This window comes from Indicator indicator, chromosome 16 (genome assembly GCF_027791375.1).
Source record: "Indicator indicator isolate 239-I01 chromosome 16, UM_Iind_1.1, whole genome shotgun sequence".
Classification (NCBI taxonomy): domain Eukaryota; kingdom Metazoa; phylum Chordata; class Aves; order Piciformes; family Indicatoridae; genus Indicator; species Indicator indicator.
The window spans coordinates 20,624,986-20,696,284 of NC_072025.1; the positions used below are offsets into that span (position 1 = coordinate 20,624,986).

Consider the following 71,299-nt stretch of genomic DNA (forward strand, 5'->3'; position numbering starts at 1 on the left):
GCACAAGTGAATAAACAAATAAGCTTAATTTTGGATCTTTTCAAATCCTTTCAAACCAATGTTTTGGGTGCTTGAGATCTTGAGGAGGGGCAGGAGCAGCACTAGAGCAGAACATGGCCTGGAGGCAATAGGTGGAAGGGAAACTTGCAGCTGTGATTCAGAGAGGGGAGCAAGACTCATGGTTTAATGCTCCTTAGAGAGAGATCCTGGTTCACTTCTTTGCTCTGCTAAAAAATGGCCTGCCTGCCCCAGGGCAAGCCATTTGCCTTTTTTCATAGTAGTGAGCCTTGATTATCTGTTGCTGAAGGGAGGAGAGGTACATCTCCCGCTGGCACCCAAGGCAGCCTTGACTCCTCATCCAACAGCCACTCACAGGTGCTCACAGCACATCATTGGCTTCCAAACTGGATTTCCAAACCAATCTGGTGCAGTTCAGTTTTCCCACAACAGGGAATCACTCATCTTATTCTGGACCTTCAAGGCTGGTTTCCCTCATGGTAAGGACAGCAGCAGGACAGTCACAAGGCTCAGTGACTCTTGGTTTCAAACCTAGGAAATACAGGTTGCTGATCTTCAGCATGACCTACCTTCACAGCTCCAAACGAGCTCCTTTTGCCAGTGTTGATGCTTTCCAGCTTTGAATTGAATGGAGAATACACATATGAGTGCCCTGCTTTGCCTGGAAGTCCAAGAAGGGAAGTTAGGAGCATGCCAAAGCAGATGCTGCCCAGAGCAGCCATGTCCTGCACACATGGCTACAGTGATGCTGTGCTCAAACCAAAAGCAAACCCAGGTCTCTGTGTAAAGGTACCTACCAGCACAGGACCACATATTTTTGATTTACAGGAGGAAGATGGGTAAGAAAAGGAATTTTATCACTCCTGTTGTCTTTCTAGTACATTGAGTGAGGCTGGCAGGAGCAAAGGGAGCTGCACCCACTGCATGGCAGCCCCTGGCAGAAGCGTGGGCGGATGGCAGCTCCAGCAGTGATGTCCTGCTCTCAGTGGCACTCCTGCCACAGGCTTTACTGGAGGCACATTTTCCTCTCCAAGTTACTCCTTCCTTCATGTGGGGAGGAAAAAAAACCCTGGCAGGTGCTCTCTTTTCTTGTGAATAAGGGAATCCTTCTTCATCCATCTTCTCCGAAAGCACCAATTTCACCCCTCCTTTCAGACCTTGTCTTCGCTCCATCCATCATGTCACCTCAACCCCTACAATACCTTCAGTCTTGAGAGAATATGAGTAATGCTGACTGGATTTTGTGCACAGGGGAAAAACAAAAAGCCCTCACATGCCTGTTACCTTCCCCAGCTCTGGGAGGACATTTAAAACGATGCTGGACTATTCTTAGTAACTCCAACAAGCTAATCATGAAAGAAAAGACAAAATCATCTGAGGGAAGAGGAAGGGAGTGAGAGAAGGAGGCAAAAAAGGAGCACCCTTTGCACTTTGGGGGCAAGGCATGGGAGAAAATGTCATTCCTCCTGCTCACATACCCTGGGGAAGGCATGTAATAGCTGACAGCACCCATGATGGTCACCCAGCTGTGCTTTTTGGCCTTTGACTGAGAGAGTAGCATCTGAAAGGACAACAATGCTCACCCAGGGCATATCTCCAAACCCAGGATAGCCTGACATGAGGGACATGGCATGGTTTGAACGGCTAGGGGAACAGGAATAGCCCCAAGTCTTTCCTAAACCATTTCAAGACTCAGGTGCCTTGGACAGATCATCACTGATGCTCTTCTTCACCCCATCCACGGCTTTCTGAGGCTGCCCAGGTCAAGCTGCATTTGCCACTGATTTCATCTTGTATCAGCTGATGGGAAACCAGTCAGGTGCCTCAGTTTGATTTTGGACCAGCACACTTGGTACAGCAGTGAGGGTCTGGCTCAGACCAGTGCAGCCTCCCAGAGCCTTCCTGGGAACCACACACCCCCTCTGCTCTTCTCCAGCACTTTCATCCTGTCTTGTTGATATTTGGGTCCCACATATCATGCATGAATGTAGGTCACTGCAAAGACTGTGTCTCAACAAACTGTGAAATCTCAGCTTAGCCTCTTGTCTTATGTGCAAGAGGATTTTCTCACCTCCTATTGCTCCAGGCTGCTTCTGCGTCCAGCTCTTCCTTCCCATTGAGCCTCTGCACCCCAGCAAGTGTCAGGAGAACTCATCACAGCAGTGACGGTAAATGCCCTCTGATGATGTAAACATTGCAGGCTGCAGACCTCCTCAGGAAGAAAGAGAGGTTGAGTTGTGAGAGAGTCCAGCACCTCACGTGATTATCTTTCATGTAAACACCTATCCACCATCCTCAGAGCCACTAGAACATCACTTTAGCATGCCTCCCTTCTGGCATGGAGGTGAAGAGAAAAGCAGTCTGGCTTGCATACATGAGGCACCAGTATTCATGCAAGCAGTGGGACAGCTCTGTGGCTGTGGTGGTGGCAGCAGGACCAGGATCTGTCCCTCTGGCTCTTTATTGCCAGGGAGGTAAAGTCAAGAAAGCATCACAATGCATCCATGTACTGAGGGCAAAACAGGGGTTTGTCATCTGGCAACTAGCAGCAGACAACCCTCTCCTGCTCCACTGCCTCAGCAGCACCACAGCTGAACTGGTCATGGTTTTGGCAGGAGCCCTTCCTCCTCCTCCTCCTCTCACTCGTGGGCAGTATTTGCTTCATCGCAGCCTGATGCAGGCTGAATGACACCAAGCTGTGAAACCCCCGAGGTGGCCAGAGGTGCCACACTGCATTTCCAAACAGCCCACTGATGACAGCCAGCCAGGGGAACGTGGTGAAGAGACAGATGCAGCCATCAGGTGAGATATTTAATGTATTGATCACGTTAATGTGCAGCAGCAGGGGCAGTGCTGACCTACTCAATGGCCTAAGAGGCAGGAACAGATTCTTCCCCCAGCTCTTCAAGCCCTGCATCTTGAACCTTCTTACAGCCATCCCAGCAAGGTTTCTAAGCCAACAGGACACATTTTTCAGAGAATCACAGAATTACAGCATCATAAAATTGTTTCTGTTTGAAAAGACCTTAAAGATCATCAAGTCCAAAGTCTGCTTCTCTGGAGACTTTTAAGACCCTGCTGGATGTGTTCCTGTGTGACCTGCAATAGATTCTATGGTCCTGCTCTGGCAGGGAGGTTGGACTCAACTATCTCCTGAGGTCCCTTCCAACCCCTACCATCCTGTGTGATCCTGTGTGTGTGAACAGTCAACCCAACACCACCAAGACCATTAAACTATGTCTTGAAGTGCCACCTCCACACATTTCTTGAACACCTCCAGGAATGGTGACTCCACCACTTCCCCAGGCAGCCTCTTCCAATGCCTGACCACTCTTTCAGCAAGGATATTTTTCCTAATATCCAATGTAAACCTACCACAGCTTGAGGTCATTTCTCTCATCTTATTGCTAGTTACTTGGGAGAAGAGACTGAAGTCCCCTTCATTACAAACCTCCTTCTAGGCAGTTGTAGCAATGAGGTCTCCTCTCAGCCTCCACTTCTCCATACTAAGCAATCCCAGTTCCTTCAGCCTCTCCTCATAAGAATTGATTCTGTGCTAAATAAAGGTAGCTCCTAACAGGAGCTTTTGGTCTCTGACCTAGCAGCTCATGTATTTCGGGGGGGGTTCAAAGGCACGAGGTGCAAAAGCTTAGCAGTGCATCACCACAGCCCCTGACCAACACTCCTCCTGCTAAAACCTCATTATTTGTGTTCTGCCTGCAGGTTGCCTCTGTTTGCACAGGTTTGCACTAGGCCTTAATAGGCTTCACTGAAGTATTTTCTGATTCTGCAGGAAAACACAATGCCAAAAAAAGCCTAAAATGCTGGGTTCTCAATGTCCTGCCTCAGATTTCAGCTTCTCAGACAGCACATCAGAAAATGAGCATGAGTAGGCTGCTATTATTGCTAATGCCTTCCACATTATCTGAGTTGCAGGCAACAGTTCAGCAGCATCAATGAAGTGCTGCTGCAGTTGGCCACGCTGCCAGTCTGTGGTTCAATCCACCTTCTCCCCTCCACTTCTGCCCTCCCCCAGCCACTCCTCGTCAGGAGGCAAGGCACAGCCAGTTCGCTCTGCTTCCTCTGAAATTCAAATCAAAGGAAACTCCAAAGGCTCCAAGTTCCTTTCAGAAAAAAATGAAGTGAAATGAGTGCAGCAAACCTCACCTTCCAGAGGCTTTTGCCCCAGAACAGCAGCAGCCTCTTGATGCCTCCAGCGTAGGGCAAGCAGCATAGCAGCTCTCCGTGGTGGGAGCCGACCCAGCTTGCACCCAGCTGCCTGAGCTGCTGCTGCTGCTGAGCCCGGCAGGTCTCCTCAGTTCTCTGTCCAAGCTTTTATGAGCCAGGCTCATTAATCACCTCTCCCTTAGCAAGAGAAACCTCTCTACACACTCCCTGCTTGCCAGCTCTGGATCAAGAAGAGCCAAATGCCACAGCCAGGCTTTTGAGCTAAGGTTTATTGGAGCTTTAGGCTTTGCAGCCCTCTGTGCAGGATGGTTACATCCTGTCTGACCTGTGGAGCCTTGGTTAAGGGATGGATCTCTGCGAGGTCTTTCCCATGGCTCAGGTTGGCACAAGCTGCAAGCTCAGCCTCAGCAGCAGGCAGCAATGCCAAGCTCAGCCACACAGTTAAATGGCTGAATAACACTGCCCTGGCACAGGGATTGCAGCTGCCACTCATTTTATGGCTGCAAGCAGCCAGGAGAAAGCATCTTCTAGGGCTGGGAAGTGCAAATGGTGCCACAGAAGCTGCTGGAGGGCTTTTCCTTCTATTCCAAATATAGCATGATCCACCAGTGCCCTGGGGGAAGCACAGCCATGGTACCAGCACCGGGATAGCCTCAGCATCCCTACACTTAAGGGGCTGTGATCTGGGGAGTCTGCATGGCTCTGAAACCTTCAGCCCACAACTGTGGCTTTATGCAAACTGCCAACTGCTTTGGATCTGTAGCTTTGTGACTTCTTTATTGGGCTTCCTCCTCCACCTGTGTTTGAGAGATAGGACTGGGGTGGGAGGAGCATCTTAAGCAGCTGGCAGGTGTTGAGTCAATGATGGGATGCTGGTCAAGACCAGAAAGTTATATAGGGCACAAGTGGTGGAACCACTGCAAGCGTTACAAGGTGGTTGGAGGTGCTCCATTAGCAAAGAGCTCCTGAAGACCAGAGGACCTTAGCAGGACAGATCTCCAGGGGGTTCCTAGATGCAGGTAAATTAGAAAAGGGAGCTCAGAGGGCTTTTGCTGAGTACCTAGAAGGTGTTTTGGTTTTAAGTGAAACCATGGTGGTATCAGAAACTATGCATGTGCATATGCTTGTTTGCTCTTGGCACCCATCTCTGCATGGTTTGACAGTGCTCTGAGGTGGAGAGGGGGTGCCTGAAATATCCAGCTTTGATACTGGAAAGGAGTGAGTGCTCTGTGACTTCAAACATTAGTGGGGTGGGGTGTGGGGAGGTGATGGGACACCTCCATCTGCTCTGTAGGTCTGAATCCATTATTTGGGCATCAGCACTCTCTGCAAAACTCCTGAAGCTTAAAATACGGTTTTATTTTTAAAATACCTCCTGCTATTTCATGGTTTGGCTTGGTTTGTGTTTGTTTGGTTTTTAATACCTTTTCATTCTTGGGTAGATCCAGACTGGGTATGATTAGGAAGAAACTCTTTACAGTGAGGGTGGTGAGACTGGAACAGGTTGTCCAAGAAGGTTGTGGGTGCCCTCTCTCTTGAGGTATTCAAGGCCAAGTTGGACAGGGCTTTAAGCAACCTGGCCTGGTGGAAGGTGTCCCTGCCCATGGCAGGTGTGTTGGAACCAGATGATCTTTCAGGTCCCTTCCAGCCCAAACCATTCTATGACTATGAAGTGGCTGAGTGCAGTGACGGCAACTTGGGTGAGTGAGAGCAGGCTGTGTTGGAGCAGGGCTGCACTATGTTCTCCTGGGTTTATAGCAAGCAGAGCAGAGAATTGACACCTCCCAAGTGCTGTGTTCTGTGTTTGACATCTGCTGTGGGTTTTCTGAGCCATCTCTTGTGCATGGATTCCTCCCCACAAAAGGCTCTTGCCCATTTGCTTTCAGGCTAATGAGATGCTCTCACTCATCTCTTTGTTATGCCAGCTTTAATTTCCAGCTCTTTGACATGGGCAACCATTTTTTCTCTGAAAGGCTGAGATCACATGGCAGGATTATAAATTTACTCCTGAAATGCTCCATTAATAAATAATAAAGTGTTTATAAATATGCAAAATAGATTATTAGTCAATTCTACAAAATCTTGGCTATAGGAGCATAAAAGTATGCCCTGCAGCTTGTATATCTATTCTAAAAAAAAAAAAAAAAAAAAAAAAAAACCACATGAAAAGAGGAAGAAACTAAAAAGAAATTCAGATTCCCTTTTTAACTTCCAAGCAGCAAATGCTGAATAATTTACTTCTGATAGTGATTATGTTAAAAGCAAATCATTTGTTTCCTTGAACAGGAGCAAACAATGTGCTACAAATATGTGCTTTAAAAAAATATTACATATCCACAGAGGGCCAGAGTGAGATGTTCATTTGAACAGCTCATTAAAGAGTAGCTCTTCAGGAAAAAAATAAAACAAAACAAAAAACACACACAAAAAAAAAGAAAAAAAAAAAAAAAACAAAAAACAACTCACCCTGTCTGGAAGGATCTTGAGTGCTGCTGTTGTTTTATTGAAGCTCAGCAAGCTTCAAGAATGCTAATACTGCTTAAATAGTCCTGACTCAGAAGCTCAGACTAGAACCTTGGACTGTCACATCAAAGTTTCATAGAATCATTTCAGTTAGTAAAGACAGGAATCACAGAAACAGCTGGCTGGAAGAGACCACAAACATCATCCAATCCAGTCCAGCACTTGAAAGGTCAACACTAAACCATGTCTCTAAGCTCCAGGTCCACAGGCTGCTTGAACACCTCCATGGATGGTGACTCCAGCACTGCCCTGGGCAGGACCATTCCAGTGTTTCAGAACCTTGAAGATCATCATTTCCAACCATTATCTAACTACCAAGCCTGGAATTTTCTCCTTACCAAGCAGTACCACCACAGGGTGATCCATGGCCATGTAGGAGGAGTGAGCATGCTCTGGCTGACCAGGGGCACCAGGCTTTGCTGTGCACAGACCATGGTGAATGTCATCTCTGAGGGTTCTGATTTATGGTGTCACACAGCCTCTGCATCCCACACCTGCAAACTCCACACCCAGGCCTTTGGGTGGGTTTAGGGACAGGGCTAGAGCTGGAGCATCCAATGGTGGACCTGTGCTGGGGGATGGTGACTTGGCAGTGCTAGGTTAACTTGCTGATCTGAAATGCCCCTTCCAACCACGATGATTCTATGGGTCTGTGGACATCCATTGCTGCTGTACAGGCTGGGCATGTGGCTCTGGTGGGTTTGTGTCCTTGAGTCAGCCTTGGGGATCAGTGGGTCCTGAGGATCTCTGGAATTGAGATTTTGCTTTCTTTTTCTACTGCCAGTCTTTCCCCCCTCCCCTCCCTCCAAGTAGCCTTTTAGTTATCTGCTGCAGCCAAACAAATAATTTCCGAGATACATCCCCCCGTCCCAAAAGCACCGATTCTACCCTACATACCAATGTTTACACCCCTTTAATTTTCCTTTCACAAAACCCATTACCTATTATTATTCCCTACCTCTATTCATCCCCCTTACAACGCTTTTGATGCTCTTGCGCGTCCTGTGTACTTTCAAACAAACAAGACTGGAAATCTGGTCCCATAAACCCAACCCCATAGCCTAAATTTAGGGGTGGCCCTTTTTTTTCAGAACAGGGAAAGGGAAACAGGGGCAGTAGAAGTGGGGACCACTTGAATGCACTGGGAACAGCTTGTGGGAGAAGAGCATTGTCTTGGTAACCTGCAGGGACGAAGAGAAGAAGCTGAACCTAGCTGAGCCTTGAATATAACTTGTTTTTTTAATATAAACTCAGCTCCCCCAAAGCAGCCAAGCTGCCTCAATCGCCTGGGGGGTTTTGTTTCACCCCTGCCCACACATCCTCGCCATGCCCCCCCCGATCTACCATATGAGTCCTCACAGAAGGAGATGGAGAGAGCTGGGCAATTTCAGACACTGTCCAAAAGGCATTGCTGAGATGACTCTGCTGACAGGCAGGCAGAAATGAAGTGGGGAAATGTCAAATGTTCTTGACCTGAGCTTAAGCCTTTATGAATAGAGGGCAGAGGAGAGAAAAGTGTCTGTAAAGAAGAGCTTCTTTTCAGCTAAACATATTTGTATCAGGGCAGAGGCACTCTGGAAACTCATGTAAAAAAAAAAAACAGGTGAGCAGAGGCAACTGATTTAGAAGAGATGCTTCAAGGAACTGATGATGAATCAAAGCATTTCTTTGTTTTGCTCAGCAGAAGCACAGTGATTATTCTGGGCTGCCATCAGTGCTGAGGGGGACACTCACATCAACCTAGGACCCCTTGTGCCCCCTTAACAGACTTTTTGCCTGGCATTAAAATACACCTCTGAAACTTGCAGCTGAGGGCCAGCAAGTCCAGGGCAGAGTTTGGCTTCTGTTATTGTACAGCCAGGAGCAAGTTTCTCTCCTGCCTGTGTAAGCAGGAGTGCTTGCCCACAGTTATTTTAATGTTTTCATGGCTTTTAGGCTTGGTGAAGGGTCCCCAGAGATGCTACCTAACACAGGTCAGAGAAGGTGGCCAGACTCACTCATCATTTGGTTTTCAGAACTGGTAAAGGTCCTGAGCAGGTATCTTGCTGCTAAATTGTTGCTAGGCCAGAATAGCAGCAAGTCCCTGAATTGATCACCCAGAAAAAGAGCCAGTGCAAGAAGCCCAGAGGAGTCAAGAGAAGCTTTAAGTAGATGAGATGTGTTACCCTCCACAGAAAAGCCTTAAAATAAATGAAGATGGCTGAAATGGTGCAGTAGGTCATCTCATCTTTACCCCTCTTCATCTTCCAAACCAACAGTCCCCCATCTGCACACTACAAAGTTGGAATCCTGGCCAAGCAATCCTAGTCCCTGCTCCACACCTAGATGACTGGGTTTCCTCCACCATGGGGAGGGATGGAGTGGCCAGGCACACCTAGGAGTGTACTCTCAAGCCAGGGCTGGCAGCCTTTGAAGGCTGGCAATTCAGATTGTCACCTCATCCAAAAGGGAGATTGAGCATGTTGCTTGAGGCTGTGAAGCAGCTGTTCAAGCCCCTCAGGACCTGCTCTTCCCTGCCTTGTCCACCTGCAGCCTCACCAGCTTCTCCCTCTGGAGCTGGGGAGACCCTGGCTTGCCCTTGCTGCTGATTGCCAACATAGAGGGAAGTGAACAAGATGACTTATGAGGACCCAGCAGGAGGGGAGCAGAAAGCCTAGAAACTAGCTTTATCCCTCATAAGCCTCACTCCATCTGGGTTTTTAAGACCTTTTGCTTTTTGGGTTGAAGAGCAAAGGCCACCCCTTCTGCTTTCTTGAAGAGCTGCTCTTCATGAGATCTAAATGCTGGTTTGGACTGCAGGAACATGCCATGAGCCAACAGCATGGCTGGCTGAGACTGGAGCAGATACCTGCTAGAAACCAGGTAGAAATCTGTAGAAATCTGTAATTGCCAGCTGATAGGGAGATGAGCTCTCTCCAGTGCTGTTTTTGTGCAGCCTAGTCACAGACAGCTTGGTCTTAAGCAATTAGAGCTATTCCTGTTTCATGCTCCTAATAGAGCTCATTTGTCAGGCATAATTCAAATCATCCCAGTGTTAAGATAATGTCTCTGATAGCACTTGCCAAGCAGCACTGACAATTTTGCAGTTATCAGCATCAAGGCATCCAAAGATCACTGACATTAAGATACAGGAAAGACACCCCCTCCCTTTTTGAGGGAAGATTTGACTGAGAAAAACCTTTGTTGTGGAAGAACCTTGCTGGAGCTTTGGGCTTCCCCCATGTTAAAATCCAGACAGGGCTAAAATGAGCTTTGCTCTTTCTACCCAGAGCCCCAGCTGCAATCATCTCCATCCAGCTCTAGCTTTTCAGCTCTCCCTTAACCAATAATTTACACCAGATTTTTGGTCATTTGCTCATCTTCCACTTGAGACCTCATCAGAAAGCTAAGTACCCTTAGAGACTGCAGCTGCTGCCTTTCCATTACATTTCTGCAACCCATGCTAAGAGGAGCCTGACCTATTTAGCCACAGCTCACCTTCATGGGTCTCCTGCACCTCCTACACAAACCAGCTGCCTTGTGGCTGTGGCCTGTTAGCATTTTCTGAAGTATTTTGAATTCGATTGAGCTTTAATTTACTGGTAGGACATCATCTAAAAGGCACTGGCTGGAAGGCTGCTGCCTTTTGGCTGCAGCCCTGAATGTTAGATGAAGAGATGAAGATATCAAGGCAGGAGCAATCCTGTGGTACGTGGGGAAGGAGAGAGGAAAAGCAGATTCATGCATGAAGCACTTGATCAGTTTGTCCTGAAGCTGCTCAGGGTCTAGGAGTGTCTGCACTGCAGGTAAAAATAGTGCAAAAGGAAAAGAGTTTTCAGAGCACTGCTAAAAATGTGCACAAGAGCAAAGAGGTTAAGTGTCAGAGTGCCCTGATCCTTAACTCAAGCACTTCAGCATCTCAACCCTGCCCTGAAAGCCACAAGGCAAAATTGTTTCAGTAGACCCACACCTTAGTCAAGCAAGGGACATGGCTTTGCTCACCCAGCTGGACATGGGGTCTGGGACAAGAGCTGTTTGGGGGATCACACAAGTGTCTCTCACTCACCAAAATTCAAGGTGCCACAGCCCTGGTCCCATTCTCTCCTTGCATATAGCACACAACACAAGGGGGTTTTCAAGAACATGTTTAATGATGGCAGTTTCTACTGAAACATCAGAAGTCCATTCAAACTTGTCTCACCAATGTTTTCTTCAAAAGAAGCTTTGGTCACAATGACGAATTCTCAAATCTCTTTGAAAACAAAGTTCAAGCAATTGCACAAAACAAAACACACAGGCCTGGTAACTCTTCACACAAACTGCAGCACCAGCAACTCAGCTAACAGAAGGAAAAAACCCCGAACCCTCAGCCTAGCACCCTGCAGAGATTCCACTCTGCAGAGTGAATCAGAGGGAATAGGTATGAACAAAACACTTGAATGCATTAGTGCTTGTGTGTTCAAGCTTCATTAGTGTTTGCAGACTTCTAGCCTGGGCTGCAGATAAGCTTTAGGACAGCACAAGTTAGTGTGCTCAGCAAACACAAGTCAGTGTGCTAAACATGCATCTGCAGATATTTATCTCCACATCTTTTGGGGGGAAGGAAAATGGCAAAAATCCAAGAAAACCAAACCCAAATGGGAAGCTCACTGTGCATTTCTGCCTGAAATCTGCAGGCAAGCCTGGCACACCAACTTCTGGCTTCTCAAATGGACTCCTCAGAGACAGGGCTGTGGTTGGAATAAAGCAGCTGCGATTCTGTGCAGTGTTTTTCCTCCACAGCATGCACAAAAAGGAAAGCCTCCAATTTACTTGCTCTGACTCTGCTGCCAGTCAGTAGATTTTCCTTTTTTTTTTTTTTTTAAAGCAGTGAGTGAGCTACAGGCTGACATCTGTAATAATGTTTCTCTTTTCATTTCCTGTAACAACAACAAAAAGGCCTTTAAAAATGCTCTTGAACAAAGCAAGTTTGACTATGCAACAGAAAATAGCAGCAGATACTAAGACACGTTACAGTCACCATCAGATTAAATCTGCAGTGTGAAATACACAGAACATTAAGGTAAAAACACTCATGTAGTGGTTAATAGCTGTTTCTTCTCCAATGAACTCCTAGAACTACCTGACCCAAACGGTTCAAAGTATTAAAACTATGTTTTAAACTCATTCCTACCATTAAAAAAATATTCCTATATATATACACTATCAGATGAGTCACATCAAGTGCTCTTAAAATCTTAACTAAATAGAGCTATAGAATATATCACCAGAGACTTTAAATCACACAGAGCAACTCTTGTAGAGGTAAACATTGCCTCACATTTGCAACACCAATTTGAGTATCAAACAAAGCTTCCAGATTATTTTCATGGCCATGAGCAACTGGTGAGGTTGGCCTTTTACTTCCACCAAGCATCTGCTGCTTCCCTCTAAGCACTTTTTAGCTTACGGCACATGGTTTGGGACCTCCCCGAGGAGCAAGAGCGTCCCAGTGGTAGCTGAGCACCTCTGCCTTCAGCATCTTAAACACCTGGTCCCTGTCCACCACTGAGATTTGCCCACGCTGCAGAAACAGTGGGACTTGTTAGAGAGCAGCCAGCCAGCCAAACCCAGCAAGTGACCTGAAGTTGTTAGCAAAATTCCTCGTGTCAAGAACTGACTTGCCTTTGAAAAGGAGAAGCGTCCTGCGTGCACCTTCTCATCTCTCTCCTACATAATTTGGTCTTCTGTGCAAAGAGGTTTCATTCCCTCTCCACCACTCACCCAGCGTGCCTGATGCTCAGCTTAATGAGTTTGGCAAAGAGTGGCCATGGAGATGTTGCCATGGTGTCTGCTCAGACAGGGCAGCCACCTCGCTCCATCACCTCCTTCCGCAGACAGAAGCCTTTAACCTCTCTCTCTCTCCTCTCAGCATCCTTATTCCTCTGACTTCAAAAGGACTTGGTCTGCCTAAGAAGTTTAATTCTTGTCTTCAAAGTTCTTTAGTCCTGAAGAGACACTGTGTGTCCCTCAGAATCATCCAGCTTAAGTCTGAAACCTGTTTTACCCAGACAGGGAAAGAGCCCTAGATCTCCTCTCGACCCACAGCATTGTTCAACCTCCTGGTCCCCACGGTCCCTACCTACCAGAACACAACCTGCTCGGCCCCCTCCTCGCCTCGCAGCTGACACCTTCAATATTGCTTAGTAACAGTAATATGGAATGACTCAGTCACTCCATCAGTGAGAATAACACAGCATTTCTATATTGCCTTGATGACTAATATTAATGCAAGTCTGCTGTGGGATTTTTCCATCCAGGCTGAGGGGGTTGTTTGCAAAGCCTTTGCTGAGTCATGGCTAGGGAAAGCAGATGTGTTATGGGAGCTTCTCTGATGAAAGCACAAGGCTGCTGGGATGGAAAAAAAAAAAAAAAGAATTAACCTTCACCTCCTTTTCCTGACTGCAGGGCCCAAGGTAGCTGTGCAGAACTGGTGTAGACAGTGGTATCATGACAAAGCAGTTCAGTATTCTCAGCAAGCCTCAAATCCCAGCAGGCCTTCAAAAATAAACCACCCCCAAACCTGGCAGCTTGCTGCAGTGCTGATGCTTTGCCAGAAACTCTGCAGCCTCCTTAAGGGGTTGTAACTGCAGGAGGCTAGTAGAGGGTTAAGCAAACAGTGGGATAATCCTAAAACAATTGCAAAGCATGCATTCCCCAAGAAAAGCAAGGTGACAGCCAGTTTAAAAACCCAAAATGAAAGCTATTAAGGGGTGCAGTAAAGTCTGAGCTGCATCTGTGGTTACTTTAAAGGCAAACCACAAAGTAAAGAAACAAACCCTATTAGGTTTGCCCTTTCCCTCCATGGCCTGGAAAGTCTGCATACTTGTGGTCCCCTAAACCAAATCCATCCAGATGCAGCAATCTAATTCTCATTGTGTCATCCCACAGCTCTGACCTCTGCAGCACAAAGCACAGCTGGGAGTGATGGTTAAAAAAAGCATCCTTGAGTTAAATGAGATTTGTCAAGCAGGTGGTAGGGAAAAAAACTTCCAGTTTGATACAGATTAAGATCACTTACATGAAGCTTCCATGAAAAATAAGAGTTCTTCCTGCAATCTATTAATTCCATAGGATAACTTATAATAATGCAGATTAATTGTAGACAAGCTACAGTCAGCAGAGGACAGTACAAAACACTGGTTTTACTCCCTGGGCATAAAATTACAAAAATAGATCTTCTTTAATCCAAGACTGTTGTCATTTAGGGCATGCCTGATTCATCCTATTTCCCTGTGGTTTCATTTATTAAAGTTGGTCTGCTCAGAGCTCCTTGGGACAAAGTCATCATGAAAGCTTAGTGCAACTGTTGTTTAAAAAAAAAAAAAAAAGAAAAAAAGGAAATAAAAATAATCAGTAGCAAGTCAGTACAATTTTCTGTGTGAGTTAACCTCTCACACCCTCTCCCAATAAACCATGGCTTACATTTTTACTGCCTAAAGTCCTAAGTCACCTCTAAGGCCCTAAAAGGCACACATCTTGATTTTTTTTTTTTCCTCAAACACATGATCTGCTTAACAATGACCAAAGTTTAACAGTGACTGAAGTATTGAACTAGGATGTTAGAAAAGAAGTCCTTGGGGCAGCTTAGTTCCATCTTCCTTTTCTTCCTTCTGCACAACTTAGACTATCATGAACTCTAAGTCAATACCCAGGGCTGCATCTTGTCGTGCTTTAGTGACACTGAAGGAAGGGAGAGCTGACTTTGCAAAGAGGAACTCTGGTCATTCCAAGATAGCAGTTTGGAAACCAGGGAACTGAATGGTGACATTTTGGTCAGGAGATCCATAGCCTGCTGTACAAACAGCATCTTGAAGAGGTGAGGCCTGGTTTGGTTGTAATGCTGCAGAGATGAAAGCCTCCCCTTTCACAGTTACGGCTTCAGCAGGTCCCTCGACAGCAGAATGACATCTGGCAGGGTACTGATGCTCCATGGAGCTGCTTTACCTGGAAAAGGGGAAGAATTAGTACAGCTGTAGATCTGCAATTAAATAACTGACAGCAGAGATGAGAACCCATGGGCAAAGGGAGAAGCAATCCAGGAAGGCAGAAAGGAAAAGGCGACGTTATTCACAGCCATCACCTGCAGCTCCCTCCAGCAACTGACTGCTGAGGTGCCACTGGGCACCTGTCTGATGTTAACACCATGCCAGGAGAAGCTGGAGGAAGCAAAGGAAACGAAACCAGAGTTGTATCAGACAAAACCCAGATGCTGAACAATCCTGTGACCAGCCCCTGTGGGAGCATGCCCAAGGGGGCTGTTATTTCACTGCCCATGAAACAGCATCTTGAACCTCACACCTTCTTTTCACAGCACTGCAGCCCCTTACTGAACACACATGGACAGTCCTCCTTGCTGTGGATTCTCCTCCTGACACCCTACTGCTTTAACTGCTTCAGGGTTCATAAAAAAAAACAAACACCAAAACACTTTATAGGAATTTGTTACACTCCATGAAGGAGATAAGAGCTGTCCCCTAGGACTGCACCACCAGTGTATTATTGACTGAACCAGGCAGCCAGTGTGGTGTGCTTGGTAATAACTGTTACAGCTGCATGAGGAAAGAACCTGGCCTTCAAAAAAACCAAACACAAATTGCTTTATGACCAGCTCTTGCTTCCCCTGCTGCGGGGGACTCGTGGGAAATCCTTAACAGCAGCACCAAAGCTGTGGTAATTTGTTGTATTTACAGTAAGCAGCTGACTGTGGTGGTGATTTGCACCCTCTTCAGCTGAGGATAAACAATACCCCTCTGCTCATACACAACTTGTCACTGCTGCCTGCTGGAAAAAAAATATAAATGAAGCTGCTACAAACCCCAGTGCAATTCACCTAGCATCATCCAGAATGGCCTGTAGCTTTTGCTGGCAAGAAAACAAAAAAATCCATTAGACCTGCTCCCTTGAGAGTCAACACCTTGCTGTTACAAGCAGATAATACCACCAGGCTCCACTCAGAGCTGCACACAGGCAGGATCTGGAAAGGAGATGGAAGACACCAACTGTGTAACTCTCTCATTCTACAGAGCCTCCCAAAAGACTCCAGCACATCAAAGGCTGAGCCCTGCAACTCTAATTAAGATATTTCCACGCATTTCAATGCTATCAGTGTCCAGAATCCAGCCTTTGCATGTGGTGTATTTTCCCTCTAAAGCATTCAAGATCAGACTTGATGTGGCCCTGGGCAGCCTGATGTAGCTGGAGGTGTCCCTGCTTACTGCAGGGGGGGTTGCATGAGATGATCTTTGAGGGTCCCCTCCAACCCAATGCAATCTGTGACTCTGTAAAACACCCTGCAAGCTCTCCAAAGCCCTTTAGTTCCACAGCAGCTGAAAAAATGTTCTTTTCTTCCCTCTGCCTGCCACTGCTCCTTACACATAAATCTTTCTGCTTTCAAGAGCACTTTGGAAGATGCATTCCTGAAATTCTTCTGCGTTTTGCTGGTGCTGCTGTCAGAGGGAAAAATTACAATCTATGTGGAAAACAAACTGAGGAATCTCAGCCAACAGCAAGGACAGAGGCCTCAACCCACCCCAAGAAAACTATCTTTCAGTACTTATTCAGGAGCCAGACATTGGGCCTGGCACAATTCCAGCTCTAGCCTTTAAATTCCAAGCTCTTTCTGGGCTCTCATGTGGCACCTATCACCCCAGACTGGAAATGCTCTGTGGGGACAGTTGTGAAATTCTCCCAGCTGGGCTCAGCAAAGCGTAGCAATGAGCTGCCTCCAACAGCTGCAAGTCAGCAGGGAGAGGAGACACTGCTGATATCCCAGATTACTAGAGTGCTTTCAAAGCCTTTCATGTGCAAGGCACCACAGAATTTATTCAGTACTTGTTTTCAGTTTTCTATTGAAGCTGACAAGAAATCCCCCAATGAGCCAGGCTGGAGTTAATAAGCTTAATAAGCTAACAATTTTATTTACCTTTACAGAAACTGCCTTTTTTTGCAGCTGCTTACATCTCTTTTCTTGCACAAAAGCAAGCAGAGTGCTCTTGATGAGGGATGGGTGCTAACACCAGTTTGCCAGGGACATTTGCCTGTAACCTGCTGTACTTTGTTCCTCCATTCTTGAGTATCCACAGTGCCAACTGCCTGAAGAATCAATGGTTTAGCCCATCAAGTAGAAGATCATGAAACCAGCACAACCTTCCCTTGACCTCGTGAAAAAAAGTGCTGAAGGGGCAAAAATAGGAGAGGGAAATCTTACAATCTATTTATTGGTGAGATGAGAAAGAGCACAAATGGAGGGTGGGATTTAGCTTTCCACTAATTCATTTTCAGAGATGTGCAGCAAGTGTAATCCCATCATAAAACATGAAAAAGCAACTGACACCTGGAAAATGATGACCAGCAGAGTTCATGTGGTCCAGAAATCAATTGGACAGGGAGACTTTTCAGCCTTCAGCAGCACAGACTGAAATGGCAATCAAGAAACAAACATCCTTTCCACATTCAGTTTGCTTCTTTCCATAGCTCTAGAGCGACTTCAGAACAATTCCTGAACTTCTTATCCAAATGCCTCTGGCAGTATCAGAGTAAATATCTACAGAAACACATCCTCCATATAAAAAAATGGTTTCCATGAAGCTTTTCAAGGAGTGATTTGGCTACACAGCCCAAGGGATGTGGATCTACTGGGAGCCCAACACCTTAAAGCCTCCACAAAAAGAAGTGGTACAAAAAAAAAAACCTCACAACAACCACCAGCCTTCATCCAACAGCCCAGCTTACACCATCTGCTGTTCTCTGATGCCTCATGGAAACAAATGCACAGAAGGACAAAGCATTAAAGGGAAGAAAATGAACTGCATGAGAACAATTGGAGAGGTAGATGTTGCTTCTCCCCTGTTGCTGCCAGACAATAACTGCCTTTTAATTACAGTGCTGTTTGCATTACATGGGGGAGACAGCACAGAATCTCATTACTCCCCCAAACACTGATGGAAGTGCCAGTACAGATCTTGCAGTGATGGGAGGGGACCTCAGACAAACCAGACTAGAGCCTGCCCACATCACCCTCAGAAAAGATTTATGCTTCAAACCCAAGCCAAGACTATTTATGACCTGCATTTCAGTCAGATATTAGGGTGAGAGGAAATGGATTTGAGTTGTGCAGGGGAGGTTTAGATTGGACATGAGGAAAAACTTCTTCACTGAGAAAGTGGTGAGGGGTTGGAACAGGCTGCCCAGGGAGATGGTTAGTCACCATCCTTGGAGGTGTGTTCAAGAAGCTGTAGATGTGGCACTTCAGGACATGGTTTAGTGGTCATGGTAGTTGGGTTATGGTTGGGCTATGATGATCTTAAAGTTCTTTTCCAGCCTTAGTGATTCTATGATTCTGTGAATACTGGGGTAATGCACTTAGTGTTATATATTAGAGGTACTTAATGTTATGGCATTCCAGGCCAGCTCTTCAGATTTTCCCCTACTACCATGTTAGTGACAACCCTAGAGATCTGAAAGCATGGGATTGCCTCACAGTTCCCATCAGTAACACCTGAACTGAATAATCACAGAATGGCTTAGGTTGGAAGTGACCTCAGAGATCAACCATTGCAACCTCCCTGCCACAAGCAGGGACACTTCTCAACTAGACTCAGCTGCTCAAGGCCTCATCTAACCTGGCCTTGAACACCTCCACAGAGGAGGCAGCCACAACCTCCCTGGGCAGCCTATTCCAGAGTCTCACCACCCTCACACTGAAGAACTTCTTCCTCAGATCCAGACTAACCCTACTCCCCCTCAGCTTCAAACCATTCCCCCTTGTCTCTAGACACCCTGATGAAAAGTCCCTCTGCAGCCTTCCTGCAGGATCCTTTCAGCTATTGGAAGGCAGCTCTAAGGTGTCCCTGGAGTCTTCTCTTCTCCAGGCTGAACACCCCCAGCTCCCTCAGCCTGTCCTCATAGCAGAGGTGTTCCAGCCTTTGGATCATCTTTGTGGCCTCCTCTGGACTCACTCCAACAGCTCTGTGTCCTCCTTCTGCTGGGGACACCAGAACTGGACACTGTACTTGAGGTGGGGTCTCAGGAGAGCAGAGTCGAAGGGCTGAATCCCCTCTCTTGCCCTGCTGGCCACACTCCTCTGGCTGCAGCCTGTAATGCTTACAGCACATCACAGCCAACATGGCCATTCCGCACTGCTCTTTGCAAAATTCAATTCCCTTCTCAGAAGCCTGTATTTTAAAAATACTTCTGGTGCCTTTGTAGTGAAAAGCACTGATGAAACACCACTGTGAATCATCCCTTTCTGGAGAATAGATCATTTTCCTCATAGTTTCACAGCTTTTAAACAAAAAAAAATGAATAGGACAAAAGATTTCACCTAATTTCAAGTGATATAGGGAGACTTTATAGGTTTAAATGGCTATGGAAAGCTAGTTTCTGCCATAGATATGGCAGCAGGTATGCTACAGTGTCCAGCATAATTGCTTCTAGGTTGCTGCAACTCATGATGCTTTGCTTGAGTTGGCAACCAACCTGAAAACAGCAGCATCATGCTATTCCTGATGTGTTATCCCCAGTGCACTTCATCCATCTGCAAAATTTATTAATCTTTTTAATACTTTTTTTTTAGATAATGGAGAGAGGAAATAGTTTTCCTGACTTAGCAATTAACTCAGGTTCTTTTAAAACTCTAGAGACTTGCTGAATATGGAAAATAAACCTGCTACCTGCATGTATTTACAACTCCCATTAACCACTGAGAGGGATAAAGTTACTTCTCCTTACCCTGTCTTCCTGCAGCCTGCACCCAGCTGCCAAAAGCAAAAGAAGGAAACTATTTCATGAATTATGCTTTTTTTTTTATTTGGGGGTGGAGGGTGTTAAGGAAGGAACCCAAACAGAAGACCTGGTAGAAGATAGTTAACAGACCCCATCAGTCATGTCTGAGATGCCCTTTCTGTATCTCTAGCCCTCCTTCCCATCTGACCACAAACACCTATGAAGAACCTCCTGACTGCTTTAATGGGGATGTCAAAGTCAACAACTCAAATCTGCAAAGAGGTGTCTTTACTGGTGACAGGAGATAGGAACTGTTTGGGGAGGTAGTCTCTGAGCAGCACAAAGGAACCAGAGAGCTTGCAACCTTTCACAGCAAGCATAGCCTCAAAGAAGCTTTCCCAAAATCAGTACTGCTAAGGGGTTGCCTGCAAGCTGATCTCCCCCTCCACACTGAGGTAGCTCTGAGCTAAACACATGTATGCTTGAAAGAGCAAGGACTTCAGAAAATGGAATTTAATAGCTGCTGCACTGTGGCAGAAGGAAAGGACTCCCATGGATGAAGAAAGAACTGCTTGGCTAAGAACAAAAAAGCCCTGTAGTGTCTGAACTGAGCATCACAGGAGGTGAAGAGCCATTTGTACTGTGGAGGAACCCATGAAGCCCAAGTAACTTTTGTGAAAGCATCAGCAGCCTGTGCTCCAGGGAAGCAGTGTCAGATAACATTAGTCACATGGTTTCCAGCAAGTTCTCTTCTCTGTTCAGCTACTTACTATTACACATCTTTTCCTGAAGCACTGCCATGACTGAGAACCTTCAGGTCTCAATCTTTGGAAACCCACTCTCATTTCACTACCAAAAGCTCCCAGAGAAAGTATTAGGTGAGAAGAAAAGGGGCAGAAGACACAGGCAGTTAAAGCAGACCATGGTGAGAAAGATCTCTTGCACCTTGAGTGTAGCAAAGCTCAGTCCCAAAGTCAAAACCACACAAGCTGAATTATTAGAGCAAATACAAGGCAGCTACAGAGAATGGCAACAGCCAGGCAAGGACTGATAGGAGTCTTCCAATTCAAGAACTAATTATTTATACATAAAGGCCTGACTTTTAATAATACAGTTGTTTGGAAAATAAGCAGCAGAGCGTGCAGTGCTACGTGTTCTAGATGCTGGCACAGACGTGTGTGGAGCAGATGTGTCACTGTTCCTTTCCAAAGTCAGGAGATGGGCAGCATAAGTCTGTAAAATCTCCAGTTAGGAGTTGTCAAGTTCTGTGTTTTTATAATTAGGAGAGCTTATTTCAGACCAAGTGAGACAGATTTTGAAGCAGGCCATATTTGGATGAGAATACAACTTGATTTCTGTGGATGGCTTGATGCAAATGAAAATGAGATATGCAAATACCCTGATGCCATAAATCAATGCACAGCATCTTTATGTGCTGAATGGTTGCTATAAATCTCAGGCCCTGAACAGGCACCAAAAGTTTTGAGCTGTCACACCGCTGCTTTCTCAAAAAGGCAAACACAGTTTAAGGAAAGTTTGTTGCCAAGGGGTAACTGCTGACACCATCAGTGAGGGACCACAGAACAACATGAGAGCACTCTGGTACAAACCCAGAATTCAGTGGAGATTCACCATCATTTTTTCCAGGCTGAGGACAACAGCAGTGCCTAGGAAAGAAGCCCTTGATCCACAGCTCTCCGTCCAGTTTGTGCCTGGACACTGAGGGACAACTGCCAGCAGCTGCCTGAGAGGGGAAGCTCAGCCTGTTAGACCTTGTTAGCTATTTGGGGCACATGTATCTCGTTGTGCAGCTCTGCAGAGGAATGAGGAGGGCAGACAGCCTAGGGGTAGCAATGTGGTTATTACAAGAGCAGGAGTACAGAGCAGTGTGTGCTGAGAACAGGCAGAGGGGATGGGGAGTCATAATGCTTCTGCAATGTGAAAGGGAGACTGTGATTGCCTCATCCCTGCCAAGCTGGCCCAGCAGAGGAAAAAAAAAAAATAAAGAGTTGTCTTCACTAGTAAGAGCTCAGTGAGCAAGCCTAACTGGCCAGGCTCACAGCAGTACCTGTATTTCACATCAAACACTGTTGAGTCTTCATCCTCATCATCTTCTTCGTTCAGAGGAGCCATCTCTACCCGCTCAGCTGGGGTGGTGATTATGTCATACTTCCTGGTCTTCTTAATCCTCTTGCCAGACCTGAAACACAGAAGTGAGCAGGGTCTTTACACACTATTCTTTGGAGAGGCTGAAGCTGTTCCCCTCCAACACTGAACCACTGCTCTGATTCAGACCTTCCCAGACACGAAGGCTATGGAGCCAGCCTGCGTTCCCTCTCTCTGCCTTTTTGTGCCTCTCGGTGTAGAGCACAGCTTCTTGTCAGCTGCAATCCAGATCAACATCAGTCTTTCAGCTGCTGACACACCAGAGATCCTCTGGCATCCAGGGCAGGCATATGAGTGCAGAGCCCACTGAGTCCTTCCTGCTGCCATGTTCAATAAGTGAGACATGGGCTTAATCAGCTGCAGCAGCCAATGTTTAGATTAGAAAACCCAGGTTAAGCCCTGCTGAGACAGGGGAATGTTCTAGTCAGGATTATGAGGAGCAAAGGGGTGGTGATGTTTGGGTACAAACAGCCTGATCTTTTTTCTTGCCATCAGGCCAAGTTCAGGACTCCCAGAGCAAGAGCCCTGATCCTTGTCTGGGAGGTTCCATGCTCTACACTGTCTAGGTGTGACGAAAAGTCCTCAACTATCAATCCAGCTACCTCCTATAGATACCAGCCTTACTTTCCTTTTGGGATGGAGCTGCTCAAGCACCTGAACTCCCATGGCTTTGAGAGATAAATTCTCTAACACTTTCAATTAAAGACTCGGTGTGTGGCTTCGCAGCTAATTCTCTGCCTGTAGCTTGAGCTGCCTGGGTTCTTATCATCTCACCGACTCCTTTAATACACATTGGGAGGGCCACACCACTCATGCATGAATCCACTTTTGTGATTACACACTAAAGAAGGTGCTGATGTGTACACTTAGCCTTCAGGGAGGAAAATGAATGGGTTTGGTTACCAAACTGTAGAACTTTCACCTTCACCTTCACTAAAACTGGCAACTGCCAGCCTGAGAAGGTAGCTGGTGCAGGCAGAGGCAAGCCCCCTTTCAGTTTTGGTAATCACAGCTACTGCTCCAAGCAGACAGCATATGGAATCATAGAATTGTTAGGGTTGGAAGGCACCTCAGGATCAGCCAGCTCCAACCCCCCTGCCATGGGCAGGGACACCTCACTCCAGATCAGGTTGCTCAGAGCCACATCCAGCCTGGCTGCAAAAACCTCCAGGGATGAGGCTTCCACCACCTCCCTGGGCAACCTGTTCCAGTGTCTCACCACCCTCATGGGGAAGAATTTCTTCCTAACATCCAATCAGAATCTACCCATTTCAATTTTTGTTCCATTCCCCCTAGTCCTATCATTACCTGACACCCTAAAAAGTCCATCCCCAGCTTTCTTGTAGGCCTTAAGATACTGGAAAGCCACAATAAGGTCTCCTCAGAGCCTTCTCTTCACCAGACTGAACAGCCCCAACTCTCTCAGTCTGCACTTCCACCATCAAACAGCTTTGCCCTGGCTCATCATGCAAGGTGTGCCAGATTCAACACTGCCATTTTTGCATTGAGAACATGCAAAAATACACAGCAGTAAGATGTAAGGTTGGATTACAGAGACTGGGACCCAAGTCCTGCCCTTGTGCCTCCACTGCAACAATCCCTCCCAGGCTTAAAGTAAATTTAAATCAGCGACCAGCTCCGTTGTGGAAATCTCAGTGCCTCTCCCTAGCTTTGCTTTTTGGGCTGTAGTTCAAGGCTGAACAAACAGGTTCCAGGCCTCGGGATGGAGCAGTTTGCATGTCCTCCCTGTTCTGAAGGCTGAGGTTGCATCAGAAGCAAGAAGAAAGTCATCTCCTGCTGTCTAATCTTTATAGCAATCTGTGTGGCTGTGTCACGCAGAGCACAGACAGGGTGGTTTGTTCTGTTACTGCTGTAGTTGAAATAAGCAACTTGATATCCAATACAGTAAGACTCTTAACCCAAACACTTGAAAATCCTTTTGAAAACACTTCTCTGTGTTATTCTGCTTCTCAGCCAAGACCTAGCAGCAAAGTGATGCAGAGGTCTCATCTTACACACAAGCAAGGTATTGCTTTTACAAGAAACACTCACACTGTGAAGCCCAAATATAGAGCGAAACTAACCTGTGTCTACTTGTCAGAACAAAGCAAGCACAGCCTTACCACTTACCTTACACACAGTCCATGCTGGCTTTCCATAGGTTCACCCATTTAAAACCACCACCTGTGTACCAGGCCCACTTTATTGAAAGACATCCTCACTCATTCCCTCCACTGGAAAATACCAATTCTGTGGAGTTCATCTTACACCACCATTTCTATGGAGCTCCTATTACAACACAATATTGGAGTATTTGAAGCAATTACTCCAGAATAAGTATTTTTAGACATGGAAAACTAGAAGCCTTTAGCTTCCAGCCATTAATTAGTCTATTTGGGCTACACTCTGAAGAGGAGCAGAACTCACTACATGGTGATCTATTAATCCTCCACAACCCTTACTTAACCACCGCGGTCATTTAGACAGGGAATGAAGCTCATTTTGCTGCTGGGTTTTGGCTGAGCTGCTACAGTCAGTTGTTTGCCCTTGGCAGGGTCTTTACTTGCCTCTTCTTCCTCAATTAATTCCACACCAGATTAGCCAGCTAATTTGTCTTTAATCTGTACTTTTCAGTGGTCTGTTTTCTCACACTTGCTCATTTGAGAGACTCCCCTAGGCTTCATAAATACCAGAAGAATTACCAGAGCTAACTTTAAAGGAAAGCCTTGGGAGTGTCCCTACATGCACACAAACTGAGCCTGCCTGTCAGGAAGCTGTTGGCACATTAAAGCTCCCAAACCTCAGCAGGATCCCTGTAATCACCACTGATGACAATGCAGAAGAAAAAGCTTTTTATCAAGTGGGTGAGACCATGCAGCATCTTTTGTTTGCAGACAGGCAGCAGAGAAGCACAGAGCAGGAACTACAGAACACAAATGTTTCATGAACTCTGGAGACCTCCCTGGATAGGATTAGGACACATCAACCCTCATGGGCAAAGAGAGTTCTCTCCTTTCCAGCCAGAAAGAGCCAGAAACATTTGTTTCGTGTGAGGCTTTTTAAAGCAAACATGAAGCGTGCTGAAAGCTGTGGTCAGAGCATGCCCCTTGCACAAGGACAAGCTGCAAAGCTCCCTAAGTGGTTTAACCAGGGGAGAGGCAGTATTAGGTATTTCAGCACAGAAAACTGTCTTCCACTTCAAAAAAAATCATGTTGTTTCTGCTGTCTGACTTCAGCCACCCCTCCATAATTAGAAGGGGATGCTACAAGTCTTGCACTGAATCATCATGGGGAGGGAAGAAAAAAAGAAAGTTAACTGCAGCCAAAGGTTATTTCACTTTCGACCATGTGCTTCTCCCATCAAAACTCACTGGAGTAAACAGAAGGCAGGCATAGCGAGCACAGTGATTAACTGAGAGATGATGAAGTGATGTGCACACACTGGCACTGCCCCTGGGCTCTAATTCCTGTGGTGCCACACACCATGCCAGGGTCTGGTCCATCAGAAATCAGATGTGCTCCCTCTACTGCACCACCCAGCACAGGGAGGAACAACACAGAGAGATGGGCTGGAGCAGAATGCTGACTTTGTGTCTCTGTCCTTTGTCCTGGGGCTATTTTGGTCAAGCACTAGTCATATGCAGCACTTCATCCTCCTTTCTGAGGCATCATGTGGTGGAGTAAATGTTCAAGTCAACTCATTGTATTATTTACGCCTCTGATCTATTTTAGTCAACAACCCCTGGTATTCAAAGTTAATGCTTCTCTTGACCCAGAGAGAGAGGGCTCTGTGTTTCTTATCATTAACACTTCCCGCCAAGGGATGCAGAGGGAGGGCACCATCCCCTAGGAAGAAAAGCAAAACAAACCCAAACATCCCAATCCCTATCCCTTCTTAGCCAACTGCTCATTGGAAGTCTGATTAACTCAGCTACAACCATCACAGAACCATAGCAATGTTTTATCAGGAATGGAATTGGGACCAGTTTATTTGCTGTTAATGGGCTCCATTAGCAGTTAAAAAAAAATTATGGAAATATAAAGCTGGGGAAACTCCAGGCTTACTACCAGCTGACGAATTAGATCAGAGATATTTCATTAGTGTGGGTCTGGCTGGCTGGCTCTGCTCTCTGAATGGTGCTCTGTACAGCAAAGTTAAAGCATGAAGCCAAGTCCTGGCACATGTTCTGGATTTCTCTGCTGCAAATGGAAGCAGGGACAGCCCCACAGCACTGGGACACAGCATTGTGATGGGGACGAATGGATCTAGAGCTGCAGGCCTTCCGTCGGCCTTCCTCCATGCCTTGATGGGTTGGGAATTGCTATGAGAGCTCTTCTTCCTCTTGGGAATGGTGTGCACTAGAGAATTTGAGAGCCCCTCAGCACAGTAGCCTAAGGGAGAGCAACATCTCCCATGTGCTCTGCCTTGGTGCCCTCTTCTAAGACACAAACCTTCCAGAATTCTACAGCCTTGGGTGTCCTTTGATGCCCATGGTGGTGCTGTGTTGATGGTTGGACTTGATGATCTTAGAGGTCTTTTCCAACCCAAACAATTCTGATTCTATGATCTTTGCTGTAGCAAACTGAAGGTGCTGTGGTTTCTAACAATCAAGTCCTTAAAATGCAGCATACATGGCCGCAAAGAGTAGAAGCAGGCCCTTGCTTAACTGCACTGCTAATAGGAAGCATGGATCAGAGACTGCTACTGGGAATAACTTCAGGAACACATCTGGTGGTCAGTGCCAGTGCCAGCCAGATACTTCCATAAATCATAGCTCAGTCAGAACAATTCCACCTGAGACATGCTCAAGAGGTCTCTTAATGTACTACAGAGCAGCTATAGAAAAACTTTTATGATCTGCCCAAACTCTTCAAGGCAGCAAATCCCAGAACAAGAAAGCATTCAACCGTTGTAGTGACTGTTCACACCAGAGCTGTTAAGAACTCAAGACAGTGATGCTCTCTCCTTTCCTTCTGCTCATCTGCTGTCCTGCTCCCATCAAGACAACCCAGTCTTCCCAAAGACAGGACCTCTGAGCCCCATGATAAGAGTCCCATTTGTCTTTCTCTGTGGCCATAACTAAACTACATGCAGCTTAAATGAAGCCTTCACCATGGATTACAAATCTGTGTTTTGCTGTTGGATTTTTGTTCTTCTCCATTTAAGGTCATTTTAATGGAGAGTTTTTCTTTCTTGTTCCTGGCAGAAGTCTTGTATTTACTGGAGTACCCTAACTGGTTATAATACAATTGATTTTAAATCAGTCAAACTCTGGGGGGTTAAGCTTTGGATGGCCCAGAGCAATTGCCCAGCTCATAGAACAAAGGGTCTTGTATCCTATGATTATATGCTTGAACTTCTCTCCTCAATCTCAGTAATTTATACCAGTTTTGCAATTACTGGAAAACTAAGCTTAAAGTTGTATTTGAAGAAGAAATCAAAATTGAGCAACAAGCAATGTACAAAGCAAGGAGTCAGAAAACAGGTAGGTAACTTCTCTCTCAAAACCTAGATGAACAGAACTCAAGCTGATAAAGGCTACTATTAAAGGGCAGCAGCAATATTTATAGCAGAGTTCTCTACAGCTGAAGCTTTGAGTTGCTTTCAGCTGCCCCATTTGAGCAGAAGTGACTTACCCAGTTTCCCTAGGAGGTATATGTCTACCAGCACAGATAGCCACATCTGAAAAACTGCATATCCTGGGAGCTGATCCCAAGAATGAACTGAGCTGCACCAGGAAAGAGAAGCAGGGCAGAGTAGGAAGGTAAAAAGGCAAACTCCAAACCACAAAGAGTGAATTTAGCCACATGAAGCTGTTGCAAGACACTGTTTCTTGGAATGTAAACTACCCAACATTCTGACTGAGAATAACATGAAATTTGGTCTGTTGTGGAAATGGTTTTGGGTTGGGAGCATGCCATTCCCAAGGGGAACATATAGGAAAGAAAGCAGGCCCAGAACTGAGCTTGCCACCCCTCAAAGTAAATACTAGAGCAAATTAAACCTTGCCACACACAGACAAGTGGCAGAGTCTTGTCTGGCCCTCACAGTCCCTAGCAGCCAGAGAGAAAGGAAATTCAGACCACTTTGAGAGCACCACCACAGTCTGATTCACAGGACCATCAGATGAATTCAGAACATAATATTCCCAAAAGGCATGAAGAGGAATCTCTTAGCATTGTTTTAAAACCAAGAGCTGGAAAGGTTGAAAAATGTATCTATTCCTGCTGAAACAAACAAACAAAAGGGGGGAAATAATATATACATTAAAATGTATTAAAAATAAATAAATGTATTAAAAAATAAATTCAATGCCTGTGACAAGAATATCTCACCACTCACCAGTTCATTTCATCTCTACAACCCATATCTAAAAGGATAATTTACTTCCAGCAAGCTACAGCAATTTCACAGTGAAGGTTTAATCAAAGATTGGATTTCAGCAAAATCCTATTAATAGGAATCCATGACACTTCTGGACAAAAAAAAATTGGCAATGTTTTTGACTAAGTATGAACAAAGCCCTTATTCTGATGGAGAAAAGCTTTACATTTATTGAGGGTAAATCCCTTATCTCTTCTGCAACAGAATCTCCTCCAATCTCTGTTGTCAGCTACAACTGTGACACGGTACAAACGTACCTGTTGGTATTCTTGTCTCATTTTGCAGCTGGGGTAACTGTTTACAAACAAGTGCTGTCAGACAAAGAAATGCACTCAGAACCTGAAAGCTTCATTTCCCATTTTCCTTCCAGGTTCTATTAAAGATACATGAGAGACCTCAGAGGCTGATTTTCTTGCAGATCTTGAATGCTGCATTAACTCTGATCAGTTGTGTAATGAGGACTTTGGCACGGGAGAATTAATCCATCATTTCCCAAGGTGACTTTAACCTGGACCTGGTTTTGCAGCTGCTGGTGGTATGGGGAAAGGTCTTTAAAGGCTACCATTTTGCTACCTTTGCTTAGAAACATTCAGCCTTATGCCAGGTAGAGGAAATAACTTTCCAGGATCAGAAAGAACTATGAATAGAAACTCAAGCATTTCACTCGGCACTTGGTTATAGACTTCCTAATTCCCCCTCATATAGATACTACCAATTTTGCTGTGTTAATCCATGACAACTTTACACGGCTGCAAAGTGGTTGTATTGATTTTTAAAAGTTCCCTTCAATATTTTACTGGGTTTTCCCAAAGCACCTTACTTTAACGAGCAAATTTATTTGCATTGTCTTGTGCCAGCTGCTGCAACGCATAAGAATTTAGTTAAATGCCAATTTCTTTAGAAAATACCAATTTTTATAATTTAGGTCTTGAAGACCACACTTCATCACACTACCATTGTGAAGACTGCCCCTCATACACGGAATCAATTCAGAAACGGGAGAAGCAGAGCATTCAGCTGCAGCCATCACGTAAATACAAAGGAGCAGCTTGAAGATACAACAAGGAACTCCACTTGTTCAGCTCCTTCTGTCACCTGAGCCGTGGAGCACACCTCCTCCCCTCCTCCCTGCCGCCGAACGCCAGCTGCTGCACTGCCGGCTCTTTCCTGCTGCCCCCACTCAGATGTCAGATGACTGGTAGCTACCCGAAGTTTGACGTCTTCCTGGCAAAGCTGGGCACAAACAGGCAACAACTTCTTATTTGGAGACTGCGAGCCAGGGCCAGCCTTTAGTGCACCACGGGGCCTCTGGCCACTACTCAGATAAATAGTAATTAACATTAACCGTGCCAAATGGAGCTTTAATATTTGTTTTTCTTCTGCTCCAGCAACAAGCCGAGACGAAGACTGATTTTATAGAGACGCTGAGTTTAATTTGCTCCTGTCCCTCTCAGCAGGAGGCATTACACGAGTTCCAATAGCTGCCTGGATAACTCAAGCATGTGCCAGCACCAATTCACTCCGGTATGAACTGACCCACACTGATAAATGGACAAGATACAAGCACCAAGGAGATGCAAACCTCTGCCCAGCTGCCTGCTGGCCCACCAGCACTTCTCCCACCTCTGTGAGCAACCAGGAGTTTCTGTCCTTCCATACTGGGTGCAGAAGCTCGTACCCATCACTAATCTACCTGACTGAAACATAAGGAACTTTGGTAACACATCACAGTTCCAGTAAAATCAGGGCTGTGCTCTAAACCAACATCTACTTTCAGCACTGCTGGACATGTTCAAACTCATCTAGTTAAGCTCCATTAAAAGGTAAAAGAAAGATTTTTTTTTTTTTTTAATCCAGCATGAGTTACTACAGGAGCAGCATCTGCAGTATCTCATGAGTGCATAGGACACACGTGGCTGAGGCTGGATGGGACCTCTCAAGATCAAGCAGGGCCACCCAGAGCCATCTGTCCAGGTGGGGTTTGAGGTTTTGGCTCCTCAGATGGAGCCTACACAGCCTCCTCAAGCCACCTAATCCCAGTGACCCACCGCTCTGGGAGCTAAACTCCCACGAATTTTCAGACGTTCAGATGGGCTCTCGCTCGTTTCAGTTTCTGCCCACCCCAGTCTCCAACCACCGCCGTGGTCCCACGCATAGAGCTGGGACCTGCACATCCCACGCCTGGAAAAAAAACCCGCCCCTTGAACCCAAACTCCTGCCCCGTTTTTCTGCAGAAATGGTGGAAAACACAGATTTGTGAGGCCGGCAGCACCTCTACGAGTGGAAAGCCCCCGGAGTTTCATGAGGCATTTACCGAACGGTGCTAGCAGCCGAGAGCTCCGCACCGTGTAGGCTCCTCGCCTCTCGGGGAGGCGCCGGGAGGTCGCGCCGCCAACCTGCCTTAAGAGAGCCAGCGGCGGCGGGCAGGCCTCGGCCGCAGCCCACCCGATCCCCGGCCTCCCCCCTCCTCCCGGGCAAGAGGAGCCTGCAGGCCGCGGACGGAGGCCTCGGCCCGGCACCTGCCGGGGGAGGGCGCGGCGCGGCCTGGCGGAGCCCTACCTGAAAACGCGGAGCAGAAGGCAGGCGATGAGGGCGGCCGTGAGGGTGCAGGCCCCGATGACGGCGGCCTTCAGCCCGGAGAGGTCTCGGAGCAGCGCGGGCACGGGGCTGAGCTGGGTCCCGCTGTGGTTACCGGGCGCACCGGCCGGCCCGGCGGGCAGGCGGCTGCCGTTGACGGCTGCCGAGCTCGCCGCCGGCTCCTGGCTGCCGTGGGCTCCCGGCACAGCCGGCAGCAGCACCGTCAGGAGCACGCAGGCAGAGAAGAGCAGCAGCGGGACAACGGAACACATCCTGCCCGGCTCCGGCCGCCGCCGTGCCGAGCCCCGGAAGGTAGCGCCGGCCGGCCCGGCCCGGCCCGGCCCGCCTCCCCGAGAGGCACCGCCTCCCGCGGCTGGAGCGCCGCTGCCGGTGGCCGGGGCCCCGCTGGCTGTGGGGGCGGCTAGGAGCGGGGCCTTCGGCGGTTTTTCCCGCGGTTTCCCCATGCCGGCGGGCTCCTCGGAACCCCACAAAGCGCCGTTTCATCGGCGGTAGCGGACCGCTTCTGATGACAGCAGGCAACATCTGCCGAGACGCGATATGATCGCAGGGTTCAAGCTGCGAGCAAAGATAGTACAGGTCTGCCCGTGCTGCCGCCTTAGCACGGCATAACTGCCCCACTGAAGGATTTTTACATCAGATGTGCGGGTTTTGGGGGGGCTATTTTGCCTTTCCACTGGTCATCTAGGCTTTGCTTCCAGGTTAATTTAGTCACTGATACTTCACATCTTTGAAATCTTCAGACTGGTGGAATCAGAGCCACGGTTGTGCAGACCATCCCAGGTGTGCCAAGCATGTGAACAGAGCCATCAACTAAGTCAGACAGGGAGAATGAACAGGGGAGCAGGAGAGCCTGTGCTAAGATATAACTGTGCTCCTAAGATGTAAGTTACTTTTGCTCTCCGTGTTTGGCATTGCCATAAGCTTCACTGCAGCAAAATAATTGTGTCTGGGGAGGGGAGCATGCTGCCACTGAAACGGAGTGAAACAGAGGAGAGGGGAAAGAAGAAAAAAATAATTTCCTTCCTATTAGACTCTATACTTCAGGGTTAGCATGGCAGGGTATAATCTATAGGAACGTGTGACTAAACTGTGAAAAAGACTACAGAGAGAGATTCCTGCTGGCAATGTCACAGTGGAAAGGTGGTGGTGGTGAAATAATGAGTGGTTCATTGACTTTCCCAGCCAATTGGGATGCTGTACCTAACACCGCCCACTCCATAATAAAAGCATCCTGTGTTTTGGTTTGGTTCTGCAGAAAGTTTTTTGGGATGAGGAAACTTTGACATGGACACTGTGCAGAAGGCCCCTTAAGGCTGTGAATTGGTCATTGTTCCAGTTTTATTTCGTTGCTTACTTTTGTGTAGTTTCCCAGTTACCAACATGGGGCCCTAGTTTATTTCCGTTCAGAAACAAACAAACAAAAAAATGTAAGAAGTCCAGCTGGGCATGAGGTCAAATTGTTGATGTAAACTCTTCCCCAAACATTGGTGTGAGCACTGCTCACATGATTTATTATTTGTAAACACTGACCCTGAAGCTCCCCTGCCTGTTCCGAGATGTTTGCCAGCTGCTGCTTGGCCTCTGAGATTTCACCTGGTCACAGCCTGCCTTTGGTCTTGCAGCTCAGTGCTTCTCCATAGGCTGAAGGAAGAGGTGTAAGGGACTTCCAAAGAGATAACAACCTGGCAGCTGATCACAGAGCTTAGAGGCCAAATCCACAGCACATCTACCATTCTCCTTTACTCATCCATGTGAAATCAGAGCTCCACAGTGCCATGCAGCTGGTCAAAGACAGCTCTTCACTCTCAAAAACAATCTCACAATTGTTGCATGGGAATCCTGCCATAAGTGCTCAGCTGCTGGACAGGAGTGATGGGTGAGCACTAGATGATGTCCCACACTAATCCTTATGTCCATTCTTTTGATGTTCCATGGGCAAAGAGACATGAACAGCAAAGACTCCTCCTAAGCTTGCTCAAAGCCAAGTAGATCTTATATGATCTGCTTGCTATATGATGAGAGAATCCAGGGAGACTTTATAGTGGCCTGCCAGTATCCGAAAGGAGATACAAGAAAGCTGGTTTACAAGCAGAGAAATGCAATGAATATGTACAAATATACAAAATTCACGACATTTACAGATATATACAATCAACAGAAAAGCACAACCAATCTCCCTTTGCTTTCCCCCAAGGGGACCCTCCCAAAGGGGCCTCCCTCTCCCAGGAGCTTCCCCCCCAGGCCCCCCTGGACAGAGAAGAAGAGTTTGTTAGTCAGAAAGTTGTTAACTTAGCTGCCAAGGTCAGTACGTGTTATCTTCAGCCAGAAGAGAAGAAGAAACAGCAGCCAGACAGCCCAGCAACTGCCCCCACTGCCGAACGCAGAATGTGCCGAATGCCTATCTTGTTTTGGGTAATAGTTCTTAAACATTCCTATCTATCCAATGGAAGTGTTTAGAACAATCGTTATTTTGCTTTCTTACACCCAATAGTGACTTATTTACATTCTTTCACTTTCTCTGTTCTGAATTTTGCAAGGAAAAATTAAAAAGACAGTTTCAAACCATCACAGCTGGGAAGGGACTTTTTACAAGGGCTTGTAGTGAGAGGGAATGGATTTAGACTAGAAGAGGGGAGGTTTAGACTGGAGATTAGAAAGAAATTCTTTACAATGAGGGTGGTGAGACACTGGAGCAGGTTGCTTAGGGAGGTCGTGCATGCTCCCTCCCTGGAGGTGTTCAAGGCCAGGCTGGATAAAGCGTTGAGCAACCTAGGCTGGTGGAAGGTGTCCATGCCCTGCAGCAGGGTTGGAACTGGATGATCTTTAAGGTCCCTTCCAACCCAACCCATTTTGTGATTCTATCATAGAATCATAGAACCAACCAGGTTGGAAGAGACCTCCAAGCTCATCCAGTCCAACCTTTCACCCAGCCCTATCCAATCCATTAGACCATGGCATTAAGTGTCTCATCCAGTCTTCTCTTGAATGTCTCCAGTGAAGGCAACTCCACCACCTCCCTGGGCAGCACATTCCAATGGGCAATCTCTCTCTCTGTGAAGAACTTCCTCCTAATATCCAGTCTATACCTCCCCTGGCACAACTTGAGACTGTGTCCTCTTGTTCTGCTGCTGGGTGCCTGGGAGAAGAGACCAACCCCCACCAGGCTACAACCTCCCTTCAGGTAGTTTTAGACAGCAATGAGGTCACCCCTGAGCCTCCTCTTCTCCAGGCTAAACACCCCCAGCTCCCTCAGCCTCTCCTCATAGGGTTTGTGTTCCAGACCCCTCACCAGCTTTGTTGCCCTTCTCTGGACACGTTCCAGTACCTCAACATCTCTCTTGAATTGAGGAGCCCAGAACTGGACACAGGACTCAAGGTGTGGCCTGACCAGTGCTGAGTACAGGGGAAGAATAACCTCCCTTGTCCAATGATACTGCCAGCTTTACTGTGGAATGGTGCAGGGATGGGTGGGCAGCACAAAATTATTCTGAAAAGCATGAAAAATGGGCACTGCTAGATCTACAATTTTCCTGCCACCGTCCTTAGTCTTGTCTCACCCTTGCTGCCATGGTGCTGGGCTGGAGAGGGGGCACTGCAGGCTTTGAAAGCCAAGTCATTTTGTTTCACATCCTTTTTATAGTACAGCCAGACTTATTCCTGAAATAAATATTCTGCAAATTTGCAGCAGGGTTTGCTGTATTCCTTGAGCACATCAGTGCTATTTCCTCTGAGATGCACAGCCTGAAACATCTGTTACTTGTCTGGCACAAAACTGGGCACTGCTAGAAGCTGGGTCTGCCACTTTTGTTTGATTTTTATTGCTACTTAGGCTTGTTGGGGCTCTTTGTTTGTTTTTATTGTTCCTGTGGCAGATATTTCAATCTAGTAGGGTTTAGACTGAAAGCTAGTGCAGGGAATTAATATTTATTGTCGCCACAGAGTTCCTCTGTTTGACAAGCTGCAATTGTACCAGTGTGGATGGTGTCAAACATGTCCCAAACAGCCTAGAAATGTGAAAGCTCAAGATTCTTCTGGCTTGTTTCTGTTATGCATAGGAAGTAAGTTCAAGCTGTTGCAATTTTTGGTGCTCAGCTGAGAAGCTGCACAGCAGGAGGAAGAAAAGGAAGGTGTTACCCCTTCCAAATTCCATTGGGCACAATGGAATTCCATTTGTACCCTGGCTCTATCCCCTGCCTTCTTCTTCCCCATGCCCTCTTCTGCCTGCTTCTGAACATAGTTGGGTTTAACCAGCCTCTCTGTGGTGGTGCTTAACAGTTTGGATGCTTTCTATTGCACTCCTTGGGTGCAGTTAGGTTCTGACCAGCATTGTCTACACACATGTGGGGGTAGAGGCATGAAACTATTTGGAAATTGAACCTACAGGGTAAGGTAATTGATCCCTGTGTGTACCTCTTGCATGAACCCTGCCCATCTTTTCCACTGGAAGATGTCAGAGCAATGTGGATATGAGCAAGGGCAGAGCGTTTCAGGAGGCTGCTGCTGAGGTAATACGTCAGCCTTGCTGGGAGTCACATCTGAAGCTCTCTGAGAGAAAAAGGAACCTTCCTCTTGGCTTAGGTGACCTTTCCATCAAACTCTGCATTCCTTTAAGGAGCTGTCCATGTTGCCTGGAGGTGTCTGTGACCTTCTGCAAGAAGATGGAGCAGAGCTGCTCACTGGCACTCTGAAACATTAGTCCGAGTGAACCACAGAGAACATCCTTTCATATGGACAAGATGGGGTGGGTGGATGGATGGATAACACCCAGCAATCCTGCTGCTCCTGCCTCCTTCTCTAGCTGCCCTCAAACACTGTGCTTGGAGTCTGGAGGACCTGAATTTATTCCACAGTGTCTCTATTCTGCAGTGCAATGGGACATTATCTTCCACCACATTGTGCAGGATGCTGCCTAACTGCTCAATTACAATTTAATTTGCTTTTGTTCTTTAATTAGGCCAGATTGGGCTTTGTTCCCATCTGTTCAATAGAAATCTCAAGTGACTGATTCTTAAGAAAATAATATCTAAGCTCTCACCCATTTTTTTAGAGCTAGACAAGGTACTTAGTGTAGTCTCTTTCATGTGTTGAAAAGACTGGAGCAGTGGAAAATGGCTGAACTTGCTTGAGAACAAGGCAGAAAGCCCCAGGAAGTAGCAATATCTCCTGAGGACTTCCCAGCATCTCAGCTAACTTTAGACAACATAAACTGATCCAGCTGTCCTTGCTGTCTGAATATCCTTCGGAGCCAGAAGATGGAAATTTTACCCTAGCAGTGAAAATACTAAACCAGCCTGAAGAAATGCTATAGAGGAAAGGAATCTTGAAACTGTAATGAAGGGAGAAAAGGGCACTCAGCTTGGTGATGGTCATGGAGCAGGATCTCCCAGGCTTTCAGCCTTGCAGCCATTCAAAGACTCAGCTTTCAGAATAACTCTTCATATTAATATTCAAACATGTAAATGGGCTGTTGGCACAGAGGAAGCATGGAAGGTTTTTTACAGTGTCACCACTGAAAATGCCACTCAGGTAGGAAGCAAGACGTCCAAAATGTCTGTTGAATGGCAGTATCCAAAGGGAATATTAGCAGATTGTTGCTATGTAAATCATCTGTAAATATTGCTCCTGAATTTAATGTTAACTCTGTGATCCTAGCTCATAGAATCATGGAATGGCTCAGGTTGGAAGGGACCTCAGAGATCATCTGCTCCAACCTCCCCACCATGGGCAGGGACACCTCTCAACCAGATTCAGCTGCTCAAGGCCTCATCCACCCTGGCCTTGAACATCCACAGGGAGGAGGCATCCACAAGTTCCCTGGGCAGCCTATTCCAGACTCTCACCACCCTTGTACTGGAGAACTTCCTCAGATCCAGTCTAACCCTGATCTCCCTCAGCTTCAAACCATTCCTCCTTGTCCTGTCTCTAGACACCCTCATGAAAAGTCCCTCGGTAGCCTTCCTGGAGGATCCCCTTCAGGTACTGGAAGGTACTAAGGTCCCCCTGGAGTCTTCTCCAGACTGAACACCCCCAGCTCCCTCAGTCTATCCTCATAGCAGAGGTGCTCCAGCCCTTGGATCATTTTTGTGGCCTCCTCTGGCCTCACTCCAACAGCTCAGATACTGAGGACTTTTTGCATAAGGTGAAGAGTCATGAATGGGACAGTTTGGGGGAACATTTGTTTCATGTGGCTTTCATGTGGTTTGTTTTTTTATTTGGGACTTGGGGTTTGTGGTTGTTTTTTTGTTTTTATTTTTTTCCTCATGAATGCTTTACTGATATTTTGCATGTCATTTGCCTAATTTGGGAATCATTCCTGGTTCCTGCTCTGGAATGTTGGGATTTCGCAACTCTGTTCTTCAATGCCGTGTGGTTTGTTCTGAGCAGAGCAGTAATAAATAAGAGCAAGAGGAGTTTACCAGCCCTTCTATAGTAGGCATTTTATCTGAATAATCATCTTTGGGGGGATCTGAACTAATTTGTGGGGGGGGTAGGTTTTACCCAGTAAGACACATTTTCCATGTATGTAGGACAAAGAGTCCCATGTGGATAACAAGAAAACTACATCTTGGTTTCATCTCCCCCTTAGCAGTGGTTGATGTGAAAAGCTTGCACTCCCCAGAGCTCTGGTGAAACAGGAGTTTGAGAAGTGAAGAGGAAATTCACAGCCAGTCAAAAAATGCAGAAATCATTTGGTTTGCTCTCTGATGAGAGCTTATTTTTCTTCCCTGGTACAAACAGGAACCTCGAGGAGAAGGCTTTGCGTATTGCAGGGTGGGAGTTGGTGTAGCTTTTCTCCCTGCTGAGCTGTTCTTCCAGTTTACACCTGTTCAGTATCATTATAAGTTTGAGCTCTGACTGGCAATTGCACTCTCTGCAGAAGAGTCTGGTGCTGGCTAAACAGAAGCAGCAAGAACGTTTCCCTGTGATCCCTCCTGGGAATGGCAGATTCCTGTATTTATGGATGCCTACTGCTAGAGCATCCCCATTTGTAGAGACGGCTCTTCAGGCATTCCTTAGCAATGCAGCTGAAGCTCAGGCTGCCCTTTCCTTTGTGCTCTCTGATGGCCTCCAGGCAGCACCCAGATGTATTTTTAGCTCTGAAAATAGGGGAAAATATGCAAGAAATTGTGCAGAGAAGAAATAAGCAAAGTTGAAGCTGGCTCAGTGGCTGGATTTAGGTAAGCTGGATTTGTGGGAATGAATACAGGTTGCTGTGCAAGAAATGAAATGTTTACAAAATGAGGCAAACTACCTTTGCAAGGGTTTTATGGAGAAGTAATACACTTTCTGGTCAAAACCTTGAAGTTCCAGCAAGGAAGGTGTGTTGGGTTTGTGTGGCAAAGTTTTGGTACAGAGGTGGCTTCTGTGAGAAACTGCTAGAATCTTCCCCCACATCTGGTAGAGCCAATGCCAGCCAGGTCCAGGATGGCTCAGCCATTGGCCAAGGCTGAGCCCATCAGCAATGGTGGTAGCACCTCTAGGATAATGTATTTAAGAAGGGGGAAAAGTCACTGCATGACAGCAACAGCAGCTGGGAGAGAGGAGTCAGAATGTGCAAGAGAAACAATTCTGCAGACACCAAAGAAGGATAGGGAGGAGGTGCTCTAGATGCTGGAGCAGCCCATGGTGAAGAGCATGGTGAGACAGGCTGTCCCCTTGCAGCTCCTGGAGGTTAACAGTGGAGCAGATATCCACACCTGCAGCCCATGGAGGACCCCCTGCTGAAGCAGCCTGAAGGAGGCTGTGACCCCACGGGAAGCCCACTCTGGAGCAGGCAGCTGTCAGGAGCTGTGGATCCCTTAAAAGAGGGGTCCACGCTGGAGCAAGTTTGCAGGTGGAACTTGTGGCTCCATGGGAGGGCCCATGCTGGAGTAATCCATGAAGAACTACAGCCTGTGGAAAGGACTCATGTTGGAGAAGCTCATGAGGGCTGTCTCCCGTGGGAGGGACCCCACACTGGAACAAGGGGCAAGTGTGAGACATCCCTCTGAGGAGGAGGGAGCAGCAGATAGTGTGTGATGAGCTGACCACAAATCCCAGCTCTTGTCCTGCCCTGCTCAGGGGGAACAGGTAGAGAAAATCAGGAGTGAAGTTGAGCCTGGGAAGAAGGGAGGGGTGGGGGGAAGGTGTTTTAAGATTCAGTTTTATTTCTCATTACCCTACTCTGATTTGATTGGTAATAAATTAAAGTAATTTCCCCAAGTCGAGTCTGTTTTGCCTGCGACGGTAATTGGTGAGTGAGCTCCCTGTCCTTACCCTAACTCATAAGCCTTTTGATACATTTCTTCTCCCCTGTCCAGCTGAGGAGGGCAGTGCCAGAGTGGCTTTGGTGGGCAGCTGGCATCCAGCCAGGGTCAGCCCAACACAGAAGGAAACGAAGCTCAACACATGAGGATCCGGCGCTGCAGGAGCACATCTCTGCCGTCTCAAAACTAAAAACCCAAGCTAATAGCAGAGACATAAATCCAAGCAGCGACCAGGTCTTGATCAGAGAGTCTTTGAGCTCGGGTGTCAGACAAGAGAGTGGATGGTAATTGCCAGAATTAATCATTCTTCCAGTGACCATCGATAGATAACCTCAACCAGCCGCGCAGTAAAACCGCAGCGCCTCATCTATCACGAGTGGTCTGAGGGCTGCTGTGAAGTCCAATTGCTAATTAAAGAGCAGTGATCTAGAGCAAGCAGGAGCTTCAGAGAGAGTTGGACAAGTCCTTCCCGCGTTCCTAGTTAGCAGATGATAGCAGCCTGTTACTGCTCTAACCCTGTAAAACATTGATGGCTTTTTACAGACACTTAAAAGCCGCTGTTATTGCTGCTAACGGCTGGCAATTGGAGGCGGTGATAAGCAGCAGATTTGCTTTAAACAAAGGTTGGTGCAGTCATTAAGCTGGGGTGCAGAGATTATCTCTGGAACAGGTTCCTACAATATCACTAATACAGAGAGTGCTGCAGTTAAGCTGAAAAGGCCCAGGGAGAAGGAAAGACTCCGGTAAAGCACAAATCTTTGTTTAGTTTGGGTAACAATAATCAAAGGACACAAAAGCTGCTCATGACTTTGCCTCCCACTGCTCTGCTGCCTATTCATGCAGTCCGTCCTGGCTGGCCCACTGAAGTGCAACCTGAAGGAAGATGACAAATAATTGAAGTCCTTTTTTTCTTCTTTTTTTTTTTGTAAAGACAATGTGCAGATTTTGTCCTCGGACTGTTTTTTTGCAGCTGCCTAAAACTCATCGGGGTGGGAGCAGCTAATCTTGCAGCCTCAGATGGCTTTGGAGGTTTATTGATGATATTAAAGCAACTGCCAAGTAGCAGGATTCCATCCAGAATTACAAGTGACCTGGATGGAGAAGAAAACAAAACAAAAAAATATTTTAACCCCTTCTGGTCCAGCTGAACTGCCACCATAGAATCACAGAATGGTCTGGGTTGGAAGGGACCTCCAGAGGTCATCCAGTCCAAGCCCCTCTGTAGTCAGCAGGGACATCCTCAACTAGATCAGGCTGCCCAGAACCCTGTTGAGCTTCACCTTAAATATCTCCAGGGATTGGGCCCCAACCACCTCCCTGGGCAACCTGTTGCAGTGTTCCATCACCCTCATGGTGCAGAACTTGTTCCTCACATCCAATCTAAATCTGCTCTTCTCTACTTTGAAACCATTGGAGAGAGTCCAACAGAGAACTACAAGAATGACTGTGGGACTGGAACAACTCTGCCATGAAGAAAGACTGGAAGCCCTCAGGCTCTTTAGTCTGAAGAAGAGAAAGATTAAGAGGGGATCTTATTAGCATCTATAAATATCTGAGGGGTGGGTGTCAGGATGAAGGTGCCAGGCTCTATTTGGTGGTGCGCAATGATAGGACAATGAACAATGGGTACAAGCTGGAGCACAGGATCAGGACCTGTGTCAACATGAAGAGGGACTTCAAGGTGAGGCTGCTGGAGCACTGGATCAGGCTGCCCAGAGAGGTTGTGGAGTCTCCTTCTCTGAAGAGTTTTCAAACCCACCTGGATGTGTTCCTGTGTGACCTGCCCTAGGTAATCCTGCCCTGACAAGGGTGTTGGAGTTGATGGTCTTCCAACCCCTAACATTCTGTGATTCTGTGAATCCACCTGAGCCCTTGCAGGATGCTGCTCTAACACATTACAATTACTGCCACTATGAAAGCAACCCTGGCATGCCTGCACACTCTTTGTCATGCAGATATCCCTTTGGAGTGTGTAGCTGGTCTCCAGAAAGCCTGAAGCTCACTGAGTTACCTGTCTGTGCCATGGTGGAGCATCTCACCCTGAGGGGTGCCTGTGGAGAGGAGATGCACTCCCCCTCCATGCTGCACCATGCCTGTGCGTTGAAGTGAGCCTGCTCCTCTTGGATGCTCTTTTGTGAAGCACCTACCATGTCAGAGTGCTGCAGAAGAGCTCAGTGAGAGCCACAGGCCTTGCCAAACATCTGCTTGCATTTCACAGGAATCCTAACACCCAGTGGAGCAGGGATGAGGCAAGCTGCCTCCTGGCTCTCCTGAAACATTCCCCTTTAAGCAGCAGCAGACTTTAATTCTGGTTTAACAGAGCAGTGCCTGTATCTGTCAGCCCAGCACCAGGCAGTGATCTTGAGTTGCCTCAAATAACCCTCCAGGGTTGAGCAGCTCCCCTGGAAGCTGTGAGATTAAACCCTCGTGGCATCTTGTTACAGGAATCAGCAGATCATAGAATCATAGAATCAGTCAGGGTTGGAAGGGACCACAAGGATCATCTAGTTCCAACCCCCTGCCATGGGCAGGGACACCTCACACTAGATCAGGCTGGCCAAAGCCTCATCCAGCCTGGCCTTAAACACCTCCAGGGATGGGGACCCAACCACAGATAGGGCATTAGAGACGTGCAAGTGGCACCGACTCCATGGGGAAGGTAGGGAAACATCTGTTAACATCTGCAGCCAGGCTTCCAAATCTCCCAAGGTGAACAAGCCCTAAGACTGGTTCATGGCAAGATGTACACCAGGAGGAGGATATCCCAAGAGGTGGGGAGAGGGGAAAGAATCTATGAGCTTTTGCTGTGATTTGTTGCCTTCAAATAGAGCTGAACGCTGTGGCTTGTTAGCTGAGTTTTTTGGTTGGTTGGTTTTGCTGTGATCGCCAAAGAAGGATTTTTCTGTTTTCTTCTTCAGAAACATGAATCCTTATCTTTGTTTGGCTGGAGGGTCTCTGAGGATGAGTGGAGAAATAGTTAGGTTTATGACCTTGCTAGATCAAAAAGATAAAAAATAAGCAATCAGGAAAAGGAAGGATTCTTTCTTAAATTGCTAGTTCTCATCTCTGTTGCTTGTTCTCATCTATTTCATTCAAATATCAGAAAGACACCTGGGGTAAGAATCTAAATGTTCAGAAGACTGAGGGATGTCATTGCTTTAAAAACCCTCCTCACACCTACTTTCCACTGTTTAAAAAGCAAAGCAGAAAATGTCTTGATAGCTGTAAAATAACAAACACATTCTTTCGACTAATTTCTTTAAGCCTCTTTTACACATAAAGAGTAGGTGTAAAATGTTTTTGTTTCCTTTACAGAGCCACCTTTAAATCAACTAAATCAATGTCTCTTCCTACTACACAAATTGTCATTTAAGACAGCCTTTGTGAGCTGCTGCAATTTCCCCCCATCTCTTAGTTTTGCTGCCTGAAACACCATTTAAAATATTTTCAGCGTCAGCCTAACTACAGCTGACGAGGTTTGGAAGCCTGCACTTCAAATAAGGCTGGCTGTAAAGAATTTGCCTGGCACTAAACATGAGCTGTCAGTGCTGTTATCAGGAGAGTGCCACAAACCCTTCCTCACCTGTGGGATGCTAATAGGTTTATTGCAGTTGAGATGAAAGATGTCTAGCCCATAATCCTAGCCTGTTTCTCCCCATTTTCTTTCTCCAACCCAAACACCTGTGAAAGAATGCAGGCTTTATGAAGGGAGGCCTCTAACAGCAGGGTTTGGAGGCAAACATAACATATAATCCTTCCTGAGGAGGCTAATTCACCATGGTCCTAGCTATCAGGATTTGCTCATCTAGCCTCTATTCCAGCTCCCATCCTCTGCCAAATCCACTGCGCCTCTAAATCCTGAGCACCAAGAGACCTACAAGCACTTCTCCTGAGCCAGATGTACTTGCTATCTTCCAGTGTACCATAAACTTAATCTCAGATCAAGCCTCTTAAAATTTCAGTCCTAAACTCTGAGCACAGCTCTACCCAGTGAATCCTTGCTGGTAGGGTGAACCTCGTTAGAGCATTAAACCTCCTACAGTCCAGGGAACGGCAGACTCATTCTCTTCAAGGGCTGATAGAAAAATCAACTCATTTGAATTCAGCTTGGAAAGATTTCTACTTTATGTCATGCTTCCTGCCAGCAGAATGCAAAGCCCTTTTTATCAGACTAAACCTTCTCCAAATCCCTGGGCAGCAGGTAATAATGTCTACTTCTATAGTCTACTTCAAAGCATTTCTTCAAAGCCTTCTCTACCTGCCCAACACCTTAATGACCTCTGTTTTGCAGAGAGATAAAGCCATGCTCAGGAGCAGTGTAGGCCAGTGGAGTGAGGTGCAACGGCACCACCTGCTCTGCACACAGGGCTCTGCCTGGGCCGTGTGAGTGGTAAATTGGAAACTGCCTCTGGGTCACAGCACAATGGAAACATGCAGACAGTTGCTCTGCAGGCTAGTGGGCGTCGGTGGGGTGGACCTGCAGGGAAAGGTCGTTGCTCTGCTCCTATCCATTACAAATCCTTTAGTACTGAGTGCTTTGTGGTCACTTAAAGCAATCTGGTGTGGGGTTCTCTTGTCCCTGTTCCCTGGCTGCACTGGGGAATGCATCCTACCATTCCTCCAGAATACCGTGGTTGCTGGCACAGGCTCTCGAAGGGACAGATGCCATAGCATAGCAGGCAAGCCTGCACAGAAGAGCTGCTCTGGACTGTCTCCATTTGCCCAGTTTTCCTGAGCCTGCAATGGATCAATGATCCATTTGCAGCTGAGAGTGTCCCTAGGGTCCTCTGCCTGCTCCTAGTCCCCTTCTCCTACACTCAAGAAGTGCTGAGAGATAGGTGAAGACTACTCACAGGACACAGCAGATTCTGAGTCCTAAACCTTTTAAAATCCAGCCCCTAACCCTTAAAACAAAGGAAGGAAGAGCAGACATTTCCACTTGTGCTTTTTTTTTTCTGCCAGCAGAGGAGGGAGTGTAGATTTCAGAGAAATAACAGAGAGTTAGTTCCGCTTCCCTGAGTAACCCACTCTTGTCAACAGAGGTTGCTAATAGAGGCTCTGCCTGGGCATTTGGATGGAAATTAATGCATTGAGGAGACAAAGCCTTGTGCAGTTTGCAGACACGACAGTAGCTCAGTGAACAGGAATGATACATCGAGTTTTATTACAGCAGATTCTTGGGAGACATGTTTATTAAATTGCTTGCCTGAGAGAAGTGCAAAAGCTTTCTCTGCTGTTTCCTCTAGCTTGCTGTGTCACCTATCTCTAAGGCTTCAGATGGAGCATCTCTCCATACACTGCACTTTCTAGGCTTTCCCTCCCCCCCCAGCCCCCATGGCATGATCTTAAGGAGCATCACCCTTGCAGGTATGAGACCTCCAATGTGCTTGGCTCTGAGATTCATTGCACTGAGATGTTTTCACCCTCAGTTTCTCGTGTATCCAGATGCCTTTGCATTACTTCCCTGCTTTTCCTCTTGTTCATGGTCCCTTTCATCTTTGTGTCACTTCTGAGAGTGCCTGTCATCCTTTTGTTCAATCCTTCCTTAGAGTTATCAATAAAAATGCCAAAAAGAGACCAAAGACCTGATCTCTGTGCTGTCCTCATCAAGATAATTCTCTAAGATAATACCTCCCTGTTTAGTATTCCTCTTTGTTTGCCCAACTGTGATTTGGTCCATGAACTACTGCCTTCAGATCAGCCAAAGAGCTCAGCTTTATGATATTATATCAACTGCTTTACCAAAGCCAAACACGCTCACAGATTATTTTTAAGAGCAGAAAGAAGCATGAGAGCATCAAATCTGCTCCTTTCACTCCTCAGTTGAGTTTGCTAATGGCTATCACTAAAGCATCTCTTGCAGAATGTCTGGAGTTGAAGACCCCATGAGATGGAAATGGAATACTCTGCTTCATTAATCCCACATAGTGCTTTTTGTTTGTTTGTTTTGAAGAAAGTTACTGTTAAATTTCATCAGGCTTTACTTCCCAGAGATTGGGTTTGTGTCTTTTGGTGTTTTTTCTTTGTCTGTGATAAAGATTGTCTGGTACGCAGTTGGTGCTCACTCTGCTTGTTGATGCTTTGTGCAGTAATCTATGTGGGGTCTTCACTAACACTGCTCTTCATCCTGCAGGCTCTTCATTTCATACAGACCTGCGTGCAGCAGGCAGTCAGTCCCTCTGATGAGGAGGATTTGCTTTCATGGGGCAAGTTGAAGTCTTTGAGCTGGAGCTTCTAATTCTCCCCATCAGTACCTGTCAGCTCTGGCAAGGCTCCCTTGCTGTCACTTGTGGGTTCCCCAATGTACTTTAATTTTGATGTCTCCACACATCACTCATTTCTGATCATTTAGAAGCTTAGGTAAGGTTCAAGACAACCTTTAAACAGTGGTCCTGATTCACTACTCACTCAAATGTGGGCAAACTGCTTGGAAGTCAGCAATGGAGAATACAGGTCCTAAGTGTCAGGGCAGACAGACACAATCTCTTTCCATCTCTCTGGAGCAGGTCATGCAGAATCATAGAATCATAGTATCAGTCAGGGTTGGAAGGGACCACAAGGATCATCTAGTTCCAACCCCCCTGCCGTGGGCAGGGACACCTCACACTGGTTGGACGCATCAAGCTGGCCAGAGCCTCATCCAGCCTGGCCTTAAACACCTCCTGCAAACAATATCTGTGACCAGCTGTTCCTCCTGTGCCTGCAGTCATTCTCCATACACCTCAGATCCCATCTCCCAGCTGACAAGAAAACCAACTAATCAAAAAAAAAAAAAAAAAGGAATTACCTAATTCTCTTCTCCCTTATTTGAGGCTCATAACAGAAATGTGAAGTGACCTGCTGTATTTCAGCTGCAAAGCCCAAGATGCTAGTTAATTCTCACCTCTCAATTCTCACTACATCATATTTCCATTTGCAAAGGTCAGGGTCAAGTCTGGTGGGGAAAAAGCTCCCTACAAATTAAATGGGATTCTTTTTTGAAGAGGGAAGGAGAGGGGGGGAAAGGGGGGAAAAATCCATAGGATTTATTTAATGGAAAAAGCCTGCTTCTCAGGTGGTGTAGAATCAGAGAGTCAGAGAATCATCAGAGAATCAGAGAATGGTCCAGGCTGGAAGGGACCTCCAAAGGTCATCCAGTCTGACGTCTCTGCAGTCAGCAGGGACATCCCCAACTAGAGCAGGCTGTCCAGTGCTTCACTGAGTCTTACCTTGATTATCTCCAGGGAAGGTCCTCAACCACCTCCCTGGGCAACCTGTTCCAGTGTATGACTGAGGGTTGTTCTGCTGACTTGCACCAGTTGAAGACTAGGGGCATCCTGTGCTTGTGCTCCACTGCCTCACCCCATAAGTGGTGGCCAGAACAATCTAGGCTTCACTCTGTCCTTTCATTTCAGCCACCAAGGGCTGTGTCAGGCCTTTCTCCACGGGAAGGGCAGTGGTTCACTCCCATGATGTGGCTTCAGGGATTGCCCAGAGCCCTTGGTGGCCTCCCACTCCTACCTGTGATGAACAGTAATCCCACAGGCACAGAACCAAGAGGAGGGAGAGAGATTTAAATATTTTCCTTACTTGCTCAACCTCTGAGTCCAAATATATGGGTGTTTAGGTCTGGTCTTTAGCTTGAGAGCTGTAAATAAAGACCTGTAAGCTTGGCTTAAGCTTGTAAATCTCCTCATCACCCTGAGAAATCAACCGACATCGACAGCCAGACCCACCAGCACACACTTCATTACACTTATTACTCAGAGCTGAAGCAGCAAGCAGGGTGAGCATGGCACCCAGAAGGAGCTCAGGGAGCTGATGACCTTGCCAAAACCATCAGCAGAGCTCCTGGGCTGCAGCATGAGGTGAATGTGGCCAGCAGCTGGCTGTGATGCTGTGCACAGCCAGTGGAGTCTCCTGGCACTGAGTCTGCCAAGGAAGCAAAGCCACAGGATCTCCTCCATGACCATCTGTGTTGCCTCATAAGGCATCAGATATGTCAAGCAGATTCCTCCCCCGGGCCATCATCCTGACACTTGCCAGTGTGTTTGACTTGCCTGCTAGTGAGATGTGGTCCAGTTAAATGAATTATTCCAAAAGCAGAGAAGGTGAAAAGCTGAGTGCCACGGCAGCAGGAACTCATTTCACTCTTGGGTTTGAGTTCCACGGTGTCAGCAGGGCCCATGTTCAATACCTGAGTACAAGATCTCTACATCCTTGTTCAGGTGCCTAAATGTGTGTCAGCTCCAGCTGTGCCAGGGCATGTGTGCCAGGGCCCTGCCACAGCTTTGCACAAGGAGCAGCTTCCCCAGTCACATGGATTCCCTGGCCAGCTCTTTCCTGGACATCTCCTCACAGCGGAATCTGCAGTGGGACTGTGGTTTCTCTGGGGACAGCAAAGCTAGAGTGATGAAAGAAAACAGCTTCTGAGAACTGAGGGAGAGGGAGAATGAATCAGGCAGGAGCATTGATCCACGTCCTGCCCTGTGAAGCTGCTGTGTATCAGAGGCTTTTTGGAGTGAGAGTCCAAGCCCTGCCTGGCAAAGTTACATCTAGACAGCTGCAGTGATGAATGGGATGTGATTCATGTAGCAAATGTGCTCCTGTGATGGAAATCACTTTGCTGGAGAACTGATGGTGCTTGGCATAGGTCAGTTCATCTCTCCTGCTTCCCTGCACCTCTGCCCTGGATCCCTGCCCCAGAGTCCACAGCTCAGCCTCCACCAGACCCAAGCACTGCTCAGGTTGCAGGAGGGACTGAAGACATCTGCAGGGGGTTGGCTCTAACTGGAAGGATGGACAGTTGTCCAGATCCATTTGTGGGCAGCTGTTTGGGAGCTTCAGTGGCCCACCTGAACATAGCTTTGCAGTCCCCCCTGAAAAGTGGCTGTAGGGCACCTAAGTGACTTTATGCCTCAGGCTGGGCAGACAAGCAGATTGTGAAGGACCAAAGGGGTCTAGAAGAGGGTAAGGGGTCTAGAAGAGTGTGTTTCTTGGTTCATGCTGCAAATAAGAGTGGAAGCTGAAACAGGGTAAATTCTTGGTGGGAACCAGCAGGAGGAATGAAACCTGGAGACTTCTGTGTGAAGAGGTGTTTGGGACCCCAGGGACCAAAGAGTCCTTCTAATCTCTTATTGAATGAAAATTCTGCATCAGGGTGCAGTCAAGAAACAGAGTGAGAACAGTGATACAACCTGGGGACAGGACTTCAGTTCTCAGTGAGTAAGAGATTAAACTTTCTTTTCCCAAGTTCAGGATCATCTTTGAGGGCATAGCCAATGGGCATTTCCCCTCTCGTTGAAAGCATCATTGCCATGAGATGCAGGGAGCTGGGAAGAAGCAGGGAGCTGGGAAGAAGCAGGGAGCTGGGAAGAACCACGGAGCCACATGTGGTGGAAGAGCTTCACAGATTCACAGATTGCACAAAAGGTCATCTTGTCCGAACCCCTGCAGGCAGCAGGGACACCACCAACTAGATCAGGCTGCCCAGTGTGATCTTGAACGTCTCCAGAGATGGGGTCTCAACCACATTCCTGGGCAGCCTGTTCCAGTGTCTCACCTCTCTCATTGTGCAGAACTTCCTCCTGATGTCCAGCCTAACTCTGCCCTGCTCCACTTTCAAGCTATTGCCCCTCGTCCTGTCCCCACAGGCCCTTCTGAACAGTCCCTCCCATGCCAGCCTGCCTCTGAGATTGGTGTTGCTGCACCTTCCCCTCCTGCTATATTTCAAGAGGTTTTTCAGTAACTCTTGGGTCCTCTTAAACCAGATTGCCTGGTTCTTAGCAGCCTATTTGGAGCACCCAATTTGTTTGCTGGCACAGAAACGTTTGTGGCCCATGATGTTTCTATGTCAACATAGGCTCGAGGAGGTAATTTTTCCACCAGAAGTGACAGGTGTTAGAATCTAGATCAGAGCTCTCTCCACATCATTATTTTTAGCAAAAGGCTTTTTTTTCTTTCCCTTTTTTTTTTTAACAAGACATGTTGATATGTTTTCTCTGTGTGGGATTAAAAGCACTCGAGGCTCACGCACGGAACTCCGCTTTATAAATCTGTGGGAGTGCAGATTTCCTTCACTCTTGTCCACTCTTGTTATATTGCCTTTGTGAAATGGGAATAATAAACCCTGCCTGCCTCCTGAAGGGGCAGAGAATTAACTCTTTGAAGTTTGTAAGGCCATATAAATGCCTAGCTATTATTAAAGTTGCTGCCTACTCAGGGCTTTTAAACAGCTGCTGCATTTCACTTCAGAGGAGGTTGCCTTGAACTGGGAGGCGAATGGAAGGCAGTATATCAGGGTGTTGTGCTGGGGAAAGAAAAAGCTGTGGGATCTGCTAGGTTGAAAGGCCCTGTATAAATATGAGTTATTTGTAGAAATGGATTTTATAACCCCATCATTCTTCTCGGCTCTACCTCTTAATCTAAGGGTTTCAGTATCCTTTATGAACACTTAACAAGACCTATATTAAGCTTGGAGCCTCCTCAGTGCATATATTTTACATTTACATGGAGTCAATGCAGTGGGGACAGGTTCTTTTTTTTTTTTGCCCAGCTTACACAGCAGGTCAATGATGGACCTGACTGGCCTGCTCTGGTAATTAGTAATTGATAATGACCTGCTGCACAGTCAATGGTGAGGGAAATGCAGGCACTTTAGGAAGAATGCTGTCATCTTTAGAAGACTCACTGCCTCTCCCTCTCCTTTCAGCTTACCTAGGAATGGCTGAAGGCTGAGGGTCTGGTTTAAAAAATGCAGGCTCCTGCTAGTTGTTTTTTGATTACAGACAGGCACAAGGGCCAGCCACTGTGCCTGGTGTCTCTGTGTTTGATCTCATACACCCATTCCCATGCCTTTCATAAATACCAGGACTAGAATAATAAATGAAAGCCTGTTAGTGTCCCATTAATCAGTTATGGAGACACAGGGGGAAAACTGAGGCAATGCACTGGGATTTCAGACAGCTCTGTATTCAGAGTGCCAGACTCTTAATTGCTAGATGTAGAAGTTAGGCATCTTGAAGGAAGATGCATGAGAATTCCACTGCTCCTAGGCCCTGCATTTCTACACTGGAAAGCTTTAAAACCTGCCCTGAGTCTTTGTCAACAGAACATAAACATTTTCTCTAACCTTTGATTTAGAATTTCTGCTTGAGGAGGAAAGAATCAAATTCTGATCCATGGTACTTCAGCAGTGCAGAACAGCACTGGTGGGCAGTAGTTGTTTCAGCCTGTGTCTGGTAACTCTCTCTAAGCTTTTAAAGATGCAGAGCAACAGCAGGGCAATGCAGCTCTCTGGCCTTTCTCAGGCAAAGGCTCTTCTCCTGTTGTCCTCAAGCCAGGGTGGATGGGAAGGCAGTAGTGTGTTAATGCCGGGGGGAGGAAAGCCAAGAAATCAGTTGCTGGGGGTTTAATAGTGTCAAGTTTAGACCAAGTTATGTAAGACACCAGAGGGATGCATGGACAAGCCCATGGTGCTCCTCTGGGCATGAGGCTGCCAGGAGGGTCTCCAGCACTCAGTGACCCATCCTCTCTCTGTGGGAAGCTTCCAATTCCTAATGCTGGAATGAGGTCTGTGTGCACTGTCTGTCAGAGGATGGAAAACAGCCGTGTCAGAGTTCTCCTCCACAATCTGCTTCCAGGCCTCCCAACCTTCTCTTTATCTCTGTAATATTTAAAAAAAGAGAGCAAACATTAGGTTTCCCTATGCTTGTTACTGGAACCCATGTCCTTGGCCACACCAGATGGTCAATTTGTCCACTCTTAACTCCAGTATCTCAACAGGCACATGCAGGCCACAAATCAGGATGTGCAAAGAGCACTGTTACTGTGAGGAACAGACTCCTACCTCCTTGCTGGGAAGGTGCAGAGCAGGAGGCTGCCTGTGGCAGGCAAGCTGCTGCAGGGTTGCAGCCCTTTTCCTGCTGCCTGTCCCTGCCTTGCCTCTACAAGCTCACAGCAACGTGCCTCAGAAGATGCCACCCTGCCCACCTCTTCTTCCTCCTGAGTGGGAACAGCATAGGGAGCAGGATGCTGCTGACCAAGAGGGTTGTGTTTGGATGCCTCTGGTGTGGCTTGAAGGGACCTTATCAATGGCAAGGGCAGTGTTCAGTTAATGACTCATTTTAATCAGCTTTTCCCTTTGCTGCAAAGCTGCATGTCAGGCAGCTGCAGACTGACTCACGCTTGAACTGCAGCTGCAGCCACCAGTTCCCACATGATGGTCAGGCCTGGGGCAGTGGTTCTGCACTGAATGGCTCTTGATCCCCCAGCTGCTTCCCAGGAGCCCAAGGTGTTCACTTCTTCCCTCTTCTTCTGCCTACTAAAACTTTTCCCACTGTGCTGGCTCACCTTTTCTCTGTCCACTGCCTGGAAAGGAGAAACTGCTGGAGGCAGGGGAAACCATGAGCCAGCTTGGGCTGCTGGAGTGATCCACACACCCCTCGAAAGCCCAGACAGCTTCAGGGCATGAACAGCCTGAGGAGCCTCCTCCCTCAGCTGAGAGAACTGCCATTGCTTTCAAATTCACTACCCATGCAGCAGAAGGCTGTACCAACACACCCTCTGTCCTGCTGCAAGCAAGGGTGTGTTGGTCAGGAGTGCAGGGGGAAGTGTGTGGACATGTGTGGGGTCAGGACCAGGACCTGGGGCATCCCTCTGTGCTTCCACACAATCTGAGTCCCTTCATTGGTGTCTTTGCCAAGTATCTATTGATCTCAGGCACACTGAATGCAGCCCCTTAAATGCATCTTCAAGGCACTCAACAAGCATTAGCTAATTAATCTTTCTAGTGTGGCCTGTAAAATGGGTAAATATTATTCTTGCTCTGAAGCCAGAGAAGTGAAAACAAGCAGACACAGGGCCTCCACCAAGCTAACTCAGAAAAATGTATTAAGATCAGTAGTGAAGGCCCCTGGCTGTTGATGGCAGTCATCATCTGTGCTGCATGGGCATACATATGTGTGGCATCCTCTTCTAGAGGAGCCAGCAGTACAAACCTCATTTCTCATCACAGTGATATGCCAAGATGATTTCTAGCCCTGAACCCACATGGGCTTCAGGTATGAAGCTGCCAGAAGGGACAGAGTGGAGTGTGGTCCCACTTCTCAGCATCCCTCTGTGTTAGAGGCTCAGCTGCCTATGCCCAGTTGAGTTTACAGGTGCCAAGTGAGTTAGAAAAAAAAACAGTGTGAGGCAGACTCCTGGTTTACAGCCACTTCATTTACAACTGCCACATAAATCAAATTTTGAAGAGGCATCTGAATTTAGGATGTTTCTTTCCACCAAACCACTGCAATTCCCAGACAGGTAGACTGTGGAGGCACATGGGTACCCTGGGTGTGAAAAATTAAGCAATTTCCTATTGTTGTTCTCAGTTTGAGATAATTTTTTCCTATAAAAAAAAATAATGTAGCTGCCAGCACTGTGGGTGGAGATGATTTGCATTTTTTTTTCTTTTGAGTAATACAAGTCTTAATAAGAAAAAAAAAAAACAAGCCCAGCCTAACAGCTTGACACCATTTTGCCCAGTTTGATGATCAGAAGTGCTTCTGCTCTCTCTGCTCCTCCTGTTGTTTTACACAGAGAAGAATTCAGTAAACAGAGAGCCGGGCTGCCCAGGCAGAGGCAGAGGAGAGGATTGAATTCCAGGAGCGAGGCGCAGGCGATACCTGGAGGTGACACATTTGGTACTGAACATTTCATTAGCTCCCACAAAGCTGTCTGCCTGACACCTGTTCATTAGCCACATACATCCCAGCCCAATTGCCCATGCAGCTCTGCCAGGGATCCCATCACTCCATCCCAACAGTGCTGCATACAAAGCAGGGAAGCTCCAGATTCCCAGCTAGCCCCCTCACAAGGAGGCATAATTAGGGAGCTTGGTCCATCAATATTTCACTGCTCCATGAGGGAATGGGCTGTGGGATGTTTCTTTGTAGCTCCTGTGCTTCTTAAACTTATCTCCTTGGCAACTCTTTAGTTTAAACAAAGATTATTTTAGAACTGGAGCTGTCAAGAAAAAAAAAAAAAAGGAAAGAAAAAAAAAAAAAACCAAAAAACCAAAAAAACCCCAACCAGCATCTCCAGGAAGTTTTCTTGTTAAAATCTGTTGGCTCAGCAGCACCACCTTCTGTCCTGCCTTCTGAACAAGGCTGAGGTGTCACACTGAAACTGAGGGCATCTGCTCGGGGCTAAAGAACGTTTGGGTTGATGCTTTCCATGCTGGCAGTCGCAGCGTGAAGCAGTGAGAGCACAAGTGATTGGAAGTGCGAGCCCAGCTCTGCAGACCAGCAGGGAGGCAGCAGGGACCCCTCACAAGCTCGGGCAGATCTCTGTGAGTTGAGTGGTTTCTCAGCTGAGGGACCTTCCCTTTGATGGTTGTGCTCCTGCTTATAGGATTTTTCAAGGGCTGTGACCTCCCCATTACTGTGGTGGCTTCGAGGGAGAGGGAACTCAGTGCCTGGCCACAAAAATCACAGAAAACATTCGGTTGGAAGAGACCTCCAAGGCCACCCAGTCCAATCTTCCACCCAGCACTGAGGGCCAGCACTAAACCATGTCCCTAAGTGCCAGGTCCACAGGCTGCTTGAACACCCCCAGGGATGGTGACTCCAGCACTGCCTTGGGCACACCATTCCAGTGTTTGAGAACCCTCTCTGTGAAGAAATATTTCCTAGGTCTGCACAATCCATCTTGTGCACTTGCTGAGCCCTGCTTTCCCCAGACTTTTGCTGTTGGAGGCTTTGAGGTGAAGACATTGCCAGGAAAGCTGCTTGATAGGTACTTTTTTGGTGGTGCTGCATAAATGCCAGGTCCCACTCAGCAAAGCCCAGGGAGATCCAGATGAGGAGAGGAGGCAGGGAGAAGGCAGAAAGAGGAAAGATTTGGAGGAGCCAAGACGGGCTGGGGAGTTCTCATACAACAGTGAACAATCAGGAGTTACAGGAGGAGCTGCTCCTTATCCCACATCTTCACAGCACATGGGGATTCAGGCAGAGATTTGTGGCAAGAAGGTTAAATTAGGAGGGTAGCTACAGTCATTTCTCATATCTTCTTCTGGCTGGCTGCTGTCTCTTCTCAACACCCTGCATCCTTTACTTCCAAACACAGCCCTGCTTCTTCAGCCCACCATACAGACAGCTGCCCAGATGTATCGCTGTGATCCGTGTGAGAAAGAGAGAGCAGAGCCATATTTACCTTTCACTTTAGAGTATTGTTGCAGGTCCTGAGTAATTAACACCTGAACAGCTCAGATCATCACACAGGAGAAAAGTGTTCTTATGAAAAATACAACAAAGCCCTTAATCTAACACCACAGCAGCTTCCTTGTCAGAGACGCTCCGTGGGCAGGAGCCTGCAACACAGCAATCAGTCTGGCTTTAATATACAGGCCAGGGTAATGGAAGAAACACTTGGAGAGCAGCCACAGCTTTCAGAGCAGCTGCTGCCACATTTGGGTCAGGATTAAGTTGATTTCAATTATAGACTGGCATGTGATCACCTGCTAGGAGGTTTTCAGGGTTCAGGAGGCCGAGGGGGGTGGGGTGCAGCTATATTTAAATAGCAGATGCCTAGCACGCTCCCATTTGCAGAGCATTCTGCTGACATCCCCTAACTAAGTGTTTAAGTGTAGTTTCCTTCTTCCCTTATGGCATAAGATGAGCAAATTTTTGTGGGTTGTTTGTGTTTCTTTTTCGGGTTTGGTGTTTTGATTTTTTTTTTAAGATCCACATAAATTCTGATTTTATTTCGAGACGACTGAAACCGAGTGCGGAGACTGAATAAAAGTCACATCGTGCCGTGCAGCCCTTTGTTACTGCTGCATTGCTCAGGCTATGCCAGAAGAGGGCTAAACCTTGCAGCTTTTTGGTGCTGCCTCAGCCCTTCCCTTCATACAATGAAGCCATGAAATGTGTTGTCCCGGTGGAAGTGCACAGATGTCAAAGCAAACCTCAAAAAAAAAAAAAAAAAAAAAAAGGCTTCCTCTTTGCACAGAGGTTGATGGACAATGCAGGCAGCAAAACCAAAAGCCTGACAAACCTGTATGGAAGCCTAGAGCCCCCCCCATGCAACCTCAGAGGGAGAAGAAGAGGACTGGGAGAGAAAATGAATGTCCAAGAAGTGGTCTGTGGTAGGAGGATGCATGTTTCACATGGTCCTTCTCCCAGCCACTGACCCCAAGGGTCTCTTCCATAGTGTGACTGTGCCCAAGCAGCCAGAGCCTAGATGGCTGCAGCATGAAGAGCAAGAGGCTTAGGGGGGTTGTCCAGGGTCCTGCCCAGTACTTGCAGCCTGCACCATTTCCCTCTTGGCTCCAACCCAGGTACAGCTGCAAACACAGACCTCTGAGACTCTTAAACTTTAACTGTATCAAGACTTTGCCCTTCTGTGCCCTTATTTGTAGGAGGTTAGCAAAAGTGATTCATAAAATGGCTTGAGTGGGAAGGGACCTTAAAGATCATCCAGTTCCAATCCCTGCCATGGGCAGGAACACCTCCCACTAGGCCAGGCTGCTCCAAGCCTCATCCAGCCTGATCTTAAACAATTCCAGGGATGAAGCATCCACAGTTTCTCTGGGCAACCCAGTCCAGTGTCTCTCCACCCTGAGAGTAAAGAACTTCTTCCTAATGTCTAGCCTGAATCTACCCTGCTGTAGTTCCAAACCATTGCCCTTTTCCTGTCACTACAAGCTCTTATAAAAAGGCCCTCTCCAGCTTTCCTGTAGCCCCCCTTCAGGTGCTGGAAGGTGGCTGGAAGGTCCCACAAGAAACCCCAGTATTAAGGCAGGCATGCAGAGGGGCAGCCATTCACCTCTTGTTCTAAACTGGCTGACTGTAAGGGGATGTCACTTTGCAGGGCTGTCCAGCAAGGTCACCACTGTTGCTCCCCCTTCCTGCCATGCCTGTCTTGTCATCATCAGACCCCAACATTGCTGTCAAGGGGGCAAAAAAAGGGACAGAAAACAATGAGCCCAGAGAGTTCTGACAGCTCAGGAAGAAAAGAAACCTTTCTGGGCAACAAGAGCAAGGTCTTGGCAGCTGTGGGAAGAGACTTCAGATGAGAGGGTCTGGCAGCTCATTTTCTGATAGCGATGCTGGCAGGCAAGTCACAGCTGTCATTTGACCTGGAGAATGATGTGACTTGATTGTCCTTTTAAAAATAAATCAGGCAATGGCTAACACCAATTTTTAAGGAGTGTCAGAACAACAGAAGCTACCTAGCACTTCCCAGAGTGCTGCCAGAAGGCTGTTCTCGAAGGAATTAAGTTTGTCTAATTAACTATCTCCACAGAGCTCTCCAAGTATGAAACCAAAACATCAACACACAGCATTTTGAAGATTAGTCAGACCCACACTGGAGATTGACATCATGTGCTGGAGTATGGATGGTCACCATGGAGGAGTGGGAAGACAAGCCTCCCTTGCCTCCTCTGCCCCCAGTGATGTGCTTCATCCCATGCCTCAGCTTCCCAACCTGTTAAATGTACGGAAAACACTTCCTGTAGTATGGATTTACCCAGAGGGTGAGCTAGCTGTGGTCGTGGAGCAGTGCAGCAGAGGCTTTGAGGGATTTGTGGAGGTTTGGATGAGCAGGGGTAGAAGCCCTGGTGGCACCTGGAGGAGGAATGCATTCCACTCCACACTATGGCAAGGGGATCCTCATTACATGCAAACCCTGAGGCTTGCCAGGGGCTGCCTCCCAAACATCCCCATTTGTTGTACTTTGGCAGCAGAGGTGGACCAGAGGGTTGAGCTGCATCTTGGAGGCTGGTCACTGCCTCCCTCTCCTGCCCTGGAGCATCCTCTTCTTGGATTGCTAATTCACACACAAAAATTCAGTGTTTTTGCCTTCAGCCTGATTCAGTTATTGTCACTGACTCCTGCTTAAGTCCCTAGGAAACCTTGTGTTACAGCCAGCTCTTTCCTGCTCTCAAGTTGTGTTCTCAACTCCTCTTTATCAAAGAGCAGTTTGAATACTTGGCCATGTTTCAACAGGCTGCAGAGACTCTTTTGACTCATGGAGAACAGAGCTTTTAAAAATGCTTCTTACCTCAGCACCTTCCATTTTATAAAACTTGGACTATTCAGTGCAAACCTGGTTACATGGGGGGAAAAAAATGGGACATAGCAAAGTCCTCCAAAGAAAAGTATGAACAGCCAGTTGAGATTGCTAGAGCTGTTTGGTACATGGTATAATAAAGGCATTCAGTGCAGGTTCAATTATTTCTCAACTTGCTCTGAAAACCCCACTAGCTTGGCTACCTAAATGAGCACTTTATGAGCATTTACCCTATTGATAGGAGACCTTTCTATATGGTGCAGACTCTGGGTGAGGTTTGATGTGGCAGCCACCTGATGCTCCTCCCTGAGTCAGCTTCAGCTGCTGCATTTTTGCAGTGGTGCTTAGGCAGAGCATGGGATCACCTGCCTGCCAGATGGAGCACCTCACCCTCTAAAAAAAACCTGCCCCATTGCAGCAGATAATGAAATTACTCCAAGGTAGGGAGGTTTGTTTCTGCTTAGAGCATCTCTCATTATGGAAAGCCTGATCCCTGTTAAATGATGGCCAGTAACAGCACCGAGTCTCCTCCCAAAGGGTGGAGAGGGGCTAAAGATGATTTTCAACGGGAGAGGGAGCTCAGCCTGCACCAGCTGCTGGGAAACCACTGCTGGCCTCAGGCAGAAAAGATGCCAAGGGAAAAGCTTTGCTCCTTAGGTTGTTCTCCTGTGCCTGAAAGAATTTCACAGACTAACTGCTGCGATTTGGTTTTATAGAGTAATGCTCTGTAAATCTGACAGTAAACCAAGCTGCTATGCAAAGAAGTTTCCCTTATCGTTTCAGGAAGTTAACAGAATGCTCAAAGCTGTGCAAGACAGCCACACAGCCACACGTGCTGTCTGGATTTCCCATGGAAAAAAAGAAGAAACAAAAGTTTTGATGAGATAAAAATAGTATTGACCTCAAGATGTTTTTTTTTTAATTAAGGGCTTACCATTTATTTGGAGAAGGGAGGGGGAGAGGGAAGGAAGGGAAGGGAAGAGGAAGGGAAAGGAAAAGGAAGGGAAGGGAAAAGGAAGGGAAGGGAGGGGGAAATGCTGAATGATTAATTTCTTTGACTTGGTGCATTTACAAATACACAAAATCCTTGTTTTCTGAAGAGAAGGACTCAAGGAACTGGGGCAGTTTCCTTGTTCAGATCTTCTGGCCCAGATCCTGCACAGCTTTTTCAGCATTGCACACTGTGTCTCGTTCAAGCTGTTCAGGATCCCCCTTTATTTCTCACTTCTTACTTTTCAGTTCATCTTGCTTTCTCATAAGCCTGAGGGACAACACCTCCCATCCACACATCCATGCACATAACTCCCCAAAACCTCCCTGCAGAACCTTGCTGCTCAGGTGGTTTGGAACATTTGGGTGTGCAGGGAGCTCTCCTGATGCCTTTTAACTGTCTGAGACCAAAACTGCAGCTTGCAGACAGAGGTTTCAACCCAGCTCAACCCGCACAGCAGTTCTGCAGGAGAAGAGAGGCAAAACACTCTTTTGATTGTCTCTCTGAGTCCTTCCTGAATGCCTAGGTCTGGTTTCTTTCCCAGTTTCCCGGACTCCTCCGGGCCTCGCAGCAGGACACCAGGACCCACCTTGCCCAGCAGCGGGACCCCCGCCCTGGGCCCAGCAGCCACCAGGTGGCAGCAGACGGTTTCCAGCGGGGCCGCCGGCCCGGGCGGGGCAATGGCAGCGGTTTCGGTGCTCGTCTCACTGCCCCTTCCCCTGGCCTTGCTCCTTCCTTTTCTTCTTCTCCTACCCTTTCCTTTTCCCCTTCCCCTTTTCCTTTCCCTTTCCCTGCTCCTTCTTTTTCCCCTTCCCCCTTTCCCCTTCCCCTGTCCTTGCTCCTTCCTTTCCCCCTTCTGCTTCTCCTACCCTTTCCTTTTCCCCTTCCCCTGTCCTTGCTCCTTCCTTTCCCCCTTCTGCTTCTCCTACCCTTTCCTTTTCCCCTTCCCTTGCTCCTTCCTTTCCCCCTTCTGCTTCTCCTACCCTTTCCTTTTCCCCTTCCCCTTTCCCTGTCCTTGCTCCTTCTTTTTCCCCTTCTGCTTCTCCTACCCTGCCCTTGTTCCTTTCCCTTCCTGTCCCTGCTCTTTCCTCTGCCCCAGCCCTCCCATTACTGTGGTGGTTCCTCTGCCCTTTTTTAGTGCTTTTGTTGTTGTTGTTGCTTCTCCGTATGCCCCATGAGAGCCCTTTCCTGAGTCTTATGGAGTGCTGAGGATGGGCATGGGGATGATTTAGCTCCAGCATCACTGATCAGGACAATGTTATTAACTGGTTGGTGTCAGGGTGGTTTAGGGGTGTGTTGGGACAGTCTAGAGGGGTGTTGAGGTGATTTAGGAGGGTGCTGGGGTCGTTTAGAGGGTGGTTTAGGGGGTGTTGGGGTAGTGTAGGGGGATGTTGAGGTGGTTTAGGAGAATGTTGGGGTGGTTTAGAGGGTAGTTTAGGGGGTGTTGGCATGGTTTAGGGGTGTGTTGGGGTGGTTGAGGGGTGTACTAGGATGGTTTAGTGTTCTGTTTAGTAGTCTCAGGGTTTAAGGACCTCTCACTGCTTCTGCTGGGTGGTAAAATAGGTCTCTCCTTCCTCTGGGCTCCCTATAGGGAGCTGTGGGAGTATAGGTCTATTTTCTCTCCTATTTTGCACTTCATCTCATCCTGTCCATTTGAATATCAGCTGTAGTTTAATTCTCCTGGCTGTTAACACACCAAGCAGGTATGGCAAACCAGCAGCCCTTTCATTTGACTTCCTAATTACTACCTTTCTCCACCCCACCCACCTCCACCCCCTTCCCCCTCCCTCCTCCCTTTCTTCTTCTTTGCAATAGGGATGTCTTAACTCCTAAATGAGAATTAGTTTCCAGTTTGATGCTATGGACTAAGCAGAGCATGGCAAAGACAGGTTGTCTTTCTCACACTGGGATGATTTTGGCTGGATTTCAGGTCTGATTCTTCCTATGTATAGCTTAATATGTAGGTATGTACTCAATGGTTATGCACTGTGGTGGTTGGTGCTAGACATAAAAGCAGACATCCTTTTCTTCTTCAGCTCACAAGAGGGATTTAGATCTGCTGCTATCAATTTGAAGAATAAGAAGGAACATTTTTCATCATTCCTCCATTTCTTTCTCTGCTGGGATATTCTCAAGCACGAGGAAATTATGCAATCAAAATGATTGCCTAACTCATAATTGCAACAACTCATAATTGCAACAGCCTTTGGAGCCAGCTTATGCCTGCCTGCTGAAATAGTTTTCTTCACTGACAGAATATTTCTGTGTTTAAATAAGAAAGGCTGCACCACATGCCCTGAAAGCCATGACCTATGCTTCCATCTTACAAACAGATGGGGAAAAGCAGAGGGTTTGTTTTGTTCTTAGCCAACGAGATCCATATTCACCTCTCAGCTTTGCCTACCAAATTCCTGGCAGAGTAAAGGCATTTCAGGGCTGATTTAATCTCTCTGTATTTCATTTTCATGAGGCACTCAGGGGACCTCAGCATTTCACAGTGACATCAGGACTGAGATGTGGACCTGCTTGTGCAAACCTCCCTCAGCCAGCAGTGGAAGAGGGTCTTGGGTCCAGAGCAGACCCAGCCTCACCTAGAAGAAGGAAATGGGGCAGGTGCACCACACGTGGGAGACCATCAGTTTCCAAAGGTGCATGTTCAAGACCTGCATTTGCTCAGGCAGGTGAGATGATGAGGAGACACCACCTTGGCCTGGCTCCAAACCTGTGCCAGGCAGCACTGTACCCAGTGACTGCCTCACTCTTTAATGGTAGCTTTAACAGAAGCTTGAACAGCAGGGATGGAAACTGATGCAACTCTCCCAGCAGGGCAGTGGCTTGATCAGGTACATATTGAACAGGAGTAAATTCCAGTGCTGAGCCAAAACATGGATTAGAGGTGAGGTCAGAGTCCCTGTGAAACCCAGTGTCCTCTGAGCACTGCTTTATCTCTCACCTACCTTTGGTATTTACATGCATTCCTTCACCAAAGGTTTTTCTTTACCCATGGTAATGTGTCGTTCTTCCCAGTGGGGATCAAATTTCAGCCAGGTGCAAGTCGTGGCAGAGCTCTGCCAAAGGACTGTGTGTGATGGCACAGGGAACACTGCAGTTCCTCAGGGAAGAGGAGAAGGCTTGGTGCTGATACTTACTGGCACAGCCATGCTAATAGCAGGATGCAGGGATAAAGCTGGGATGCTGATGTTTGACCCAGCCTGCTGAGGGACCTCCTCATCTTCTGATGCCTTTATGACTGAGGGCATCAGCCGTACCACCAGTTACCCCTTACGAGTGCTGACAGGGGTACCAGGTTGGCATTCATTCTGTTTCCTGCAAAGGAATATGCACCTTCCACCATTTTACTCCAGATTTACACCATAAAGCCAACAAGTGGGACATGATTCTCCAGCAGCAGGAAGTGAAGCCTTGCTTCCTGCTAATTTGTGTCCTGTGTTACTGCAAAACTCCTGATTCCTTCCTCATGACTCCCATCACACCCACTCCAAGCAGAGTGTGTGCTGTGATTAAATGCATGCCAATTAGCAGGCTCAGGCCCACGTGCAGCCTGGCTGGGCAGCTGCCACCCAGCAGGATGGCAGATGGCCATGCTCACAGCCTTCCTACCCCCAGCTCAAGTGTCTGGAGGTCAGCTGGGGGAAGGGTTTTTTAGGAGACACATAAAAGCTTCTCCTTGGCTCCTCTACGCTGTCTCTCGAGTGTGGCTGGATTCTGCAGCGGCACTTCAAGTGGTGTAGGAGGCACTGCCGGATCAGGAGCACAGTATTCCCACAGGGAAGTGGGATAGCAGGGCTGGGCTGAGCTTGGCTGGCTGCTGTGTCATGTGACTCCATAAAACCTCTGTCTCCCGCGTGTCCTCAACATCCTCAGCCAGTCTGGGTCGCAGATGTCTCTTACACCACAACCAGTGCCTGCTGGCTGGAGCCTGTAGCAGTTTCTAGACTTTGCCTCTTCCGGGGTAACAGAAATAGATGCTGGAGATAGCATAGAAAAACTGAAACCAGGAAGAGTGAAACTTCTTGGTAAGAGTCAAAGAGCTGGTAGACTCCTTCCCATAGCTCCTCTTCCTATAGTTCCTCTATCCCTACCTGCCCCTTTAGATGGCCATTTACTCCCTCACCAAGGCAATGCAAAGTCATCCCTAGGCTCCTTCTGTTCCCCTGCTGACTGCACAGTGCACTCACTGCATGCTGGCTTGGGGGACAGGAACCAGCCAAGCCAAGAGCTGTGGGGCACCTTGCGCTTCTCTGCCCCGCTCCCCTGCTCCTACTCTCTGCGTGCTGGCTGTTGTGCTCAGGGAATGGATCCGTCTGCAAAGCAGAGAGAAAAGACAGAGTTTGAATCTGGATTAATTCATCAACCTGGCTGATAGCAAGCACCTCCCCAAGAGAAGGGGCCACATTCTCTGAGCAGCAGCTGAGATAGAAGCCAGTTATTAAAAACTACCTTCCACAGGCACAAGCCCTGATGCTAGGAGCCATCCTCCTTTCCTCCAGCTCTGGCCACTGTTTCCCAACACCACAGGGCTCCTGCTTCGCCGTGAGGGCTGGTTTCAGCCAGATCTGAGCTGGCTGGAAGCTCCCAGTAAGCTGTCAGCTAAATTAGTTCCCTGCCCCAACACCCTGGGTGGCTGCATGTGGCTGAGGGTGGTGACAGGGACTCTGCCCCTCCTGCTCAATGATGCCATGGGTTTGTGCCCAATTAAAATGGCTATTAACCCTAGCCCTCATTAATAGGATTGACCATGGCAACATTTAATCAAGCTTTTGGCTTGCAGAAGGGGTGGAGGAGGGAAAGGCTCACTTCTCCATTTACCAGGCCTATGTTTGAGAAAAAAAAAAAAAAAAAAACAAACCCTAAAAATAATTCCCATGAGTAATTTGAGCATGATGCAGCTGGATCTTAAAATTCAGGATTTAGGCGTGGGAGGGATAAAATATGTCTTAAATCCCCACTTTCTCTCCCCAGCCAGATGAATTTTAGCAAGGATCAGGTTAAGGTGTTTTCCATGTTGGCTCTGGAATGCCTCTGCCAGAACTGGATTTTTATGTTCCATTTATAGCAGGGCCAGAGCAGGGGAAAGGTGCTGTAATGGGAGTGCTGACAGCACTTCATCACACCCAGCCCTGCTAACCATGCCCATAGAGCTTGGAGGAGATGATTTGGCAGCTTATATATGAGGCCAAGCCTGACAGAAAGGCTCTTTGAAAACAACTTACTGCTCTGAAAATAAACCCAAGAAGTCTAACCTTCTTTGCACTGGATGGGCAGCAAAATTGCTCTTGGCTTTACTGGAGTCCCAGAATTTTGTCCTAGGCTTCCCCAGCCAGCACTGCCACTGGATAGGGTTAATTGCTAGAGGTGTGGTGAGAATTGTTTGGTGTGATTCATTAACACTGACCTGATGTAAGAGGAGCCTGAAGGAGAGAGGAAGAAGCTAGCTAAGCCAGAATAGCACTGGCCTTGCTGAGGATGGAGGTGAAGTAGGGTGGAAAACCAAAGGTGTCTTAACTACACTGCATCCTTCCATCCCTGTGGGACTGCAAGAGGAGAGCCACTAGCTACAGTATGTCCTCCCTCTGAGTCTGTGCCAAGCTGCTGTGGTCCCACTTTGGGCTTCCTCACACAGTTTTCAAGACTATGATCCCTTTATGCTTCTATGGAGTGGAAATCCATTCCCCAGGAGGAGGAACAAAGGTTGGGTGCTTTAAGCCACCCTGCTGTGGTCTTCAGGGTGTTTCTGATTACCTTATTGGAGGAGCTGCCTTTCTCTTTTCTCCTGTTGAAACATACATTGTGCCACCAACCACAGGGCAAACAGCAGAGCAAACCCACTGCAGGTGTAGGCAGCAACTGCTCTGCTCAGTGCAAGGCACACAGCCCCAGGGGAGGTGGTACTACAGAAAAGGGAGTTGCTATTTAGCACCACATGAAAGTGCTCCAGCAGGGCACACCATTTGTCTTGGTTTCTCAGGAAACCTTGCCCAAAGCAGAGTTCTGAGCAGAGCTGAACTCAGTTGTTTGTGGCAGGGAGCACTGTGCAAAACTCAGGATGTTCTGAGGTTTGCTGAAGCAGAAATGCTTCATCAGAAAGTCTAAAGGGAAATTTAAGGGAGCCTGGGGCTTTTAGCAAGAAATTGTTCTTTTCACAGAATGAGAGTTTCTCCTAGCAATGCAGCAGTGTTTCAGCAGGGAGCTGAAACTCAGCCAGCAGGACCCAGAGCACTGGAGATGCAGGGGATGCTCATGGTGTAGGAGAGCAAGGAAAACACCACAAAGCTGGGAAAGTGAGTGTACAATGTGTATGCCAAGTGGACTTCTCCAGTCTGGAAAAGTGTGGGGTTAATGTTGGAAAAGCAGGCTATGGACAGGTGTTTTAAGCTCAGAAGATGTCAAGGTGAAAAGCCATGATGCAGTTGTGCCCAGAGGGGGCCCTGGCATGGTGCAGCACATAGAATCATAGAATTGTCAGGGTTGGAAAGGACATCAAGGATCATCTAGTTCCAGCTCCCCTGCCATGGGAAGGCACACTTTCCACTAGATTAGGATGCCCAGAGCCACATCCAGCCTGGCCTTAAAAACTTTCAGGCATGGGGCTTCCACCACCTCTTTGGGCAACCTGTTCCAGTGTCTCACCACCCTCATGGTGAAGAACTTCTTCCTAACATCTAATCTAAATCTTCCCACCTCTAGCTTGGATCCATTCCTAAAAGTCCCTCCCCAGCTTTCTTGTAGCTCCCTTCAGATACTGGAAGGCCACAAGAAGGTCTCCTCAGAGCCTTCTCTTCTCCAGACTGAACAGCCCCAACTCTCTCAGTCTGTCTTCATAGCAGAGGAGCTCCAGCCCTCTGATCATCCTCATGGCCCTTCTCTGGACACGCTCCAGCACATCCACATCTTTCTTGCTGCAGTGCACTGCCTTGCTTTAGAACCTGTATTTGTTTAGTGGTGGCCAGTGGCTGTGTTTGCCCATTCCCCTGTGACCACTGTGTGGAAACACAGGTTGCATTAGTAAAGCTATCAGAGCTGGGACATCTTTGCATTCCCTGCTTTGTGCATGTTTACTGAGCTCAAACCATTTTGCTTTCTTTGCCTCAGACCACAGCATTGGAATGTGGTAGAAAATTCCAGCAATTCCCTCCAGCCAAGCAGAAGCTGCCACATGGGCAGGTCCATGCACAACCACCAGCCCTCTCCACTAGCAGATCTCTTTATGTAGTTCCAGGCTCAGACCAACCTTAGCTTTCACCTGGAATGCACATTTGCAACTTCTCTGTAGGAAGCCTTGTGTGCTCTTGAAGGGTTTGATTTCATTTCTCTGTACAGCTTGTAATGAGCTTCTTGGAAACCAGATCTTTGCATTTGACTTGAGTTTGCTTATCTGCCAAAAGCTGTTTCAAGTTACTCTTTCCAAGCTATAGTAAATGAATCCTCAGGTAAGAAGGAGGTAGTCATGAGTACTGTATACCTTTGTTTGGAAGTCACCACTTCTAATCACATTCCCCCCTTAAGAGCTTTAATACTGAGGACTACAAAATGAGGTCAACCTTCATTAAATGCAATGACTTTCCCTCTGGAGCTTGCAATGAAAGCAGCTTCACAACAAAGGTCTGTTTAAGGGAGGGGGGGAAATTTCTGTAACAAAAACGTCCCCTAACTACGTGCACAGGGACTTCATTTTCCTTTGCTGGATACAATAAAATGAAAATATTTGGGCTGAGACTTTAACCAGTGCTTATCTGAAATTAAAAAAACAAAACAAAACAGAACAGGAGAAGATTAATTAAAACACAAATATGGGGAGCAGTAAAAGCCATGTTGCTGCAGGAGCTGACCTAGAACTGGTCTGGAAAGCAACACTTCAAATTGCAGGCAGCTTCAGAAGGAGTAGAAGGCACAGCTGCATCCTTGAACCAAACCAGAGCCATTATAAGCCACAGCTGCATGTAGTGAGCAAAAAGGTTACAGCAAGAGAAGTAGGTCTTTCTGTTTTGCTTCAGGCGAGACAGTTGGTTTCCTATGGGTGCCCCAGGGGAACAAGCAGTGTGGTCTGTGCCTTGACGAGGTGAAATAAAACTTGTAATGGATACAGGAGCTAATTTTGACCGCTGCTAATAGTATTGTTTAGTCAGCAGTGCTGGAACCCTCTTGCTGGGCAGCTCTTGTGCTTGGCAGACAGATGTTGCCCTGCCTGACAGGTGAGTCTGCAAATCTCTGATTTTCACATGGCAGAAGTGCAGCAGCTTGAACGGGGTGTTTGGTGCTGCTGTAGATATTTGTGTAGTGTGGTATTTTAAGCTAGGTAGGCACAGTGCTGTCTGAAAGAAACAAAAAAAAGTTATTTTTAAACTAAAAGCTGAAGGTAAATGTGGCCATAGCTTTCAAAAACTGCTGTTGCCTTGATAACAGTCTAACAACGGGCAAAGCAAGTTTGCTCTGCCTTCAGAGGCAGCCTCGCAGGCGCCAATTTGCCAGGCAGTTGTTCAAAGATGCCTCCTGCCAAGCACAAGAGGATCGCTCTGGCACCAGCTCTCAGCTGACGTGAACCACACCGCGCCGAGTCGCCATGTTTCAGGCTGTGGCCAGAGCCGCTTCAGAAAAGCAGCTGCTGGCTTCTTAGCCCCTGGTTGCTTAGCTCAGCCCCTTCGCTGCAGCTTAGCTCTCTGCTTTCCGTGTTCTGTCGCCACAGTCCGTTGCAATGCCATGCAAATGCAATCTGCCCCTGCGAACACCCCCGGCGTGCTCCCGACGCGCTCCAGCCTTCCTCGCAGGGCACACAAAGCTTACCCAGGGCCGCGCTGGGAAGCGGGTGGCAGCCCAACCTTCCCCGCCAACGGAGAGTCTTGCCCTTTAAGAAAAAGCCTGCAGTAATTTTCCATTACCCTGCACGGTCTTGTCTACGTGGCAAGAATTGTTTGTGGAGGCGAAAGCATCACGGGTGAGGCGCAAGCCCCGCTCCGGCTGCCGTTGCCTGGCTACGGGCTCGGCATGCCGGCAGCACGCCAGGCTCCTGGGAAGCACCTTTGTTCCCCGGGATGGACGCGAGTTGCCTTCTCATGCCGAAGGCAGGGGACAAACGCTGCTTTTTTCTCAAGTAGCCTGGCAGAACTGGCGGATCTCAACAGCACAAGCCAGCCAAAATACTCGGTAATAATCATCTGCTGGGGGTCCGTCTCCTGTGCTGGTTTCTCTGCCTTTGCGCAAGGAAATAGCTTACAGCAAGCTCGTGTGGTTTGTTTGCTGTTGGACTGGTCGTAGTTAGTCACTTAATCAAGGCAGCGTGTGGAGCTGGGGAGAAATCATGTCAGCAAAATCTCCCCCTGCTTTTGTTGTTTCCATCAAATAAACTAGATGGATAGTTGTTGTTCTGCAACTTGATAAACAGATTTCTTTTCCTTAATGGAAGCTCTGGTGCCCTGATGGGCAAATGTCTGCTGAGGGTTGTCTGAAATATTTCAAATGCCACCAACAAGACCTGCAGCAGCATGGAGGATCAATCTATGTGCTTTGACTGATCACTGGGGCTAGGCTGCAGTAGAGCAGCATCATCAGTGCAACAGGCATTTCTATCATGTCTGGAGCACGGCTTCAGCTCCAGGACAGCTTCTTTTCTTTGTGAGAAGCTGGATACTTCCATTCATAACACAGCTTTGTGTTCCTCTGCTAGCAGCCTGCATTGTCAAGGACTCTTCCTACACCAGCAGCCAGACCTACACTGTTAAGCAAACAAGTCCTCCCTGTTAGGTGACAGTGCCATTTGCACCCTCAGCAGCTGAGCCCCAGGAGCAATGAATGAATATCTCTTTTTTGGGTGTGGGGGTTATCTGGCAGCCACTGGAAACCTGAGAATTAAAAAACTTGTTATAAGGTGGAACAGGCTGAATGTCAGCCCTCATTTTGCTTCATGGAGTATGCAGCCAGAGGGGAATTTTATGTTCATAATCTGGCATCCTCCACCTGGCACAGACTTATGAACCTCACCCAGCAGAGACTTTGGCACAGGTACACAGGGGACCACCTAGCCAGCACCTGTTTTTGAAGGGTTCCAGATGAAACATGGCTTTGAGGCATCTCTCCCTGGCCACTAGCATTAGTCCTGCCTGCAGCCCTCACTGTAGCACCATCACCCAGTAATGTTTGTCTTCTCATCATAACCTCCCTGAGTTTTATAGTTTAAAGATGTGGCTTCCTGGAGTTCCTCTTAAAAATTAGCAGTGTTCTCTGCTTTCTTTGCAGTCCCGTTTCCTCACATCTGGCCTTTCTACCATTCTTCTTCCTCAGCCCTGATTGCTGATGACTCTCTTGCTCCTACCCAGCAGTTCAGCTACCATCTGGGGACCTTTACTGTACTCCCCACATTCCAGAGAGCCACACAGGAAGGGTGGAGCTGGGCATGTTTAGCAGCAGCCTGGCTGCGTGCTATCATCTGCAATATGCCTGTCCTTCATCAGTGGAGTTTGTTGTGTGTGGTGGGAATGACTAAACATATGTTTAGGATGATGAGTTTCCCTATCACTAGGTTGGATTTTCCCATATGGACAGCTCAATGGTCAGAAGCAGCACCTTACACACTGCTCGACTCTCTCTTCAGTTAACTTTTGGACTTGTCTCATCTGTCCTTGGGTTGGAGTCTTTTGAGTTGAGTTGGGGGTGCTTTTTGTTTGGTTGGGGGTGGGGGTTGTGTTAAAAAAAAAAGAAAAGGTCAACTACTGCTTCTTAGCAATTTCTGAAAACCTTGGTATCTAAGAAAAGATGGATTTGGCTCTTGAAAAGCAGTTGTTGGTGGTAGCCCTTTCGACTGTGTTCTCAGCTGTGAAAAGTAGACCTTCTGAACTCTCAAATCTTTTCAAAAAGGTAGCCCAATACAGGGGCTGGTGAAGGAGGAGCCCTCTCTGAAGTTCACCTGGCCCTGTGCTGTGCTTGCCCAAGGTGCACCACCACCACAGCCTGCCTTTGCCTTGGGACTTGGCTCCACACAATAAGAGGCAGAGGATCCAGCCTGCCAGGAGGAGGGTTTGCCTCCCTTGTCTGAGTGGTTAGGAATGTGGGTGAGTCACTGCCTTGTGTTTGAGGATTGAAACCTTCCATCCCGGTTTCTTGTGCTTTTGTTTGCTTTTAGAACCGCAGTGGTGTTGGAGGTAACTGACACTCCTGTGGCTTCCCTGTGGCTCAGTCTTTAACATCTGGTTTCACATTCTGCATTTTCTTCTTAAAAGTATGTAGAGGAGGCTGCAGCTTTCTGTGTGTGCTCAGAGATCCACAGGATCCAGCAGACCTTAGGAGATCAGAGCAGGCACTACCACTTCTGTTCCCAGCATACAATGAGTGCAGCAGGGCACAGTTCTGCAGCAACTCTGCTAATTAAAATAGTGCCAGTTTCCAAAGACAAAATTAGATCAGTCTTTGAGGACAGCTTGCTTCAGAAAGGCAAGAAAAGCAGAGAAGGGAAGAATGTGTAGGAAAGACACCGAGTTAAAAAGAAAAAACAGCACAATTTTCTAACTTTTCTACCTTCAGCTCTGATGAAATGTAGGGACCTGTAGCTGCCTTATGAATCAATTGTCTGATTTTGAAGGCTTTAAATACCTCAGATGCTATCAGTACCTTGGAAAATAAGTTCCTTGCTTTATGTGGATGCTGGAGTATGAGTTTAGACTCTTTTACACCTTCTACACTGAAAATAGCGTATATTAAAAGACTCTTTATACACACATTGTGCCATTTTCCTCTGCTGCGATCTGACATCTAAAACTGATCTTTGTGTGTGTGTTTTTTTTTTTTTCCTTATATAACAGATAGCTTTCATTCTTGGGGAAGTTTTAACACTTCAATTGAAGTCTGCCAATTATTCCTCAAAGCTCAGGATATTTATGCCACAGCAAGCATGTGACTCGTGTGACTGCATAATTACATCAAAATGAATTTGGGTTCCTTTTGTTGCAAAAAATGTTCTAGGGCTACAGATACGATTTGAATGGTTGATAAGCTCTGAGTATTGAGATTACAAGAAAAACTACCTACAAAATCCTATGGATTAAGGTCATGCATGAGATATTTAATTCTCCCTCCTCTGAGGTTCAGCTGCAAGATACAGCCTATTCCTCCTGACTTCTTAAAATGAGAGAGGCTTGAAAAATTGACCAGATTCTGTCAAATTTGCTTTGCTGCTAAAGGACTTGGGGGGTGTTGAAAATAGGGAACTGTGAAGATATAGGGACCAGAAGGGGCAAAATCCCTGCTGGCTCACGGCTTGGAAGTGAGGAAAGCCACCAAGATGATTCTTTTTTCTTCCAGAATTTGATCCACTACAGAATTAACCACATCAGAAGGGGCAGCTTTTCAACTCCTTTGTTGCTGTGGTTGTAGCAGCTTTTGAAGGCTGCAGCTGGGACCAAGGTTCCATTGTGTTGGACCAATGTGTCCTTGCCAGTAAAAGATGCAAGGTGGGGACAGGAGAAATGTAGAGAGCAGAGTGGAGGTCATGAAGGCAGCACCTTGGCCCTGTGGAAATGCAGTTGTAGATTGTTACCTCCTCACCCTCCCTGGAGGCACATATATGGTAAGACAAAATGCCACACATCCTTGACTTGATGGAGGGGTGAAACTGGGATGGCTCTTTGTGTGCCAGCCAGTCCCTGAGGCACTGAAGACTACTGCTCCCCCTTAAATCTGCCAGGGGCTGATTCTTTTTTTTTTTAAGAGAAGTGGCCATTCTGCATGAATTTGCTCTGAGACCACCAGTTCTTTCCACAAGGAACTTATCCTATGGGAATAACTTCTAGCAGCTGATTCTGATGTACAAATGGGGTTTTTCCTTATGGAGAACAAACCACCCTGTGTTGAACATTGAAGTATAGATCAGCTGCATGCACTCCCTCTCAAAATAACCTGTGGATGGTACACTCTCACCCAGTTGCAGGCACTTTTAGTCAATTCTGTCCTTCATGATGCCTGTAACTAGGGCATTGCTGCTGCCTGACTGCATGTCCCTAGGGTGATGTTTGTGGAAGCCCACTGGGCTGAGAAAGGGGTGGAGAAACGCAGTTCTCTGCCTAGGATATATTTAGTGAATGCAGCTGTGGAAGGCAACAGGAACAAGAGAGCTCTTGTATTGTCAGAGCTCTGACAGCTCACATGCCTAAATCTATTTGCTTAGCAATAAGTTTGTGCCCCCCTCTACAGTGTTTTGAATTTGAATGTAAAGATAGACTTTGTAGTCAGAATTCTCCCTGGAGTTTAAAAGTGAGATGGGTTACAGTGCCAGCTTGCTATGGACCTTCACTGGCATACAGCTTCCATGTGCACTGGCCCTCCTCTGTGGCAAGCAGGGAGATTTGACTTCATTTTCATCCAGGAGGGAGGCTAGAGATGTAGAACATGCCTTTC

The 71,299-nt window shown here is 47.3% G+C and overlaps 1 protein-coding gene across 1 annotated transcript; it reads right to left on the minus strand.

The window, feature by feature from the left end:
* Positions 1 to 10,874: 10,874 nt before the first annotated feature.
* Positions 10,875 to 30,873, minus strand: FAM174B (family with sequence similarity 174 member B). The gene is made up of 3 exons (XM_054387848.1): positions 30,584 to 30,873; positions 21,542 to 21,673; positions 10,875 to 14,694 (listed from the first exon to the last, which is right to left on the minus strand). The coding sequence occupies exons 1-3, from the start codon at positions 30,871 to 30,873 to the stop codon at positions 14,691 to 14,693; spliced, it is 426 nt and encodes a 141-aa protein (XP_054243823.1). The 3' UTR covers positions 10,875 to 14,690.
* Between the last annotated feature and the right edge of the window lie 40,426 nt (positions 30,874 to 71,299).

Bases quoted from the DNA above. Each gene is read 5' to 3' on its own strand.
- FAM174B (XM_054387848.1), bottom strand. From the start codon at position 30,873: ATGTGTTCCGTTGTCCCGCTGCTGCTCTTCTCTGCCTGCGTGCTCCTG. The intron at 21,674-30,583 runs GTAGGGCTCCGC...TCTGTGTTTCAG, and splicing joins CTTCTGCTCCGCGTTTTCAG to GTCTGGCAAGAGGATTAAGA.